We start from the raw sequence: 60,948 nt of genomic DNA on the forward strand, positions 1-60,948 counted from the left end.
GTTCCACCAATATCTCTTTCTTTTATCTTCAGGCTAAAAGACTCCATGTTAATTCATATACATCTCTAGTCAACCGCAATATTTCTCACTTTAAGAAACCTGTGTTCATTCATTTCGATTCACTCATTACCCTTACCTTAAGCTGTTTTTCATCTCCATTTTCTCTCACTTTTTTAAATGCATGTAGTTTTCATTGATTATTATACTTCAAGCGTATATGGAACAAAATGGTAATTTTAAGTGCTCAACCATACCGTACATTGAATATTTCTGAAGACAGTTTTAAAATTAATTTAGAATTAAACGATTCAAAAAATATGCAAGATTATATCATGACCACTATTAATATTTTTTTACATGTTGTCAGCAAATTTTATCAATCACTTTTGGCTGGCTTCCAGTCAAATGTGTGGTCGCAACTTATGGAGATCCGACGGCTGAAAAATTGCTATTGCATTATATTTATAAGTATGAGGATGTCGCAACGAAATTGTTGGAAAAAGTATCTGATATTTCTTTCTCCCACAGTTACTTCTGCGATGGATAAAAAAAAGGATGCTGCCGAATAAAGTTTTCTGTTCGCTTTCATTTTTTAAAAAAATGCATTGATGCATTCCCACGGCCTCGACGACAGGGCACCATTCTCCTCCGGCTCAGATTCTGTTGCTGTGCTATATCACTCGACTGTCAGTCCATTCCGGGACACTCTTTTGATTATGTTTGTAGCTGGTTATGTTGACGGACTAAAAGTGTCGGATGGCATTATACCGCCCAAGATTTTTCTCGATTATGATTCCATGAAGTTGAAAGGGCAATACGATTACAGTGTATGGCACAAGATGATCGCAGCTCAGTCAGAGGCTATTTTAATGCACATTTATGTACGTGCAAACTTGCAGGGGTCGTTTGACCATGGAGATGCCCATTGTCGATAGCATCTTTGGCTGCCGATAGCGAGAATCTATCAGCCCAACCTCTGTGATTTCGCTACGGCAACAATTTTATTGCCCTTATTTTCCTTAAAAAAAATGCCGAATTCGGCATATACCAAATGTTTTTGTATTTTTCTATTTGTCATGGTATCACTTGCCGACGTTATAATATACACTCCGTTTTAAGGGCGTTGGTCTCTGAAAACGTTGGCAGTGGCTATTGGAACGCTGGAAACAGAAACCAAACGTAAAGGTAGCCCAAGAACGCAAAACTCTTACTAAAGTAAAAGGGAAACTACTGGCTCTTACAACATTTGGTATTAATTTTACAATGGGCGCCTCCACTTTTATTCTATGTTTTTCGTTAAAAATTTTAACCAACATAGAGAGTTGTTTCAGGCTAAATCTGATGGAACTCTTGCATATTAGTTATTTCATTTAGTGACCGCCAACGGCGCGCGACTAACGGCTAACATAAGTTCCTCGGGAAAGATTCATTTCCTTTGCACAATCTTTGTTGCCTCTATCAATGAAAGAGGGATTGAACGATTCATTTGAATATCCAACAGTTATCCTCAGTGGCGTAACTAGGAATTTGCTTTGGGGGGGGATGGAAGGTCCAATGGTTTGACCCCCTCCCCGGTCTGCGAAAATTTTTGAAAAACGACATGCCTGGAAATAAATTTTACATGATTTTGGCACTTAAAATTAACTTTCAGCAGATGCAGCTATTATTTGCCAAAACTAGACAGTAGTTGTAAATATTTTTTATTTCTCTGAGGCTTTGGGGGGGATCTATAGTAATGCCACTGATCAGGGCCGGCCTTAGGGCGGGGCGACCGCCCCGGGCCCCGCGTTTCGTGAAAAAAAATTAAAATATACGATAGTTTTGAATCAAGGTATCATAACGGCGTAATTACGAAGTCTGAATTTGGGAGGGGAACACATACTTAGCCAGAGAGTGGTAGGGATTCAAAATGCTCGAGTTTGTAGATGGGGTATAGAGTTTAATATTTTAAGTGAAGGGCCCCGCACTGAAGGTTCGCCCCTAGCCCCGCACCTGCTAGGGCCGGCCTTGCCACTGATTATCCTAATAAATTAACCGATTCAGGCATAATACACTGAGAATTCGACGTATTCAAATAAAATGTAGTTACACTCCACAGTTATTTTGACGCGTGCAATACGTATTATTGTGAAGTGTATTCAAACTGTGAAGTGAGGCTACCTTTCATTCAATGATTCTTCTTATGTTGCCTTTTTCATTCGGAATTTCAGAAAAACCACCGGGTTGGAATTGAGGAGAAATAAAGTAATTGTTAAAGATGGAAGGAAAAGGATATATTACATATTGTATATATTATTAATAGATACTTAGATCGGAATAAATAACCCAAATTATTTAGCTTCATGTTCAGTAAAGGAAGTAGAAACAATAGCAATTATGTTTCTTCATAATTTGAGTTTTCATGGGGACAATTATTTGTTAAACTTGATGTCGGTTAACGGTGGTTTCATGACCATATGGTTTTGCTGATTCGATTTCCTTAAAATTTATGAATGAGCTCAGTGTATACAAACAGGGTTTCTTGCGTGATTGAACTGAAATTGCAGATTGGTAACTTAGTCCATTCACAAAAAAATTAATAGTTTAAATAATTTTCCAACTTCAATTATCAATCGATACGATGATGTTCGAGAGGTCATAGTCTTACCATCGCAATTTTTTAATTCTTCATTTCACTTTTTGAATTTTTAGTGAAAAATTCAACTTTTCTCACAAATAAAGAGAAACACATGGACACAAATTCGGGATACATAATTACAAACCAAAATGTTGAAACACCTGACGTTTTCTCCTTGCCACCTAATATTAACATCTTCATTATGGAATCTTTTAAGCGTTTAGCTTATCATAACTGCCGTTATTTTTCGTCCAATATACTAATATTTCTCTCCCGATGGCATTTTTGTTTTTCGGCTGTTCTTTTCATAATCGATGAATTCCCTATAATTTTTGGCGGATTGGTAAAAGGTTCACAATACATCCTTTTAGGTCCTTTCGTGGAACGCAGACAATGGAACAGCATCCATCATTCACTTCATCGATTACTGATTCTTGGGATTCTGCATTCCCTCAAAAGATTCCACCGATAATTTGATCTATAGAATTGCTTTTATATGACTAGAGTTGCTCTGTTTGAAATGGGGCCGAATATTAAAATATTGATATTCGAATAAAATTTTAAAAATAGCTCTCCAATTGACTCGAGCCAGAGGCTGTTGGTATTAAACAGACTGGAATATATTGCTACACTGTGTATGCAAATTTAATATTAGAAGAGTAATATTCTGGCTGAAAATAAGAATAATTGCTGGTAGCAGGCTCTAACTCTGTGAAGAGAAATAGTTCACTCTAAATTATCTTCCACGTTCAAACGGTAGATAAATACATATAAAAATCTGAGTACGGTTTGGAGATTTCATAGCGAATATTGCCTTATTACATGAATTAAAAAACGTTTTTTTCCCGGAATTTTGTACTAAATCACCGGGAGGAGGAGAAGTTTCATCTTCTTCATACAAAATTGTGCGAAGCTTTCAAAATACGAGCAGAGTCGCTAAGGATGAGGGGAAGGGAGGCTATCACAATCGTGGAAATGCCCCCTCTTCCGCCCTTGCTAATTGTAAGCCCCTGAGCTATATAATGCCTATAGCTATATACGTCTCTTAGGACAAGGGAGAAAGCATACCTGTGTATGAAAATTCTACTCACAATCAGTTCAAAAAATTACTCGAGAAATTGTTTTCGTGGCGAAAACACCCGACAAATGACAACGAGAGGGGATATAAATGTTAAACAAAAGAAAGTGAAGCCTAATTTAGATTTTTTTTGTTAACTTCTATCGCGGGGTGAAATATGTGAAACAATGGTACGGTACGTTTTTTTCATACGGCTTGGCATTTTGAATCCTTACTGTAATATAGCCTAAAGTTCTCTCTGTATATGAGGGAGTTTGGAAGACTATTTGGCCCTAGCAAGGAAGCAGGCAATCTGCGAATAAATGGAAAGAGAGAAATGATGGAGCTATATGATAGGCCAGACATAAATCGCGGTGCCAAAACCAGGAGATTAGGAACAAAACAAAAGATAAGGAACAAAAAAGTAAGGAGGCCACCAATGGAAAAACAAAATAGAAATTGCCCAGTAGAGAAAACTTTAATAAATATGGAAGCAGATTTATGGAAAGCAGACGGCAGAAGTGCGAGGAAACTTCTTATTTGCAAGGCCAAAAAAAACTGGGCTATATACCAAGATATTGCATAAACTGACCATTGATATTCAAAGGCTAATATTAAAATCTGCTGGTGCGATGCACCAGCTTTCCCGGGACTACGTAATCACCATGGGCGGCTCCAGACTAATTGTCCGAGCTTCCGGTTCCTACCACCGAATGACAAAGGCAGCCGTTGAGATCTGTCTTCCTTAGAAACCGAAGATTCTACCCCAGTAATTCATAGAAACCGCTATCGCCAACTTTAAGATAGTGGAATAGCACAGCAAGTCCTTTCCCATCTACCGATTCTCTATTTCTCATCGGTTCCTCGACTGTATCGGCAGATAAGAATAATACGTGGGTTACCGAAGCGCAAACCGGTTTGTAGTCAGGGATTAATTTCATTCAAAGATATACACATATTTGCCACTTTATATGGATGTTGAAGAGTATCAGACCCCAAAAAATAAATTTTTAATTGTTGTGCTGAACAAGTTCAACAGATTCGGCCGTTATATGGTGGAAGTTCGACATATTTAAATAAAGTAAGTAAATAAAACTTTGTAAGGTTCACTGTTATTTAATTATGGGCACGACCCGGGTTTCGTAACTAGGTTACATCGTCAGGTTACCAAGTTACGAAACCCCATAATTAAATAACAGTGAACCTTACAAAGTTTTATTTCCTTACTTCCAATATGGAGAGGTTCCACAAAGTAAAGCCTGAAGTTATTAGTTATATTTAAATAAAATATGATAGCACTTTTCCACAATATTTTAATGCGTACAACACCTTTCGGCTCGTAGAGCCATCATCTGGTACAAGATCTGTGCTGTGCTGAACTCTTGTATACTGCTTAGTATAATTATAACTCTAATATTTACATCAGGTATTATGTTATTATCATTGCTTGTGGAAGAGATCAAGAGACGAAGTCAACATCTGAGATGGATGTCCAGTGGCGCCGACTTCATGGGGCCTGAGGGGGCCCGAGCCCCCTCAGAAATTCGTTATGGGTGTGAGAAAAAAATGTGTCAGGCTTGTCGATTTTCCCCGTAGTGTCCAGATATAGAGATTAAAGTTATCAGGGTTCTAATGTTGATCATATGACTCTTCTAAAATACTTAAAAAACTTAAAACTCAATACTTATAAAATTTCCAAGGGCAAGATCCCTGGTTTGGGCCCCCCCATTATTTTTTTTAAGTCGGCACCCCTGTGGATGTCACAAGTTGGTAAGTCAAAATTTCTTAAACATTTGAAATTAACGTCGCCTGGACCTAGGATTTATTTTTTTTTTTTTAGATACAACAATCTGAGAAAAGATGATTCATGAGAATAAAGGTAAATCGGCTTCCGTACATTTTTCCAGCCTTAATTCCATGTACGCGAACTAAGCTGTAGTTTTCTTGTGTTGTGTCATCACAAATTACTATGTTAATTAATATTTTAACTACACCACCTGCCAAACTTAGATTTAAATTTCGAACCATGCCAAGTCTTCCTAATTATCAGATTTTGCATTCTAACTATAACTGTTTCCAAAATTTTAAGACTTTCGTAATGCTGCTGAATTTCTCGACAAATAATCTAATGGCTTATAACTGACAATGAGAAATTTTTGGCGACTCTTCAGGAAACCATTAGTCCTCAACCTAGCTTTGTTGTATAGTTTTCGGATTTGGGTATTTTATATTATATGCATAAAGCTATTAGCCCATATCGAAGCTGCCTAGTAACAGTGAGGGATAAAGAAACACTAAAACATACACACTCCATCCACTCCTTTCTTGGTAGAAAATCGCCTTTCAATCGTGATTCCTGGAGAATCGACCTAATTCTTATGAGATGACTTCATTTACGGAGAGAATAAGCATCTTTTTCAGTTAATGCATCAATTCTAATCATTATTTTTTTATACTTGGTTAGCCGGCGCCTCTAAGTGTAATTACGTTGTAGTATTACATTGCCTCATAGCCGATATGAATATAAAGTTATCTCCACATACCGTTTTTTCCAAAGCCATAAAATTCGGACTATTTTATTTTTTCACCACGGTCACACGTTCAAGGATACAATTTCAAGGGTTTTCCTTCAAGTCCTTAATCAGGTTAGAATGTTTAAGACGTTGTAGAGGCGATTCACAGGTTTTCATTACTGTGCTATATTTTTTCGTCATTGCTTCTTAAACTAAAATGTGATGCGATTGTTGATTTTAATTCGTCGCGTTTCGCCAGGTGAGTTGTCATCTCATGCAGTGCATACTTTCTGTTCGATGGCTTCATAGGTAGTAATTTTCTACAGAACCTCTTAATTTCGTTACGCACGTGATCATCAGTGTCATCAAGAATCTACCAAAATAAAATTTAATGTTACTTTTGTCATTTAAAATATCTTTGTTGCTGGTAGGAAAGCCTAAAATTCTTTTTGGCGAAGGGGCAAGTAGTTCATTGGCATTAGATGATGATTTGCTGTGGAATTAATGGTACATGCCTGGTTAGAGCTAACCTGAGCCACTAATGTACTCTTGCAGCAGCGGATCCAGGATTTATTTCTGGGGAAGGGCACAAGCAAGGCCGTATCCAGGATTTTGTTCTGGGGGGGGGGGGGCACAAGGATACCTCGTAATACAAAACGAACGAAATGATAATGGGACCGTATCAAAAATATTGCATATTTTTTAAGGGAATGGGTGGGGCACGTGCCCCCGTGCGCCTCCCCCCCTAGATCCGCCTATGATATGTTGGGTATGCTGGGTAAATATACTCACCTCCCGACAGGTATGTATCCAGATTTGCTTCGAGGGTGCTTGGGTGGTATGCCGGTTTTTTATACTGTTAATTTTTTTGTCAATTTCCGCGCATCGGAAAACCATTGGAGGAGGGAACCCCGAAGTCCCTCCTCTGACTACGTGCCTACCCGTAGCCAAACTCCGAAGTGGTAGCGAGGTTTATGTAGCTTTCTTGGTGAAGATGCAGGTATGAAGCTTTCTTGGTGCCCAGTATGGTTCAGCAGTGACCTATTCTCCCAGATTTCCCGAGCGCCGCCTGCCCGACCCCCCAAATTTTCAATTTCACCATTTTGCTCCCCTCGTATTTGAAAAGGACTGTAGTTATGATTGGATCTTTCCTAAGCGCAGTTCCTAGCCGGAATCGATGGCGCTGTTTTAAGTCTCGGTCAGTATTTTCAGAGGGAGCTTTCCAAGATTCCTCTTCCCCGGAGGACGATGAAGTTAAGTCGTCACGTAGGCCACAACATCCTTTGAATGCGGCAACTCAATTCTTGATGTCTCTCTTCTCATGATACAAGCATTCGTGGGCGTCCTCTCCTTCCACCTCTCAACACCAGCCCCACCCCACCCGCGGCTCTCGCGGGCGTAAATACCCGTCAAGCTTTCAAACAGGTCGACCGCTACCGATTGGCGCCTGAATAGATTACTCCGCCATAATTAATGCTAATTAGTCGATAAAAATTAATTTCTCGTGGTTTTACAGCCCTTCTGAGTTCCACTTTGTTGGTTACTCTCGTGTCTTCTTCATCCGATGGAATTCTTTTGATCTCCCTGCGTAACAAAGGAGTCATTTTTACCTCTTCTTTATGCGGTCTGATTCTAGTTAGCGATACAGCACTCCAGTGGATGAAGCTGAGGGTGTGAAACATTTTGTCGTCGCACGATGAAAAGATAAGAATAAGACTTCTCGAAATGACATGGGCATGACATGACAAGGATAAAACTCAACCGGCGTTTCAGTGAAGCCTACCGGCGTAAGAATTATTTTTTTTTCATCCACATGTCTTGAAAATTTGTTTGTAGTTAAGCGACAACACTTGAAGATAGAGCTGTCCCGACTCAGAATAGGTTTCCGTATAGAAAATAGAGTGATAAATTCAGTGGAATTCATCTGTATGAAATATTGTCCTTCGTTTTCTTCATGGCGTCAAGCATTCATGGCGAGAAAGGGACGCGCGGTCGGTCGAGGGCGACCTCGGGAGGCTTCGTCCCTCGCGACAACTTCCACGACCCACCGAGGCGTCTGGGGAGGCGCTGCTCTGCAGGGAACTCTACTGCCATCTGTGCCCCGCTCCACCAAGTCGGAGCGGGAACAAGGCGAGACGGGCCTGTGGGGGGAATATGGCATGGTCGACCGATGGACTCAGCCGCACTCGAGATTAAGAAATTTCTAGAAAATGCCAGAATGTGACCCCCACTACGTCGGCGATTTTCCTCCTTTCCCAATTCTCGCTCGGACGAAACTTTGCACGTTAATTCAGCCGTGCTGGAGTCTGTTGATCTTTAATCCTTTGAAAAATATTTATTCCCGCCATTGCGTGCTATCTTGGAACCGGCTGGAATTTATTTAAGATAGTGTCGAGAGGAAGGCAGGAGGACGTAACTAACTGATAATATATTCGCTTTTGTACCAAGAAGCAATGGCAACTAGGAATGCGTAAAGAAAGACGATGTACGATATTTACCGAAGGTGGCGCTTCAGAAATCTATTTGTATACCCTCTCCCCTCCATCGTGAAAAAACATGGATTCTTAATAATTGCTGCAATGAGTTAATAATCATGATAGGTCTCGAACAGTATTGTTTCATGCCGAAAAAATCATTCCACACACGCTCCTTATGCGTATTAAAGAAGAACGCGGACACCAACCTACAGTATTTTCACATAACATCGTTCTTCGCGTCAATGATGGCGCTCTCCGAGCGGAGACAGTCGTATCAATCGACCGGATTTTATCCTGACAATAAAAACGATGAGAGGAATTTTTTGTCCGCGATGCCATCGAGGCGACGTTCTCGGAAACACGTATCGGATGACTTTACGCTGTTAAATTTTAATAGCGCGAATTTTTAACTGGTTCCACGACTCGCCGTCGCATTTTCGAGCCGCCCGTGGCGCTGTCTCCGCGAAGGGTGCGCTTACGAGGACGAGAGATAAAGAGAGAGTGTAGGAGAGATATATGGAAGAAGGGGGCGTGGCCTCCGTAGGATTTCTAGGGGTCGCCGGCATTTGCTGAAAGTTAAAAAAGAGGTCGCAACTGGAAAGTATCATAAGAAGTAAACGAAACCTTCATTATTCCGTCTGCGCTCCTATCCACTGTCGCTACGTCAAAGAGTGACTCATTCAGAGTCTCAGTGGGGACTGGTGAAATCTGCGCGATATTGTCGGTTCCAGAACAGTAGCCAGGCCAGCCACCAAGAGATGAGGCCTCTCTCTCTGTATGTATAGGAAGCTTACTGGCCACTGCTAGCTACTACCCTCTTTTCCTCATTAAATCCTTCATCCACGATACTCATTAAAAGTTATGTTTCATTCATGTCCACCCACTACAGAGTGTCGACGCTTCAAATACTTCCTATGCTTCCCTCCTCTGAAAAGGACACCCCGGCTGAACCTTCCCTTATCACCTATTTTCATTTATCAGCCACCCGTCGCGAAGTTTTTATTGACGGACGTGAATGTATAAAAATGCTTACATCACTCAGAATTCTGATATCATCGTTTTGAGGCATTAACGATAATTTTGTGCTCGTTAGTGATATTGCATGGATACAATGATTCACTGTGTGGTTTTAATAAATCTTAAAAAAGGTGATACTGTTATTTAGCGCTCAATTTATTAATTATTTTGGTGTAACGTCCACAAAACTGTATTTTTAGTCACGAAAATATTTCATAGCACCTAGTCTACCTCTTAATGTGTAAATCATTGGACTGGATGCTGTCTCATAGTATCACGTAATGGATTAGAGTGATAATTTGCAATTTTATCTGGCATTTAAAAAAGCACTTAATTTATCCTATTTTTCTGGAGCAATCAAGGATACCTGCATTCCCACGAGAAACATGCTTGTCTATGCCATAACTATTTTCATTCAGGTAGTTTTTTATTAGGGAGTAATTTTTTAAATGAATTATAGAAAAAATAGAATGATTGAATTGAGCGAAAGAAATCGTTTGATATTTTGCGTAAATATCAAACCAATACAATGTGCAATGGACTCACCCGTGTAGTAAAATTCTTCATTTCTTGGGGTATTCATTTGATTGGCGTTGATCAGAACTTCCTCAGCGTAAGCCTGATGTAAAAGGCGAAGCGGAAACAATTTTGATCCCGATCGATAGTCGTTCGATGGATTAAAATGTGCAATTCCCGCGATTCCCTTTAGAACTGAATTCAATGCCTTGGAGGCCTGAAATTAATCCCTTCATTTCTTTCTTGGTGACTCTCTATTCAACGGGGCAGATTTGTTGTCCAGTTCTTTTGCCTTCCTCGTTCATGCTTCGGAAATAATATCGCTCAAAGTTATCTTTATCTGACTTTCTTCACAGGCATTCAGCGCCGATAGTATTAAAAGTCTACCTTTTCAAGCTTATTTCTCAATCAAACTAGAAAATTCACCGACGTAAGGCAGGATAGGGTAAATTTTGTGATGAATGAGTAATGTGGATTGGAAATATTTCATCCAAGGGAAAGAAACAAGGGAAAGAATGAACACATTTAAGAATCAGAAACAAAAATTGCAATAACTGCAGCCAGCGTTTCATCACATCTTTTTATTATCAATATTATTATCTAGTTTTCAAATCATTTGTAGTCAAATTGAGGAAGTAGTGGCGCTGCAATCGTCTGAAAGGAACGCTTTTAAATACCAAGATGCAAATTTCAATGTTGAATATGAACCATGTCTCGTTGGAATAACTGGACATCCGACCGAAGAAATGATAGATAATCCATACTACTGTAATATGCATATGTTCTTCGCTAAAATATTCGAGGGCCGTGGATAACCTTCCCGCCGGGACCGGAACTCCATCGGTCCAAATCCCACCGAATCCGCCCGACATCGATCCGCTGAACTCGTGGGAAGGATGAGCAAGCGTATTACGTAAGTCCATTGTTGCCCTGAATGGGTCGGTATTCTGTTGACTTTTATTTTAGTTTCGCACGCTGTGGGTTGATAGTCGACATTCCATAAGCCTTTTTCGGTTTAGAGGTAAAATAACTGATATTATTGGCGTTTAACTAGAGAGAAATAAATTTGAGTGCAAATTAATAACTACCGTCAATTTGAGATTTTGGATATTTTATTGTATCAGCGAGTCAGAAAACCAACCTTGTTCATGCGTTTTTTAGTATTTTCACTTGCAAAAATATTTTTCAAAGAATGTGCAAATGTACAAATATTCTACGAAGCCGTAATTGAAGCATTACTATTTTAGGTCTCGTGTTAAACAAGCAACTTAAGAATAGGAGTGCAATGGAATCACCTGAATACAAAACATATGAAATACTGATTTTCTCCTCGAAAACGGATTTATAGCCTGTGGTTCTATTTTTTCGCCACTTACTTGATAATTGAAGGGTCATGTCTTGTTTTCTTGACCTTGTTACATGATAATTGATCAATGAGCAAAAAATCGAGAAATGCTATGTCGAGGCTGGAGTTTCTTTGAAATATTTCTTTGGATTTAAGCGAGGAAACTCATGCATCATGCAATTATCAGTAACTATTTTTTTAATATATAATGTATTGGCGCTAAGATGAAATAGCTCCATAGTATTTTATTGATTCTTCAGTCAATAGTATATAAAATTTGAGCAATAGTTTATTCTCTACAAGTAAATTAAATAGTATCATGGTGAAGGCATCACTTTATTTAGCTTTGTTTTTATTGACATGAAGCAGAATCTGTTGCTGGTGAATAATATTTTATTTGAAATACGGGACCTTAAGGATGAAAAAAACAAACTACTTATAATTTTCAATATATCTGGAACTAAATGTATCTATCTGCAGCATTAAATTACTCAGAAAAATAAACTATTTCAATATACCTTGAAATTGTGGTGTAAATTTGCAGTTATGTACATCGCTTAACGTTTTAATATCCATGGCACCTTCCTTAGTCTCTTGTCCAGTTTCCTTCGTGACAGATCCCAAAGAGTAATACTCGCTGGTATCTCATCTTCCTGGTCTAACGTTACTTCCGGAGTGCCTCAAGGTAGCGTTCTTGAACCTTACCTCTTCAACCTGTTCACTGATGTCGCCACCCTTGTCCATTCTTCCCAAGCCCATACCTTATTCTATGCTGATCACTGCAAACTATTTAAAGAGATTAATAATCTCGCAGATTCTAATATGCTACATGATGCCGTTTCAAAGACCACAAAGTGCTGCAGTCTCTAGAGGCTGAAATTTAACAAGTGTGCCACAATGACAATATCTGCGAATAAATTTCCTACTCATTTTGATTATTTAATTGATTCCCTGCCCTTTAATTGTGTGTCATCAATGAAAGATCTTGAAATTATTGTGGACCACAAACTTCTGTTCACTGAACACATTTATGCGATCAAATCAAAAGCCATATCACTCTTAGGACCACTCTACCGGTTCACAGATATCACCAGTACTAAGGCACTTCAATCCTACTTCTAATCCATAGTTTTTTAAACAGAGCTGCAACTTTTTTGCAAAAAATGTAATATATAGAAACCCAAATCTCCGCGAGGCACCTACCTACCAATGCAGTTTTATCATCTTCATCCCTCCCTAGTCTCTACCGCCTCCGACTTCAATCAGACATAAAATTCATTTAAAATGCCCTTAACTCCCACTGCGACAGTCCTGATACTGTTTCCTTCTTCAACATCAGAGTATCTTCCCGTCAAACCCGTTCTACCTCCTCACTCCACGTGCCTATACCCAGGCTATCAGTAATTAAGCGCTCTCTGTTCCACAGACTTTCTTCTCTGATAAATTCTCTCCCGGATGATATTGATCCGTTTTCTTTGTCAGTTAAAATTTCACTTACCTGGAATCAACATATTTAAAATACTGTTATTGCGTCCTCAGTAATCGGTTTGTTGTCTCGTTTTATGTTTGATTTAAATTTTCAATAAATGATTAATTTATTTTAATTTTAACTTGATATAAGTGCACTATAAATTGGCAGTCTTTCTGTACGTGTACAATTTTATTTAAATAAAAAAAGATGAACGGGGTCAATGATTGGGCTTTAGAGCAAAAAACGCGTGGGTCTTATGAAATTCTATTGTAAAGATTATCCGATTGAAAATATCATGAAACTTTACGTGAGAGTCGGCTTCGTGCTGGCCATGTTGAATCGCGGGCCACGTGCAGTGAGTTACCAGCTTTATGTTAACTCTAGCACCGTCATTCACTCATCTGACACGTCTTCGTTTCGCTCACGCGCTGGGCCGGGCAGGGAAACTAGGGCGTCGTGAGAAGTGGAAAATATGTTAATCGCGCCACAAGCAAAAATAACTGCATGCTATCAGTAGGAAATCACGTAATCTGGCGATCCAAGCCCGATAGAAGGAAGGCGCTGCCCTCGGGTTGCCATAGCAACTGAAGTTTCCCAAAATGCTTTTTCTCCCACGGACATGTTACAGAACCGATCTCATGTTGAAATCTAAATATTAGTGATGATATTTCGTCGACCATTCGCCGATGTCGCTATCTTAATGTCGTGATGGTCATTTTGGCGTCTATCTTCGATCTTAAAAAAATATTTTTAGAGGTAATATTAAATAAGGAGTATTCCTCAATTGATTTGATCAATTAATCCTTGAAACCATATCCACCTCGAAATTGACAGGAATTAAAATTGCTTATATCCATAAAAAACTGTCATGCGAAAATTTCCTCTCGTGTTGACATTTAGATATTATGCTTCAGGGGAGGCCTGTCGTACAATACTGTAGTCAGTTGTGTCCGCAAACTCCATCATACATGGGATCCTTACCATTCAGCGCAGAATTTGAGTAAGCATACAAAGAGTACGGGGAGTAATAGGAACCAGGGGCGCAGCTAGGAATTAAGGCTGGGGGGGGTTAAGGTGCATCTAATACCGGTGTGTGTGGGGGCATGGAATACCCACCAGGATAAGCGGTAGGTGCGAGATTAGTAAATTGCGGAATTTTAAGATAAATGGTTCAAAATGGTGAGCTTTACGGCTTACTGAGGGATATTTATTTAATCCTTACACTATTCTATTAGTAATATCAATCCTATTAAGTAAAATGGATTAAACTTAAAAATGTCTCTGAGCTCTGGGAGGGGGTTTCTACCCCAAAGCCCCCCCCTCGCTGCGCCACCGATAGGAACTGCTATCACTTCTCATTTAAGTAGATATCGTCTGTTCAGCGGTTGCTAAATAGGAAGCAAACATAGCGTTGTCTCAAGTCATTGTATTTAAAAGAAATTCTCTCTCTTTTATTAAACAATTTCTTGAATTCCTCTCAGTCGAAGATACCATTCATTGATACAGTTCATCGTATATCCTTATGGTATAACAAGTGAAATACCGCAAAACACGCTATGGCGTCGCGGAGGAACATAAAGTGAGTGCATTTCCATCCTTATCTTGGGGATTTGGTATGGTGTTCGGTATGATCATAATACCGAATACTTTAATTTATTCTTTCTTCTCATTCCTGCAAAAAATTGATGTAGCTTTATGCATCTACTAGCTTATATTTTAAAAATGGATTCGGTGACAAATTGCTGAATTTTTCGTACTGGACTTCATGCTAGGAATCCTTTCATACCAGGTAGCGGCCTTTTAAAATGTTTACTATTATCAGGGACTGATTCCCGAAATCACCATCATTACTGGTCGAGATAAGATAGATTTGACGCAGCTCTCCACTCAGTTCTCCTAAAAGCAAATATTTTCACATCGAAGTATTTATTCTCTTTCAAACACTTCATTACCTGTTTCAGTATTGGTTGCAGTTTTCAACGGCTAAATATTTTTATGGAAACATTTTTTGTGGGCTCATTTGGAGACCAACAAAAAAAAACAAGCAACAACATTTCTCCCGCATACTCAGGATATTTTTTTTCAAAAAAGTTTCGTACCTTAGCATCATCCGTGGCTGACACTAGTTGAATTTCAAGTGAATTTCAGTAACCGTAGTTTTGTAGGACCTCGTACTGAAATACCTGCTTATGATAGAACAACTATGGCTTTTAGAAAATTAACAATATCATTTCAAAAAAATTAAAAAAAGTATTATATTAGCTAAGCTATATGATGAATTCCGTGATAATTATAAATTTCGCACATTGCCAACTATAACTTCAGTTAAAATCTAATTAATGCTGAAGACGATTTCAAAATGCGGAAAGAGGTCCTCTGAGATCGCAGTGAAGTGATACCCTAAAATATGTATGCTTTAAGTGCTAGTGATAAATTGAAGACTTCAGTGATGTGTGAAAATATTTCAATCAAGAATGTGCAGTTTATCTTCGAGTGCGATCCAGGTAGTTGTGAATTACGTGGCGGGTCGTGGAATTTTATTCACTTCGCTACATTTTTGCGTGTCGATTGATTCCTCGGGCGTCAAAACTTGATTATCATGACGACGGGGGGAGGTGAACTCGTTATCTTTAGGTTAACTTTGACGAGATTTCTTCATCTCGCGTCAAGTTCATGTGGCCATCGGCGGTGGCGATGACGTTCACTGATTGCTGAGGGCAACGATCGCTTCGATGCAAGATCTCTACCCGTTTGAGGCGTAAGAGCGATATGGAATGAACAGGCTCGCACCTTCGCCAACGTAATGGCGGATCCAGGATTTTTTCTGGGGGAGGATTTATTACGTTTTAGCGGTAGATTTTTCCATCAATTGTAAATGAATGCGCAATAAAGTTTTTTAGAACTATCGCATTTGACGCCAGTTATTTTAGTATCAGCTTCCCATAGTTGACTTCTTATGTTTACATAAAAATTGGTTAATATTTTATAGCTAGGGTTAAACGTTCAGTATGTTGTATATATAGGATTCGTTTTCTCAACTAGATTTCCTTTACTCATCCCAGAATTATTTACGGAAAATGAGCTGGCATTAACTGAACATGGAATAATGATGTGAGATAGAATATTGAGACTTAACTGAACATGGAATAATGATTTGAGATAGGATTGATTGGATAGGCTTTCCGTAGTGTAAATGCCCAGAAAGAATGTGTATCAACCCTATTTCTTCGGAAATTATTTTTTAATTTCTCATAATGATGATTCTTACCGTTTCCGCAAAACTTTACAATCACTAACTTCCAGAGTGGTCTTCTCTGGTCCAGTCACGTTCCCATTTGGTGTCATTCCATCAAATAGTCCTACCACACGATTGATATGTTATATTCTGTTAACTTTTAGAGATTATAACCTATGTGTACCCTATATTATATATGTCCTTGTCCCAATGATGCGAGGCTTCATTTCGAATGTCACCTGTTTGGAGACACTTGTGAAGTATGACTTGCGCGCCTTGCAAGTTATATAAATTGAGAACAGTTGACTGAAGAAAACTTAGAGTAAAATCATTTAAATAGTTCGTAGAGTTAGATTGTGGAGATCTACAAGCTTCAAGAGGAAATTCTACCATTAACTACTTGTACTCTACTTGAATTCTACATGTATGTTCATTCGTAATGTTGTAAATTTCTGCGCGGATGAAGAACAAAATAAAACTTATCTCTAGTTATTTCTATAATTAGTTCAGTGTATTTCATATGCTCCATCGTACTTGAGATTATGAATGAATATTTTTAATCATTTTAATATAACTCTTAATTGTCAATGTAGAATTTCCTCATGATTTCAGATATGTATGCCGAAATTTATCACTGCCAACCACGAAGTTTGCTTCCAAAATTTTCTCTAAAATGTGACGTGAAACGTGTTTTCAGTGGCTTAATTTTACCGCACGCCACGGAGTGATATTTTTTAATAAAAAAATACACTGAGCTGAGTTTAGTTGCCATTTGTATTGAGAACTTTCTGGAATAGGATTAAAAAAAGTATTATCTTAATATATCCGTCGTACACGCTCCTTCACAAACGCTAATTAATTTTGAATAAACGAAAGATAAAGCGTTTTTCTGCAGAACTAAGTCTCTTTCATAAAAAATCATCTTCGAGTCTCACAAGGCTGCACGTGTTGAAACCTGATTCGTCACAATAAGTCTGTGTAGTTCACCAAAGTTTTTGCATTATTCCCTAGCGGAAAACCTCCACTATGTCTCGCCGGAATTTATTTCCGCTAAATAATCGGTTGAATTGAAAATCCCAATTTAAAATCCATGCATTCTACCTAAATACCATGTCTCAAGAGTATTTCGTTTCGCGTAAATTTCGTGAGCATTTCACGAGTCAGAGTAGTAGTGATTTTCCCGCCCCCGCGAAGGTGAGTAGCCTAATGAGTGTAACTCCCCGCGAGGCACACCCCTCGTCCCTTTCGAATATTTTTATCGTCCACAGTGTTTATATTGACGTCGACGCCCTCATCCACCGACGAACCTCCTCACGCCACATCCTCGGCATTTAATCCTGGAGCTTGGCATCGATCCCTGAAAACTCTTTCAATGGCGAGGGACGGAGAGAGAAGAGGCTTGAATGAACCTCCCAGCGTGCATACCCCCAACATCCATCCATCCTCCCGCCACTGGAAGCGGTTCTCGTCCTTACACTTCGTCGGAAAAATCTTTTTCCCTCCTTTTTTTTCCACGCCAACTTCCGGTCCCAGGTTCTCGTCCTCCAACCTCCCCTGCCACCCTCTCCTCCGCTACTCTTATCTTCTCACGGGTGGCGTCTCTTCCCCCCGCCCCCATTCCCACTCCACACCTCATCTTCTCCGACCGCGTCTCCACCCATTTCACGTTTTCTGCATAACCGCTGTATATGTACAGTGGAACCTAAAGATTTGATCGTTGGATCATTCTTCCTCATAGAATGATCCTCCCAAGTCGTTAGAACATTAATAGCTTTGCTTAGTTTCGCTATTTAGTGGACCTTCTTCGCTCCTATAGCGTTGAGGTATTTTCCCCGTCCCGTTCCTTCCGCTCCTATCCTTTCCCAAAGGCGTCGTCGGGCTCCTATCGCGGCGGCGCCTCTTTCCTTTTCCCTTCCTCTCCAGCCCCTCCCCGGGTGATCGGGCGTATAAGCCACGGGCTTGGTTCCCGGCCCCAGTGCGTTGTATCCCTGAGGGGTTCGCCTTGAACCCTCATACTCTTTGTATACAGTGGATTTGCAGAGAGGGAGGCGGGTGGATGAGCCGATCATGTAGACAGTTGATGTTTTGTTGGGGAAAAGTATTGGTACCCACTTGGAATATAAAAATACGACATCGTTCCCATATTTCGGGCAGATAGCCAACTTTTTAATTTTCAAATAACAAACTATACCTTTCCTTTCTTTATTTTAGCATCAAACACTCTTTTTCTGACAACAGAAATTAAAATTTGTGTCCTCTCTCTAAATAGTAATCCGGTTGACTTGTAGCAACGAGTAGTTTTAAATAATGGGTGTAATACTCAGCAAGAAGAGAAATTGAACTTTCTTGAATTATCAATTACTTGTGTTCATTGCCTCTATTTTTATTTTGGTTGTGCCTAGTAAGAGTTACATATATTGAGTATTTTTTTCTTTTGACCTCTATTTTTAACGTTGATTAGTGTCATGGAATATAGGTGTTAAGTAAGAGCTCCTCCTGGAATGCTTTCTCCTAATTAAATGTCTTTGGAGGTTTATTTAAGAACAAAATAAATTATTTAAAAAGAATTGCTGTACAAAAAGCTGCCCGCTGAATCGTATCTGAAGGTTGACTGAATACGACCTTCCTTCTTGTCCATAAATTACTGATTTTCTCACGACTCCTTCAGCATTTTTACTTATAAATTGCCAACTATAAGCAACCAACGACCTTGCGGATAACGAGCATCGGGGTATTCTTAGTATCAATGAAGCTCTGCAACAAGCGCCTGAAAAAAAAATATTTTTTAATTTCGTTTTAAAACTTTTTATTTTAGCTCCGGAAATAGGTTACTTTCAGATTTTGTTCCTCGGGTATTAATAAATTTTTGTGAAATAATAATATTCTTTAGCACCCGTGCCATATTTTTTATGTTCCTAATGATCCACTAAAATAAATAGGTAGCCAATTGTTAACGATTGAGTTTTAGATATTTATATTTTGATCATATGGTATTGACGGTATTGACTTTTCACTAGTCGTTAACTGGAAAAAATTCGTTTGCGATTGAATGATGTTGACGTTTTTATTCTTAATTTCGATGGCTTATCGTATGATTTCATCCATAAAGACTAAAACTTCCGGCCGCTATGCGCATATTTGTGAATCGAGGGCCAGAGTAATGAAATTATTAATTTTCAAGCAACATCTCCTGTATGTAGGTAATTTTTATAGCCCTGCTAAGTATATCTTTGCTTCATGAACATTATTTTCATGAAAGAGAGAGTGGTTTTGCGTTCATTTTATTCTTATCTTATGTATATCCAAGATCGGCTGTGGAGAAAAGGTGTGCTAGAAATGCATGTGCCTGTCATTTTCTTTCGTTCATTCGTGACTATATGAACATTAAACTTTTTTTATCCTTAAACATACTATGAAAAACCAGTTCGACACTCGGTTTGCTATTGGATGATATATTTTTGTCGGAGAGGTTATAATGGAGTTCCCCAGGATAGTTAGCTATGCATGTTTATTTTAATTTTTTGTGAATGGATGGTTGACAAGTTTTATTTTAGTGCACAATTGATGTTAAAATTAAACACCTGTTTTCAATTATTCTTCGAAGAAGTCAGCATATTTATTTCCCCTGCTCATTTTTTGGACCTCGTGATCACACAAGAAAAATGTTTTGGTGTTAGGTAGAACAATTAAATGCCTTCCAATAATTTATCACGTATTAACTCCATTTTAACGTTGTATCTTCCTTCCTAGTAGATTTCATGCATTGTTTCACAGTCTTAGATGACTAAATCATGTTGTATTTAACATGTACTCACCGCAGGTATACTCAGTTCGAAGACATTTTATAGAATTGGCGGCACATCAACAAAAAATACATTTAGGATCAGCATTGCTTTGAAAGTCCATTGTCAATGAGAGGATGAGAGCAATATTTTGTTTCACCCGCAGAGGGTGGATGTACTGGCGTATATATATATTTCTCTGGACCCGCCCGTGGCCTTAATATTTCGGCTAAGGTCAAGGACATTTGCTTTTGTCACCTCGACCTAGTGGCCCAGGGTTTTCGAAGCGTCCCTGACCTACTCAACAAGTATTCATTCGAGATATCGGTCGGTCGTCACTCGTCAGGGGATGCACAGGTGCTCGCTCAAGACCTGGAAACGTATTCGTCCTTAATTTTTACAAAATATATATAAATTATTTCATTAGATTTTAAAGTTTAGAATAAGGAGTATAATAACTGTGCCGTGTGAAGATTATATTTTTCTCGATGGTGTTCTCGAGGCGATTTTGAGGTTGGTTCTTATTAAAATAAATTGGAAATTTTTTAAAATTTATCTCTAAATGCCTATTGTTATTTGTACCCTAAAATGGAGATAATTGGAAGAGTGTCGGTTCAGCTTTTGATTAGATACGTAACTGCCTAACTTCGCGTTCTTTTGAATGCAAATGAGGAAAAAGCGTAAGAGCAGTTAAAAGTGGTTTTCTTTTACAGTAAAATTACGCCTCATTTTGGGAACCAAGGAACATCTTTTCTGCTGCACTATTCCTCTTGTGTATTAATCACATGACTCTCAATGGGACTTACCTTATGCAAGAATTGTGATTTTTATTTTAAATAAAAAACTTTGTAAATTTAAAATGTGATCTTGCTAACGACCGGTGCTTTCGCTGTGCGATATCGTGATGTCTGTTATTAGTAAAATTACATGTGAAATTAACAAAGTTTTTATTTAAAATGAAAACATTTCACCAAGCCACGCCTCAAACCATCAATTTTAGGATTGTGATTTTAATTTCCTTTACGTGAAAATGAATTGAATTGTCTCCATGATTTGGAAGTTGCCCTTCATTTCAAAATTCTCATATATAGCGATTTTCAATTGTTTTATCTCTTCCCAATTATATTACCGGTATTGGGATGGGAAAGCCACCGAAAGAAAACTTGGTGGGCGTGTAATCTCAGTCATGTGATGTGAAAGCTTAAGGCCTTATGTGTACATGTAACTCTTTATATAGTTTTCCAGGAGAGAACGTATTTTTGTTCTCTTTTAAATATAAGATAAATGAATTCTAAAGGTTCCTGATGTTGTGGCTATCTATTACGTTAGTTGAAAGCAATAATCTGTACGGATGGTGCAAATATTGTTTTTAGCACGATTTGATTATTAATAATATAATTAAAAGACGACATTGTAATTTACTCTGAGTCTTTACCTACATGGACCTACGAATTCCTTTACATTACTCTGCTTGCTTAAAAATGGCACCTCAGTCGGCTTCAACTACTTGGAAAAGTTCAGAAATTCTTTTCGGGTTGAAAACGGGGTGAATGAACTTGTCCCGCGACGATTGTCTTCATCAGCCCATCTAACGATTTGATCGTTGGATCATTCTTCCTCACAGAATGATCCTACAAGATCGTTAGAACATTGATGGTCTTGCCTGATTTCGCTGTTAGTAGGGCCCTCTTCGCTTCTATAGCGTTGAGGTGCTTTCCTCGTCCCGTTCCTTCCGCTCCTACCCTTTCCCAGAGGTGTCGGCGGGCTCCTATCGCGGCGGCGCCTCTATTCCTTTTTCCCTCCTCTCCAGCCCCTCCCCGGGTGATCGGGCGTATAAGCCACGTGCTTGGTTCCCGGCCCGGTGCGTTGTATCCTAGAAAGGCTCCCCTGAGCCCTCATCCGCTCTCTTCATCAGCCCATCATGTGTCAAGATGTGACCTATCGGGTTGTTCCGTCTTCTTATCTTGGTTTTCATGAGGCTTATCTTCTCTTCTTAGGACTTCCTCATTGCTTACTCGGTCGATCCATCTGTTCTTCGTCATCTGCAGCACCACATTTCTAAGGCCTCTACCCTTGATTTCTCCGCTGCTGCCATTGGCCATTCCTCACTTTCATAGAGATGCATACTCCAAATGTGGCATAAGTTATGATAGGTTGTTTCCTCAATACTATGTTTCAATTTCATGTATTTTAAAAGGGAAAATTGATTCAATTGAAATAATAGTGAATTTTGAGGTTGGAAAAACTGTCCTGCGGGATCTAAGTGATTTCCTAGAGTATCTTCCTAGAAGAAAACTCATCCGAGTTGTACGAGCTTAGATAAAAATGTTTCTCGATTTCCCATGCATTAAAATGGAGCGCAATGATAGAGGCCCTTCTCAAGATGGCAAGATGCGCAATTTCTTGGGTTCACTAGTTTTAGCAACAAATTCTATAAATACATCGATTGAGCGATATTAAAAAAACACCCCCAACTGGACATAGCTATTCAGAATTACCACTAATAGTCAAGTTTTAATGTGGCTGAAAAGTGCTATGGATTTAATTAAATATTTGTCGGGTGGAGCATTCGAAGGTGGTATGCATTCCATTGTTTATAGTTCATTGCGTAAAATGGATGGACCCCCGGTCTACTGTGATTGTTTTCACCGTGTACTTGCGACCTAAAGCGATAGTAATTACTGGGAATGTATGGGGCCCGCTCGCTCAGCGCTCTGAGCTCGAGGGTGTGGCGCGCCCGTTATCTCTCCCTTCACTTCCCTCCGTGGGAGAGAGGTCATCTGCCTTGTCTCTGCCCGTCTGCTGTCTTCACTCATTGTATGTATCCTCTTTCACTCCTCCACTTTCTCTTTTATTTCCATTCTCTCTTCCCCCCTCAGCCGGTCTTACCCCTCCCCAATCCAGACCTGCCAACGCGTTCCACCGTCTCCAGCGTATGAGATTTGGCGCCATTGCGCACGCGATATGATACAATCGCGCTCTATCCCAAGTGTTTTCCAATCTCGACAGTTTTCATCGTCATTGAAGGGAGAGCGAGAGGGAAATATGGTCAAGTTTTGTACACCCGATTGCATGAAGATTACATCAATATATGCTGCCCTGCAAGCAGCCTCTAATCGAATAGGCTTGTGGTGGGGGTTAATGGAAACCGGCCATTATAGAGGCTCACTGCCAGAAATTTGCTACCGGGGGTGCTTTGCAAGTATGCGGATTGCCTACACTTTTCATACCATAATCTACCGATTCGATCGATGGATTTTTCTTCCTCATAGGAAAATCCATAGCCACCAGCATGCAGCATGCAATAGGATTCCCACATGCACACCAAATGGTACAAAAAAACGTTGCGCATACTAACAAATTATACTACCGCATTCATTCAAAGCTTGCCAACTATTCATTAAGGTTTTCAGCCAAAAAAAGCTAGAACACACAAAATATGCTGTTAGAAACAATAAGAAAATTCAGAAACATGCAGTATGGTATGCATAAGTTAGTGAGTTATAATGCAAGTAATCTAACCTATTTGCAAGTTCTAACGCTGCCGTTATAATCTATTATTGATCGTGGACAAAAAAGACATTCCGAATCCGTCTGTTCTACAGTCTATCTCTCATATTTTGTTTATATGATCTGATCTACCGTAGTATGTTGGCGTTCGTAAGATATGGCTAACTTGGTCAGAAAATACACAGCTCTTGAATTTATCTAATAGGCTTAGCCTATTTTCAATCTACAGTCTGAGAGAGATTCCAATCCGAGTTTATCTAAGATGACAGTTACACTAACAAGACTATCGTAACGACTTTTCACGTAACTAGCAGCTCTTCTTTGCACGTGTTTTAACTATGTTTTTAAGCCAAAATCGTGAGGATCCCAAACACCGGCAGCGTATTCTAAATGGGGTGGAACGAGGGAGAAGTAGCTCATTTATCTCACTTTGTCGTCGCAATTTCCTAATATTCTTTTAACAAAACCAAAATGATGATTAGCTTGACCTGTTACTTCCCGAATATGTTTATTTCACGATAGATCATTTTTTAATGTAACTCCTAACACGGATTCCAGTCTCTAATTGGATATCCTGAATGATAAAGCTATGTTGCGGGGAGCTATTTTTTCCATAAATTCACTACTACGCATTTTATTTTTCAAATTTAATTGTAACTGCCATATATCGCACCACGCTGGGATTTAGTTCATACCAATCTTTATTGGAACGGATTTTCCTGTTAACTTCAGCGTCGTCTGCAACTAATCGTAGCTTACTGTGTACTATTTCACCAATTTCGTTTATACAAAGAGTGAATAGGAGTGGGCCTATGACACCTACCCTGAGGGACGCCAGAAGTAACTCTAGCCTCGTTGGAGACTGCACCGTGTAATACTACTCTTTGCACGCAGTCACTCAAAAGTTATCTTATCCAGGAAATGACTACTTCATCTAGGCTGTAAGACAGAGTTTATTTCTTGGGGGGGGGGGGGGGGGGCACAAGCAAGGCCGTATCCAGGATTTTGTTTTGTGGGGGGGGGGGGGGCACAAGGATACCCCGTAATACAAAACGAACGCGATGATAACGGGACCGTAATAAAAATCTTACATATTATTTAAGGTCCTGGGGGGGAGGGGGCACGTACCCCCGTGCCGTACCGTAGATCCGCCTATACCGTAAGATTTCAGTTTCATCAATAACTTAACGTAGGGCACTTTATCAAATGCTTTTTTGAAATCAAGAATAATCGCGTCTACTGGAATGATTTCCTCTCCAGAGACTAAAATATCGTGGGCGAAAAGTGCTAACTATTTTTCGCATGATCTACTTTTCCTGAATCCATGTTGTGTTCTCATTACCAAGTTTAGCGCGTCTAGGTGTTTCATTACTGAGTTGACTACAATGTGCTTGCATGAAATGGACGTTAAAGATATCGGCCTGTAATTAGTTGGCTGCTCATTGTCTCCGCTTTTGAATAATGGCGTTACATTAGCATTTTTCCAGTCAGGTACTTCGTGTTGCCTTATGGATTTGCTGAAAGTTAACTGCGAGTAGGGGGCAATTTCTGAGGCTAGTTCTCAGAAATTGCCCCCTATATATATGCGAGATGGGATTTCGTCTGGACCAGGTGATTTATTTGGGCTGAGCGATTTCAATGAATTTTCTAATACATGCGCACTACATCTACATTATATCCTGCGAGTCACCTTTAAGGTGTTTGGCAGGGGTGATCAATGACCAGCATGCAGCTTGCAATTGGTTTTCCACATGCACACTACACGGACATAAAAATGTTACGCACTAATGTCAAGAGGCGGCATCTTTCGTATGCAGACATTGTCAACTGTCTCGGATGAGTTCTCAGAAGCCTCGGTGAACACGCTCTTGAAGTAAGAATTTAATAGATTGGCTTTGCCGGAACTTTTTGTCAACACATTTCCATTATCGTTTCTCAGCGAACATACGGTAGATCTTTTATCTTGGACTTCCCTAACATAAGACCAAAATGCTTTTGCGTTATCCCGCAACTGCTCTACAAGTGTTTTTCTATTAAAATTCGTGAATGCATTCCTGAACGGTTACTTTGTGGCGGCCTTAGACAACTTATATTTTTTATTATTAACTCGCTCTCATTAGCGGATAAATCGGTGCTGACTTTTTTCGTTTTAGCATGGCGCGTTCTCTGTCGTCTCAATGATTTTCTCACTTCCGCGTCATACCATCTCCGAGCGCTATTGTCTTGATGTGTTTCACTACGGAGGTAGATATTTACTCCCGAAGTTACGAGCAAAAGAAAAGCTTTCCATAACTATCTAAATTTACCTTTATTATTGATTCTGGAAACGCTGGGAAAGAACTTTTCAGATGACTCTTAAATCCATCAAAACAGCTCTTTTATGTTAAACAATATAGCCCAATATTTTAAACAATATTGCGCGATTTATTGGCCAATAATTTGGAAAGCTTCATACGGGCTTAAGAAACGAATGAATTGCCAATGACGAATTCTTAGCAACCAACGGAACAGTCGCGGTGGCAACCTTGCTGCGCAATGGTGGGTGGGGGGGGGGCATCCGTTGCCACGGGCAAACAATGCAAGCCGGTGCATTTGCCGCCAACTGACGCCCTGCTTGCACCTTCCTCCGGCTTCCCTCCTCCCATATCGGAGGTCCCCGTAAGCTTTTGGGGGGGATGCATGGGGTGGGGTTATGGGGTACGAGGGAAGGGGCTGGCTGCACTCAAAAGGCAAAGAGGGTCTCGTGAGGGAGCTTCAGGAGAGACCCCAATCCTTTGGAGAGGGCCCCCCCTCCTTCCCTTCCCCTCTCCCGCCTTTTTCAACTTCCCCTCCCTTAACCTCCCTTTTCCCATCCGTCTCCTGTTTCTTGGCCATCCCACATTCTTCTCCCACGTCGCGTATAATTCCCCTCCTCCTCAATGTGTACGTTCTACCCGTAGCCTCCGAGATGTACTGGCAGGAACACTGCATTTATTTAGACCTTATCCTTACCCCAGATTAATCTTAGTCCGTGATTCAGACGCGAAAATCCCATTTAAAATATGTATGCACTAATGAAAGCGATATCATTCATCTACATCTACATAATACCCTGCGAGCCACCTCTAGGGTATTTGGCAGGGGGTGATCAATCACCAGCATGCATTTGGACTCCCACATGCTCACCACACCGTCCAAAAAACGTCCCGTATACTAACAAACTATACTACTATATGCTGTTAGAAATAATAATTGAATTAAGAAACATGCATTAATTTTTACATATGTTAGTAGGCTACACTACAAGTCATACAGTTATTATAAAAATTCTGAGTAAAAATATTCCGATCTACATGTTTCTTTGAACGATGGGCTAGATATGTTTCATTGAATCACACAAAACGCTTCATGAGCCATAATTAGCGTTAACTTGATAACTGTAGTAATTATTATAGATAAATTTACGATGTCAACTAAATGTTACCAGCCGAAATTACGTTGTGTACGTAATTTTTCGTTGTATCCCCAGTGATGGCGTTCACAAAAACAGGCCTCCTAATAACAAGCAAATGACAATCGAAATTCGGAAGTTCCGGCTGGTACATCTTGGAAGTTCTACCTCACTACCGACCGCCACGAATTGCGGAGCACGCACGCGTCTTGCCTCTTTATTATCTTCCCTCCCTTTTCCCCACTCCCTTTTCATTCTCCCTTCGTCTCCTTTGGCCTCTGCTTCCTCGAAGCCTACCTCTCCACCCACAGCCCTCCATTCTCGCTGTGCCTCTCGACTTCCTCAGCGGCTCAAGTGCATGGTGGGGAACCGTCTTCTCTTCCTGCGGGCTTGCTGTTCTGGAAGGGCTGTTCGCGATGAGAACAGAATTTCGACATTAGAATTTACGAAAGTTATGCATGCGAGCTTGAGCTTATCCACCACGGATTGAGGGAGCAGCGCAGCCTAATATTTAGAGTGGTTAATATAACATGGTTAATCCTTATGGATTCATTATTTCTACATCTACATAATACCCTGCGAGCCACCTCTAGGGTGTTTGGCGGGGGGTGATCAATCACCAGCATGCAGCATGCCATTGGACTCCCACATGCACACCACACCGTCCAAAAAACGTCACGTATACTAACAAATTCTACTACTATATGCTGTTAGAAATAATAATAAAATTGAGAAACATGCATTAAGTTTTACATAGGTTATTTGGCTACACCACAAGTCATGCAATCTATTTATGAGTTCTATCGCTGCTGTTATAATCTCCTATTGACCGTGGAAAAAATGACATGCTGAATCTGTCTGTTCTACAATCTATCTCTCTTATTTTATTTATATGATCTTATCTTCCGTAGTATGTTGGCGTCCGTAAGATATGGTTAACTTCGTTAGAAAAGACACTGTTTTTGAATTTATCTAAAAGGTTTAGTCTATTTTTCAATCTACGGTCCGACAGAGATTCCCATCCGAGTTTATCTAAGAGGTCAGTTACACTATTTATTTATTCCTGCACCACCGAAAACAGCAATATTGGCCTTTTACATCGGGGTTTTGAACTTAAAAATCAAGCGTATACGAACATATTCATCCTCTGTATAGGGGCAATCTACCCAGGCGGGACTCGAACCCGCGACCTCTTTTGTGGCAAGCAAGGACTTCATTCCGCCGGCACCGAGGCCGGCGTAGTATTAATTCCTAGTTGGCGAGTCATCTCGTCATTCCTCTGTTATGGAAGCTATAACACTTCTATGATATCCCACAGGATTTTATTCACCCATGCCATTTCAACGCATATTGCGCAATTATCAAGATTACAAATCCCCCGCACTTCCATCAGTTAAGGAGTCGGAGTAAGGATAGCCCTAAAGAGCCTGGTTCCTTTGTATTTTTTGTATATTCTCCTCTTTTACTGTTACATTGTGAGTGGGAGTAGGCTTTTCAACAGTTCATGGAATTTCAATGAGCTGCAATGCGTTGGTGATTAGGGAAATGGCTTTTCGATGAGGCGATTCAGATTGTTATAGTGTCTCTAGAGAATAAATGCATAAAATATCATCCACGCTCATTATTCGCTTTAATTTGCAAAAAAAAGCCAGATTAATGATTTAGGTATGCTTTTAGCAAAAAAACTCTGGGGCCAAGAACTTTAATGCGATTTCTTTATAACGATATGCCGGCATCTTAAAAGTTACCTTAACTTCAACCAATCTTGAGGTCGCCTACGGCATTGTAATTAAAACGTTGCTATACTCACTAATGAAACCGCGTTGGAAATCTGAAAATAAACCTTGTATTGTCGGTAGTCAACCCTGAGAAAACTCTCATCGGGATCCACGATATGCTTCAATGGACAGATACATACATGTGGACAATAATGGGTTCAAACGGAATAAGAATATATCAATCGGAATTTATTTATTATTGGGCATTCTATAAATTGATCATGAGAATAGTTATACAATTTATACCCGAGATTCTTTATTTTTACATTTTAAACTGAAAATTCAGTTTATTTCTTTCAATACCGATAGTTTAGTAGTTTTAATTCTCATTTCATAAGGCCTCAGTTGAACTTCATCAAATCGCGACATGATTAATAGTTCGCGTTGAATAGTAGGGTAGTTGGTCAATAACTCGCAACTGCAGTCATAATCCTTTAACGTCCTCCATAAGTGTAGGTAAAAACAAACAAAATAATTTTGAGCGGCCTATGAAGAATCATTCGAAAAGGCATGCCAGTCTCCGTCGTGACATTCCTTCGTCCCAACGCGAGTGGCACGAATCAACGAAGTGGAAAGCCCATCTGCGCAACGTCTAAGCTCAGAGAGACGTGCCTCGAATGACTGGCAATCGACTGCAATACTTCGACCCTGGCCGGTATCAAACCAAAGCATCGAAGGGGCTACATAAAGGAGACATCGGTCCGTCCTTTAGACTTGGTTTTTTTGCCATTGAAAGCGAATTTAAATGGGTTTTCAAAAATATCCGCAGTGCGGCGATGAGGTGAGCGCGATCCATTTTTTATAATTTTTATTACATAAATTTTTAATCTTGAGGTTGTTTCGGGGTATTTATTCGGTTAGCTATTGCTTTTTTCTCCGTGAAATTCGTCAGCGACGCTAGTAGCGACTTACGTAAACCCATTAACTCATTATAATCCAATGCTGCTTCTAAGTAATATCAAAACATTTTTACATGTTCATATCTATTCATGGAAGATTTAAACTAAGTGTTCTTTTGTGCGGTAAAGTTTAATGGCGAAATTTGTTGCTGCCACATTAATTATGTGGGTTCTGGGTTAGAAAGGATTAAAATGCGCGGTGAGGGACAATAATTCGAGAGGCAGACTAAAGAATCCTCCATTAAATTATTCGTGCAAAACAAACTCGTTTAAAGGAATCGGTCGGCCGCCTTCTGTTAATCTTATTATTATCCTAGTCAAACTGTATCTGCTGCATGCCCACGACGTCACATGCGTTAAATCGCTTAGCTTCCATGACCACATACCCTTTCGTTGAGTGTGAAGTATCATTTGCCATACACTCTCCCACTATATACAATCATCGGTTTTCACGTCACTCCAGGCACACGGGAGTGCTTGCTGTTTCGTAAATGGAAGTAAAGTAAAGCGTGCAAATGCATGGGATTGAATACCCACAGACTTGCGTCACTCTAAGCATTCTTGAGTTGCTTTTCTGGTTAATTTTCTGATAAAGTTGCAGTTTACTTGACTTTTGAATGGTCTTTGGCAGAGGATGAATTTTGGTAGGAATGGAAACAAAATCATGTTCTACTTAGAAAATAACATTGCTATTATCAGCCATTTCACACCATCAAAATTTCTTTCTGGCCTTCATAGGGTCCTCCTGCGAAAGAGTTTTCATCATTTTCCAGCCTTTAAGAATAGAAAACGATCGGAAATTAGAACTTAAACCCACGAATAGTTTAGAGATCTCATGCATCTCATTGTCAGACTGTGGCTGAACTAGGCACCTGTCTAATCTTTCTTTTTATGTGATAGGTCATCTTCAGTATAGAGTCAAGCTTTTTACTGTTACACCTGCTGGTTCTATGCTAGATACCATGAAGGAGTTTGACAGGGTGTGAATTTTACCCAAAATTTACGACCTCGGAGCCTTGGAGCGAAATTTCATGGCTGCAATGACGCAGGTCTATGACCCAATGCGACTGACGATATAGGCGCGAAATATTCTATTGTATTATCCGAAACACCCGTATAATAACAGATGAGCATCTGGCGCGCAGGATTTTTCTCGATTGCAGGAATAACTCAGTATTACGGATTGGTAGGTTTTTGCCGTGAAATATTTGAGGATGGATGCCCAAACTATAAAGATTACTCAAATATGAGTAAAAAGCTCGGACCAAGTTAGAAATGTTTTTTGACTAATCATTCGAATGAAGAATGTGATTACGTTTCATTGAAACTTTTAAGTGGAGAAGGATGGATAAAAACAAAACAAAAATATTCCTCTGGATGATTTTTAAGCATGAGAAACCGCCGCCACGGTTGTTAGATCCACTATCCCACTATGTTTCAATCTTTATTAGAATGTAAAGGACGTAAGATAGATATACATTCATCTTTAAAAAAAACTCATCTACCCCATGGCATTAGACGTAGCGTCGTGGAATTAACGTAAAATTGTAAATGAAAAATCGTTAGTAAGGTATGTTAAAATCTATTATGATGAATTATTATCTCAATTTGTAAAGCAGTAGAAAGGATCGTGAAAATCTATCAATCAGGCTGCGAATGTTTGCTATACTGTTAAGTTAGGTGTTCATGTTAGGCTTAAGATTAGTTTATATGATTTCCTACAAGGACCACGAGTAGTAAGCCCTTCAAAAATCTCATCTTGACAGTAATCCGCGATGAAAGAGACCGTCGACAAGGCTTCTTCATCAATTGGTTTTCACTTTTACGGTTTTTGTCTCGACGAAGGCTTCTAAGACAGTCTCATCACTCAATTCGTCTCAGTGCCAATCAAGAGTCCTCCAATTTGTGCTGACTGATGTGAGATCATTGCAAACAAGTCAATATTTTTCGACTCCCGAGTTTCCTTACCATAGAGCCCAACTCATAGGTCCTCAGCGTCTTTTGTTGTTCTTCTGTGATCTAAAGATGAGCTTCGGTACATACGATATTACTTGCTAACATCCCTACAATGATTCTTCGAATGACGCCTTTAGGAATGAATACTTAGACTTGTATGAACTTTCCAAGACGTCCATTCGTTTGCGTCTTTGGCTTGTGGTGTTCTTATATTTATATTTTACTATTTACAGCTTCGAGAATGGGATTTAGTCGTACGGACTTTCATGAATTAGACGTATTGAGTTCCTCATCAGGAATTCTAAGATTGCTCCCAAGTGAGCCCTTTTTTCTGTTTTAATTTTGAGCAATTCCGCCGTTCCCACAAGCAACAACAACAATGTGTCGTAGGTAAAATGAAAAAAAATATTTAAAATTATTTTTTCTGCAATTAACGACTGTATCCATATTTTGGTTTAATTTTAATTCATAGATTTAAGGATAAAAATAAGCCATCAAGCATCTTCGTACCTGCATTCCTTCTCGAAACATGTGAAGTCGATGTTTTGTGTTCGCGAAAAGCGACATTTTGAAAATAGGTTCAGCCATTTTTCGATTTTCCCAAAATGCTTCAATCTTAATTCCTCACTAAGGGAGGCAAACATATTTGCGAATTTTTATCAGAATCTGAGAGGTCAAAGTATACTCCAGTCCGAGTTGGCGTTGACCCATATAATTTTACTACGCAACTAATTCTCCCGATTTATCGAGTCAGACACGGAATCAAAAAACGATTGAATTAGTTTTGAATATTTTAGTGGATTATTCCTTATGACCTACTCATATTTTATTCTACTTTATAATTTTAAAGTTCACCAGGCGCGAAAGCGAAGGATAACCGTGGGGTAACTCCGAGAGTGCTCAAGTCATTTTGGATTTTTTTACCCGTTATAGCTCTAGTGGTAATATCATGCTATTATAATCTATCATATACATATGTGTATATGCAAACGTATTTCAGTTGACTGTAGCTGAAATTAGATCCGTTGTACTGGATTCTGGTGTTGGAGATAATCTTGCTTGGACTACGTCGGTTCTTGTATCAAATCTGGGATGTGCGAAAGAAACAGGATTTAATTGAAGGAGATTTGTGTAAAACCCTTGCGATCCGTGGCTGTCTTGTTTAGCTTTCTGAATCTTTGTTTTGAAGACGCTGGATCACGGTGTGTTAAATTAACTCTCGCGAAAAGAGATGATTAGACGACAGTAGGTTTTGAAGTCCTTCGATCGTTTCCGTGCGAAAACGAAGGAAAACCGTTTCGTTGCAACGCATTGAGGCCATTGTCTACATACTTTTGGTTTTTGGGTGTTTTGGCCCATGTTATTTCCTTTGGTGGACCATTTAATAGCTTTTCAATATGGCAATCAGTTGATGAAGACCCGAGAGAAATGATGTTCTGTATCTCACCAGGATTTTTGGCCAATGTCGTTATATTCATGGTAATAATCAAACTTTTCAATGTCCTCTGAGATTTTATGTTGACTTGCCCAGCGCCTTTTCGCAACACTGTGGCATATCCATGTGAATCGTTCCTTGCTTCCCTTGTTCTCGTATCAAATCTAGGAATCACAATGGGGCAAGGGTTTAATTGGTGGAGGTATTTGAGTCTTAACCTCGATGACGTATACAGTGAACCTGTTGCTTCGATTTGCGTTTTCTTTCATACTCTCTGATCCTCTGTTTCGGGGTCGTTACGCCGGACCCTTATTTAGCTGAGTACAGCAAAAAATCTTCTTGCGAAAAGTGATACTTGCACCCGTAGAGAATCAAGAACGTTCCCTAGGCGCAAATTCGCATGGAAACCTTTGCATTTCACGTACTCTTTACTTTTATTTGGCCGTGTTAGTTCGAATGTTGGGGAAATACCATAGCCTTACAAAACTGAATTTAGTTGATTAGTCCCCATAATTCACCCTTTATCTTTAACACTTCCTGAATTCTTTCATTCATACCAAGGAAGGAGAACGCGGCGGAATGGTGTTCGCGCACCATTACAAGTCTACGAAAGTTTTATTTTTCTCATGCAGTAGCAAATATAGATTTTAATTTTTGGGAAGCCAAAATGGATACATGGTTAGGTTGCCTAATTTTATATAAGTTGCGGTACTAATTTTTTTCTTGATTTCCTGGGGGGTGAGGAACCTTTTTTCCCCGAAACAAGTGGCCTGGATAGAACTACGATAGTAATATGGTAGCATTGTACCACTACCATGTAGAATTGGAGGTCATCAAGGCGGCAATTCCTCAAAAACTATATGGACTATTACTTTACCTCATAGTTTTCTCGCGAACATCCTCTGTGCCTTCATTTTGGAGACGCTGAACCCTTGCTTATCCGTATATAAAAAAACTTCTCTCGCGGTGAGAGATACTTGCGCACGTGGAGAATCAAGTCATTCTAACTTTCGTACTTCAGGCGCGAAGTAAAACCGTTGCGTTTTACAGTGTGTGTGCTTGCTTGCTTTGGGTGTGTGTGTGCGTTGGTTTTGCTTTGAGCGTATGTGCGAGAGGGAACAGATAGACACCCACTCAGGGAGGGTTTTCGGCGGGGAAGGAGGGTAAGGGCGAGGGAGAGGGACGGCCGCGAGGCTGAGGAGGGGGGATAGGCGGGCATGATGACGAGGGGAGGGCGGTCGGAGTAGGGGTGGAAGGTGTGCTGGATGGGGGGAGGGGGCATAAGCGTAGCTCCCGGGTGGCGGGAAAGAAGAGAGGGGCCTGTTGGGGAAACTTAGGGAAGGGGTGGAGGAAAAAGTGCGACCGTAAGGCCTGCGAAGGGGGAGAGACAGAGAATATGTCGTATGCTTTGACCTTGCATGAGGATGAAAAAATATCTTATCTTTGCCGGGCAAAATGGAAGTATGTGCGCTCCGTCCCTTCCTCTTCTATTACTCCACTTTATCTCTTACTTTCCCGACCCTCCTTCCTCTCCATCCCATTTCTTTTCGCTCACGTTCATCTCTCTCATTGTAACTCTGCTTAAATGGTTTCATCCGATTTTTTTCCGCAAGTGCCTCCTTTTTACAACGCATCCCGACCGCGTATGTTGCAGGCGCCTTTTTGTCGCACGCGTGCTCCCCGAGATTTTTGACTGTCTTCCGCTAGCCTCAAAATTAAGTTTTCCGGTTGCGATTTCCTCGTAGTTTTTGAAATGCTGTCCTTTTTACCTCGTAAGTGTTTTCGCGCGAAAATTCTTTCGCAATTCACCATTTTTTTGTTTTTCGTGTCCAGATTTTGCGAACGATGTTTTTTTTTTAATTCGTTTCGCGTCTGGCTCCAATTCATGATTTCTTACTGTAGTAAGAAGCTCTTTTATCAAAGGAAATTAATCTTTGATATCAATATCTCAATATGAACTGTCACTATACAATCACGACGTGACATCGGAAATTTTATTGCAATTGAGTTACTTTTTTACGTTCGGGTTATATCCTGAATTGTGAATATGGAATGGAATGAACAGAAAGACAATTACAGCCTCGATATCTCCCTTTTGCTACACAAAGTTGTCTCTATGTTGCTTGCACCACAATACCTCATCCATTTGCCCGTGTCTCTTTCCTAGTATTGTATCACGGGGAGTGGTAGAGGCTCTATATGCGGAAGGTCGATACAGAACGGCGGAATTTCGAATGGCAAGGACATCCTACCCCCTCGCCATCATTTTATTTCGAAAAGGTTACCTTCGTCCTCTTCTCATCCGTCACTTTTGCCGGCCGGCGTCGGCGTCTCCTGTGGCTTCAAATTCTGCATCTCAGAGGCACCTAGCGGCTGGAAGAACGAAACACTGCTTACTTCGTCGTCCGGGCTTTGCCGCACTGGTGGCGGCATCTGGCAAACCCTTTAGGTCACTAAGCGCTCCCATGCTTGTATCGATTTCTCGAGTTCTCGCGGTGAACCGTTTGAAGCTGTTTTAATGCGTAGATGGTATATGTATGTGTGAAGATGCTTTTATGTTAGAATTCAGAATGAATTTCGAGTTCAATTCCATTAAATTTGATCAATCAGAAGGTATCAAAAATATTTTCTTTTGATTTAATTTTTAATCAATATGCTAACCCAGGTATCATTGTAATTTTATGGTTACTGAAAATCTTACGCAGTTTGGTTTTTTACATAGATAAATATAAAGCAATTCGAAGTGAATATCCAATTTAAATATTGTAACTGTTTAAGTTTAATACGTGCAATTTTTATTATGTTTGAAGGTCTCGGTGAATGGATGGTAATTCAGCTGTTTTGACCAATCACCTTTCAGTTGAATAACTCTCATTGATTATCCCTGAAATCTTTAAAACTGAGTCACATTCGTGGTTCTCTTTGATTTTTCTGTCAGTTAAATATATAATTGTTATAATACGGTCGTAAATAACTAAATTGAAGAATATAGATGCCATGAATTTTTGTTGTGTCTGTGTACCAATTTAATAAGGGAGAGTTAAAAATTGATCTTTTGATATTTTATGAAAGAAAAATAAATGACCTTAAAGTATGAATTTGAAAATCTTCGGAATAATATATTATATAATTAATTGTTCTGTTTGGGATATTTAAGATATCACCCTTTTAATCACTTCTTTACCTTTGCAATAGTGATACGGAATCAATCTCAATTCGCGGCTATGGTTTCAAATATTTAATATTTATTCCGCTCAGTGAAACATCTTTTATTTTCTTTCGAAATGAAGTATTTGATTTTATTGCTACCAAATTCCTTCCCACTAAGTCAGTGCATTTTTCTTTTTTTTTAAATAACAAATGTATGGCCTAACGTTATTTTTGTAGAATTTTTTTGCTCACCTCATATCCAAATTTAAATTAGTGTGTACATATTGCTATTTTCTGGATCACCCCAAGAAAATCATTTAGAACGGCATTTTTTGGAGAGGGGAGTGCTGTAGCCACGCCCAGTCGGAGATATTCCAAATGATCCATGCGAAAACGAGGCAGTGTGGAAAAACATTCTGGATATGCGTGGAATGTCATTCATTTACGTGTGCCAGCACACCCTTGACCAGTTAATTTTGCTTCCAAACCCTTTCGCTTTCTCTTGGTTGTCGGTAGTATTATCACAAACCCCTGAGAATCGCGTGATTGGAGCGTGTCCACGTGAACCTTTGGGGAGACGAATTAGATTCGTTGAAACCCTTGCGGAATACAGATCGTTGTCACTTTTCAATGGTGAAATAATTATGATTCATCAGCATTATGCGGAGGGTGTTTTTTTTTATATTCTTGTGACATATTTGCGAATTTTTATATAAGTCGTGAAATATGAATGGCATGTACAGCCTTCCAAAAAAGTCATTCTGCCTATCGCTCTAAGCAATTGGGTTTGTATTCACTCTATATAGTAGTCGCGAATTAATATCGGAGTGGGGCATAGCAGTTGGATATGCTATATTGCATTCATTCCACAGATATGAGAATTTATCGTTGATTCTCTCGTCATAGGATTTTTTAGGGAAGATCTCTGAGGTTCCTCCTACTATCCTATTTGAGTCCATGATTCGTGTGGATTCGATATAATCTCTTGTATCATGTATTCTCCGAATTTCTAAACTAAAATATCTGCGTCTAGTGTGATGTCTCTCCAAGATCGAACCAGTCCATCACTAAAACTCCGTGATCACCATGATCTGCAAATGATAAAAATATGTATGCACATAGCACACCAAAGCAACATTGCAAAGCAAAAAGGTACGCAGTTCTTACCCATCACGAAATATTTGGAATTGACATCACAACTGCATTATTCGAAATAATTGCAAGGAAAACATAATTTTTTGTTTTTTGCGTTCACCTAGTTATTTTTCATTGGCTATTTTTCACGGAATTTTTCGTAGAATTTTCTGCTATCAATTGATACACCTCGCAATTTCCACTGAAAATTTTATCAGTCACATCTAATTTTTAAATGTTACCTACTCCAGTGGTCTGTCAAACCTTCATAGACGTTTCAAGCAAAATTTTAAGCCGCAAATAATTTTGAAAAATGTACAGACCCGTGCTATAGTAGATATTTTACCTCAATATCAAACGGTACGAAGGGGTATTGATTTCAAGTGCATATATAAAATAAAATTATCTGGTATCCATGGTCGACTGGAAAATGCTGTATTGGGGCATCATTGCTTTGTATCAATTTGCCCTCGAGATTAATTGTCATGACCTCATTCTTTCAATTGCCCATCGTATGAGTTTTTATCAGCTAAACATGAAATATATTGCGGAGAGAGATTCTTGTAGTATTAGAGTGCCTGCTATTGAATATTGCATGGAATCGAACGTAATGCATCGTGTATATATATACTTGGATTGTTAGTATTCATTCATAAAGCCTTAAAACACCAATCCCAGCGGATACGTCATTCATTACGTACCCCCTGCCGTCTCCCATCGACACTTACCTAACCTTCGCCGTCACCGTGCTAGCTATTTCTTACGACATATCTCGTGACATTGACTGCTTTAAACTGTAAACGGTCGCAATTTCCACTGAAACGTTTAGTAATCACACATAATTTTTAAATGTTACTCAATTTTTAAAAACATAAAGATTGATTTTTAAAGGTGGAATCACCCGCACTTAAATTTCTACAAAATATATTAATATATTTCATACGGTGCTAAAATTGCGAATATTAAATATATTTTCGTAAAAAATGAGTAACTTCAAATCAAAACAAATGGTTCTTCAAGTCCCCTTCACCTAGTATTAATTTTCATCGATATAATTCAGCTAAAATACTCACGCTCAAAGTTTGATAAATGATACGATTTTCCCCCATTGTTAAGTTACAATGTATACTCACATCCCAAACGCTCCTGGGTCGTGGAGTGTAACGCAAAAGTTGATTCTTCAACTGTTAGGATTTTTTCGCTAGTGTTTATAACTATGTGCTCGGCTGAGACAGAGCTTACAAATAGTTATTATGTTTTATAGATTAAATAAAATAACTTTGTTTTATTTAATCTATAATGAAGCAATTCCACAAAGTAACTCCTGAGACCGTGTCTTATATTATTATGTTTTATATTCAAATCAAATATCTTATTCTATTTTCTTTCTTCCTTATTCCCTCTTTCGTCAGCGTGTATTGGTATCTATCTGTAACTGCAAGTAACATATGTACAGCCAAACTTTATTTTTGGTGGAACATTTATCTTAGGTAATCACCAAATTAACGATAGAACATGCATGATGTTGTAGCTAACTTTTTCACTGCATCATTCGGTACGCGACGGATAAATTGTATTTCTGTACATTTCCATGGATCACTCGACGCGATGATGATGAATCCTGGCTGAATTACGGGTCAAACTATGTTATTTTTCCTGTTTAGAATTTTCTCACAAAAATTTATTTCTAAGTTTAAAAAATACTGTGTATAAGATAGACCCTGTTATCGGTTGCTAAACCCCAATTTTTTATATTGGTCATCATAATAGTGACTTTTTCAAATAAATATTATGCAATAAATAGAGCTGTGGTAATTTATTATTTGAACAAAAAGTTATGGTCAGAGTCTGTTTTAATGTTGGTGCTGGCTTGGGATTTTCTTATTATTTTCTCAGTTAGGTTTGCGTGGAAGACGATGAAGCTTGTTAATGGCACATAAATACGCTGGAATACGTGCCAAACTACATGATTTTTCCTATTATAATTTTCTCACAAAAATTGATTTCTAGCTTCAAAAAAAACTGTGTTTAATATAGAACCTGTTACCGGTTGCTAAACCCCATTTGTATGCTTGTCATCATAGTGCAATTTTTCAAATAAATATCATACAACAAATAGAATTGTGGTATTTATTATTTGAACGACAAATTATGGATAGAATCCGCTTTTATGTTGCGACTGGCTTGGGATTTTCTTCTTATTTTCCCAGGTTGGGTTGCGTGAAAGACGATGAATTGCTTGTTCATGGCGCATAAAAATGGCGGATGAAAGCTGAGGATTTCAGACTTCATAAGATTGATCACTCTTTAATGTGCTCGTTTATCCAGTCGATATAATATGCCAAGTTTGTGTACACCGATGGCCACGCCACTTGGCCGACAATCTGAACCCATGAGCTGATACCCACCACTTTTCCGTCAACAGTGAGCGGGGCTGCAGAATCACCCTGAAAAAAATTGAGAAGAAATAGAGATAGAAATAACATATTTAATTTTTAGACGGATATAGTGTACTCTGATTAATTTTTGAAAATTTCCCATTCAAATTAAGTTGGCTGCAAGCTTCATCTGTCAATCGTCTCGGTTTTATATGACAGAGTAAGAGGAGCGGGCAACTTTTTCCTTGTGAGAACTCATCAGCCGTTGGGGATCTAGTGAATAGGATCCCCATGAGACAAGCTTATTCAATGAACTAGAGTGGGTGCAGCAAAGATTACCAAGGTAAATTATTGATCGATACGATTAATTAATTAGCACGACGAAGCTATTGCAACAGTTGGGTTTGGCAGTAGGCACCAGTCTGAAAGTTGCTTAAATCTGAGGATTTGTATTTTCAATAGGTTCCAGGGTGAAATATTTGCAGACGTATTATAGGTTGTTTTGAAAGAACATAAGTGCTGAAAGTACGTAGGACGATTTGCACAAAATCAGGGAAATATATTTGAGAAAGGAGAGGTTCAATAATTTATTCCAAACGATAACGAATAAAGAACCACAGCAGAAATCGCCCCGACATAAAAAAATGTCCTTGCGAAGTACAGTGCTGTTACTTAGTCCAAAAAAAACTTAGTATTACTTTATGATATTCCTAGCAGTACTAAGTAGTCAATATGTACAACCAAAGAGTAAGTATGTACTTAATCTATGGTACAACCTAGCTTTTCTTGCAAACCCCAAGTTCTTGACGCATGGCCGTCTGGGCCTAAGTACTGTCGTCGTTGGTATCGGAATGAATGGTGCATTCTTGGAGAGAGCTAACCCTTGCCTCATAATTACACGTGCAAATGCGATTGGCCTTTATGCAGCTGAGTGCACGTTGGGCGAAAATACTCACCCCTTGTCATATATCGAAGAGGTGGCTTGCGAGGTATCATGTATATAGATCTCTACCATATTAGAATGAAGCGTATCAAAAACCTAATCAATACTTTCGTTAACGAATAAACTATAGAACTCAGTTACCACTGCGGGTATTATTGATGGTATTACATATCTTCATCTTAAATACATGCTCCCGGAATATAACCCCAACGCCTCGGTAGGCCAAGTACAAAAACAGGAGTGCATCTTTTCGAATTTCCTTGGGTGACGACAAAAAGAAACCAACCCCACTGTAAAACTTTACCTCTGTTGGTCATTATTCTCGATAAAATTGTTGTCCAAATATGGAAGCAATATTTTAACAAGGAAATAAAAATATATTCCGGCTATAATTAGGTCATACCATGTTTATCAAGGAAGCCTGAATTGTTTTCACAGATGTTTTCGTATACTCTTTATATCGAATTTGTGGGGACGTATGTGCCTAACAGATTTCAGCATTTAAATAACAAATACCTTTTGTTACACAAGGCATGGCTACGACTTATGCTAATATCTATAGAGTACTGATTACGTAGTATTGTGTACTTACTCTATAGAAGGAGTAAGTATATATACTCATTACTCACTGTAAGGTTCTACGGCTAAATAGTTGACATGGTGAATCAAAATTTTTCAAAATATTTTTTAATTTCAAAGGGTTTTTGACATCTATCTAAAGAATCAGAACTCACGGAGCGCTTAAACTTACTGTACTGAAACGGGTTATGTTATAGTTCAAAGTTAGCTGTGAATATTATATTATTTTTCTGAGAATGTGAATTTAATTTCACAATATTAGGGATCATTTAGCGAGTGTATTATTCATTGAAACTGAAACCTCCATCATATGTATTGTACGCATATGTAATATCGAGGTACTCCCCTCTGGTAACATGCACTGCAGATTACGTCGTAAAAAGAGATATATCAGCTTATACTTACATTTGTCGAGTCGTGACCGTCGACTAAGCCCGAGACACAGATCTGAGAGGAGTATATAACTTTCTTCGGAACTGGAGAGTATGTCTCTTCGCATTTTTTGTGGTCGACTATTTGCACTTCCAATTTATGTAAGTCATTTGCAGGAGGGCCCGGGAACTGCAAATAAATATGACTTATAAAAATAAACATGCATAAGCGAGCTGCCAATCAGCACTAAATTTTCATGTGGTACGCGTACAAAATATCCGAAACGTATCCTTTCCATGGCGAAAAATGATTAATAATAATGATGTCGTCTTTATTTCACAAGCGAATTTAGGACTAGATAGTCCTCTCTTACAATTAACTTGTTTGGCAATAACATACATCCATGCCCTGGAGGGTGGTCAAACCACCCAGGCGGGATTCGAACCCACCTGGGTGGTTTATAGGATAATCATAAAAAAACATGCAATAATAACCATATATCTAGAGAATGCATTCCAAGCTTGCTGTAAAACGAACCGGATACCCCTCTTAATTAAAAAAGTAAAACTTCTCTTCTTGTCCACAATTAATCCTCTTATAGCATACACATTTTAGACTTAAAAAAACGATAATTTTGTAGTAATTTAAAATCTAATTGATTGGTGAATAAAATTTATAAAATTTCCTTGCAGGAGGCGCTTACTTGGAGAGATCCCCAACCGGCGATGACAGCGTGTGTACCTCCTTCAGGAGCAGGCTCACCTTGCTCAACCATCACGACTGGAGACACTCCGTCGCCCATTTGGATTGGAGGACTGACCTGAATAGTGATGGGAGTTAATTGCCATTTGAATAGACGCAGGTTGAAATGTTCTCCTCAATGTTTAAGGTAAGACAGTAGTTATGTGGTAATGCTATGCCTGAATAAATACGTTCGGACAGTAGCCATTTGGTAACATGTATTATAATTTAACTTTTTCATTGAAATCCATAATACAATAAAATAATTTTGTATTTGTCAATATGCTACTTATTCCAAGCTTAATCAAGCCCATTTACAAGTGATTGATATTCGTTGCTCTAAGTGCAGTAGTTTTTGTGATGGTGTAAAAGTATGCAGCTCTTTCGGGCATTTTCACAATGATAAAAAATTGCTATGATGATGTGTGATAAAATTTTACTTTTCACTCAAAAAGATTTCACTTTTTCGTAAAGCGCATACTATACGTATCGCAGGATCATTTCCCCATTCTAGGGTTGGATTGAAATGGTCCCCAGGTGTAAACTACAGACCCTCCGAGTTAAGTAAATCGGTATACCTACATTCTAAGGGCAATTAATCAAATAATTTTTTCTGCATCGATTACGTTACGATTACGATCAAAAGTTACGTTCTACTGTTATCTTAGACTTCCATCATTACCTTGAATTTAGACTAATTGGATAAGTACATGTCCTTATACATCACTGGTTACGGCTAATTAATTAATTCCTTGTTAAAGTCAAAGCCATTCGTACTCTGGTAACTTGTCAACTAATGAATGGGATTTAATTCCTTCAGAAATAAAGCAAAAGGTCTCCCACCTTTAGCACGACTATATCGTTGATCCAGGTGTTGGTTTCATTGTACGCCTCGTGCATAACAACTTTGGTCACGTCATGGATCGTCCCACCGGCATCCAAGGTGTTAGAACCGACCTGCACGGAGTACGAGTCCCAATCGTAACTGTAAATTAGAAGAGTGTACTAATAAGAGGGGTTTTACCACTTTTCATTTGCCACAGTAATGTATTTCATCCTATAATTCCGTATTTCTAAAATTTCAACAGCACTACTGTTGAGTAAGAGATTCAGTACTACAAAAATGATTTGACATTGAAAATGGTCATCGTCTTTCCTGAATTACTGGAGGCATGGGAATATAAGGTGCACTGCAATTCAAGAAAATATTTTTAAATAACTTTTAAGTCATTCATTACCATCCAATGCATATTTATAGGCAAATAATAAGTTATACTTCACCGAGTGATACTGGCTAAAATATAATATAGAGAGAATCGGACTCCATCCGGGGTACATATCTTAAGTAAAATTTGTGCTAGAGTAAAGTACTATTAGCCATTACGCGGTTGTCCAGAATCCAGTCAGCAAAACGCATTTTGAAATGTATTATTGAAAAATATGACATCTATGATGGCTGTGACGTAGAATTTTTTTTCAAATCGAAAAACTATTTTTTTTTGCATATGAAACCATTTCTGAGAAACAATTCTTTTGCGTGAATTCATCGAAGTAAAAACTGCGTCTTTTAAAGCGAAAATACCGTATTTTCGTCCGTTGTAAAAAATAATTATTTTGGGGCTAGTCTTCATATGCCTTTTTTATATTTCTGTATTTTTGAGAACATTAATCAAGGCGAAAACCGAGTCTTTTTAAAGCGAAAGACATAATTTCCGTGCTCGCGAAAACTCGTTGGTGGTATCTGTACCAGGTGATCAAAAACTAAAAAAGCAAATTATATTTCGCGGGTAGGCAAAAAGGAGAACGTCTACTCTCTGATCGACCTATGAGACGAAGTATACGATATATTTCAGCGATTATCAAAACAGCTTATGAATATTAAATTATTGTAAGGTGCAGCTTTATTAATTCTGTTTTACTTACAGCATGCAGCTAGCCATACTTAGGACCCAATCAGAGTTGAGTATGTTGGCACCGCAGAAATGGTAATCCCGAACGCGTAACGAAGCCTGTGAAAAGAGAATCAAGCTTAGTATTTGAATTGATGTACATTTTTTTGAGCGTATATTTGCTTCTCGTAAATTGTAATCGTTCCCTGGAAGTGGATGGCTGACACCCAAAATGACGGACAAAAATAAGAGGCTTTACGAGCAATAACGCGTATGAATGTAGCAATGGCATTATAAAATTCTGTCAACGAATATTTCGACATTGGCAAAAATTAAAGAGACATTTTTTTAAGAAATGGCTTTCATTTCATTATGAAGAGAGATTTCTTTCCTGACGAAATCGTAATTCTCAGAAAGAGTGAGTAGATAGTTAAATACGAGGGATAATTAATAATATCTTCAATTTTAAAAAAAAATTTAACTTTACTCGTATATGAATTGAAATAATTTTCCTACAGTTGTACACGTGGACTTGCTTTTCATAAGATCTGACAGCTTGTAATAACTATATTTTGATGAAATTTTCTTTTTTTGCCAATAACCAGTAGAATAGTAAACGGTTATGACATCACCATCTGATGTAAACAAAAGCCATAATCTCTGCCTTATCTAGGCATCCCATATCTGCTGTCCCAGCCGGCACAAAGGTTTTTCAGTGGCTGATTACCCGAGGCCAGTGTGCTAATCAAACGTTCGAAGTATAGATAGCCGTTGTTAAATAATCTTTCTACGATTAGCTTGTAATTTTTTACCAGGGCCATGTATAGCGGTGAATATTAGATAGTAGCCCGTATTATTATTAGACCTAGCTCGTATACTTACCAGCCATGGGAATTCCCTGCCTTCCACTATATCTCCTCCCTCAATGTATGGCTTTGGATCCGTTCTCCCGGCTCCCTTCGTTTGCAGGTGATGAGGTGGTCCAACATTATCTGTCAAGATGTAAAATTATATATATAAACGACATAAGTTTTAGTTTCATTAGATATTTTTATAGTTTTGAACAAATAAGACACGGATATGTAATTTTCCGTTTTATTTAAAACTAATTCAAGATCTGCTATCCTAAAGAGCACTAATAATAATTCTTTTATCATCATGTGTATTTGTCTCCTTTTCATCTCGCATTTTAATTTTATGTAGCTGATTGATCACATGGCACTCTTTACTCTTACTTAAGAAATAGGTTCCGAAACAGCGAATTTACAAAAAATCTGTTAATTTCTCTATGGATTTTTTATTTAGCCGCACTCTCATTTTGCTCTCTGCGAGCTTATGTTAGCCGTTTTTACGCGAAACGAATTTAAAAATGTGCGAAAATATACACGACATTTAATGAAGTGCGACACTTGTGAAAATTAATTTTAGATTTTTATTGCCAGTCACGATAGTGAGTTTCTGCTTCAACAACCATTGGCTGGCATAGGTAAATAACACGAAATGAAGGAATGATAGAATCGAAGAACTCAAGGCCTACGAGAGAAAAGTACTTAAAGTAACACGAAAGCATATAGCAACCGAAACATTTGACGAAATCTCCTTGTTTTACCAAGAAATAGTTCAAAAGAAAACAGCGTGGACACCATTTTACGCAATATTACTATTTGATACGGTGTTTTCCCGATATCCCGGAAGAACTTATCTCTTGCACATTTCTGAGAGTTAGCCGCTTGGGTAACTCTCAGAAATATGCAAGCCACTTCCTGGCCAAGATTTCAATGCACGATTTGGTCATGGAAGCGTTCGTCAAGTTTGAGGCCTTCACCCAGTGGAAAACACAAATTTGGGAAAGAACAATCACAAGAGAAAGAACAATCTTGGCTGAGGAGAAAGAAATATCTAACAGAAAGAGTCTGAATTTTGACTGTGCTGCGAGGCTATACTTGCTAAATCTGCCTAAAGCGTCAATTAATCGAGGGAGTCTCTCCAGGGATTGGTAACAAGATTATGGAGTTAAATTAATCGAAGGAACTCACCAATTGAAAGAGTGTGCGTGTTTAGCACCAAATAAAATCCTACAATAAAGAAGACACCCTTAACACGTTTAGAAAGCATCGTGACTTGAGGATAACTGTGAAATATGGTTGATTCTCTCAGTTGAAAGTGAAAAGATACGATTCCGAGAGGGAAATAAAAATGATTTTTTTCTTTGTCAGCCATACATGAGTGCCGATGCTCGCTTTATATCTTATCGTAATGATACAAAATAATCTCATATCCATTGCATGACAGCCAGGTGGAAAATTCATTGTTTTCGTTAATCCCAAAAGTCTTTTGTTCAATACAATCAATATCTTCCTTTGAAATATATCGTGTTATGTTATATATCCCACTATGAATCGCAACTTGATTCATGGGAACTCATTTGGGAGTACACAGGAAATGATATTTTTTGCGAAACAAAGATTTCGATTGAACTACTGAGTAATAAATTGAATGCAAATATTTCCAAAAATGTCTGCCCATCAGAAGTTTGTGACGCCATATAAACATAGTTTCATATCACGGACGTCAGTACTCAATGTATTCGTTGGAAAGCAGGGGAAAGGAATGCTGCCTAAAACTAGGCAGTGTTTGTATATTGTCTGAGAATATACATAGAGGATAGGAGAATCTTAAGAGGTAATGTTGTTAATTCTATGGCATTGGCCATTGTGATTTTCGGTGCAGCGAGCTACATCAACATCCTCGACCCACTTCTTATGGTAGAACGAAAAACTTCGTTGGTTTGACCCGTTTACTTCAATAATTAGGGAACAGACTAAAAATGAGTAAATGGGTCTTTTTCTTCTCAGACCTCATGATCGGCGATTTAAAAAAAAAACATTAAGTGATCCAAAATGGATATATGTTACCTGTAACTCCATTACTTATAGGCGATATAATATATCATTATTTTTAGTAAAAGACATTTTTATAGTTCCACTAAACTGAAGCAAGATTTCTTATATTTATTATAGAACGGTTCTTGTATATCTCCTATCAAAGCTGAAACTACCAATTTCATTCTTAATTTTTTCTATGTTAATTACGTAGCTACTGTAAAGTAAATTGAGGACAAAGTTATCCACATACTTTGTTTTTGAGTTTAGTCAAATTTTTCTACACCTGCTTAAAATAAATGGATTATAATTGTACGGTATTGCTTTGACTCAAGGAAATAAACTGTAGAAGAAGCGGATTTAAAGTCATTTGAGTCACTAAATGCTGTGCATTTTCTACCGTATACAAGAGCAATTCAGGACTCCTGTTTTAAATCTCTATGGCCTCAAAACTTCTGTTTGCCACACAGTGTGCACATAACAAGCAGATAATTGTAATGATCTATATAAGAGGCTTCTACTTCTTTTTTGCAAAAAAAATTGCAAAGGCTAAACGCAGAAGAGACCTGCCTTTAATACATAATTTTAAAATTGCTTTACCAGAGCAGAGATGTAACCAAAGCGATCTATAGCTACTGAGTCGAAATTACTTAAGGGCAGGAAAATAGAGATTGGGTCGGTTTACTGACTCCATTATTTCAATTTTCAATTAATTTCCTATCGTGGGCCATTTGGCCCATGGGATAATTTACGAGTGCACAACGATTCAGTAAAAATCATTTGACAAAGGTTCAAAGAAAAAAAAAACACTACATCAAGACGAGAGTAAATGCAAAAAATAGAGAGAAAAAAACTAAAAACAGAAACAAAATATAAACCTATACAAGCATATACATACAATTGCATCCCAAATGCGGACACCCGGGTATCTAGCCACACAACATTTTCAGGCGTATTAAATACATTTGAAGCAGTATCACAATTTATTCAAAGAAAAATATTCAGAAAAAAGTAGGACCAATAGAAAATGATATCATGAATAAGATATCCGGGTATCTAGCCATATAACATTTTCAGACACATTAAATACATTTGAAACAGTATCACAATTTATTCAAAGAAAAATATTTAGGTGTAACAGAAAAACGTAGGACCAATAGAAAATTATATCATGAATACAGAATATATTCTCCCCTCATCACATCAGTACTTAATCACGTCAGCATGGCTAGTTACACTGGGAATTGCCATGAACTATCATTTAATAACTTGTATACTTTATTCTTAAATACATGTATTGATGGCAGATTTCTTATTTCTACCGGCAGTGAGTTCCATATTCTAGCCGCTGTAACCATGAATGATTTATTGAGGTAAGATGTTCTATAGTGGGGGATATGAATGTCAACGTTGTGATTTCTAGTGGGTATGAAATGAATATTTATTTTCCAAATAAATCTTTTGTACAGATAAGGCGGGTTACCGGAAGAAAGTATTTTGTATGTGAGGCAGGTGAGATGATAAAGGCGACGTTGTTTGAATTTCATCCAGTTTAGGCGGGCATACGCACTACTAATTCGATCCCACTTTTTGAGGTCGAAAATCAACCGTATTGTCGAGTTCATTGTCACTTGTAATTGGTTGCTGTTTTCTTCATCTATATTTTTAAGCAGGGAAGAGCAGTATTCCAGGTGTGGAAGGATTAGTGTTTGTACAAGGATGGTGCGTATTTTTGGGGGTATAATATTCTTTGATCTATACAGTTGGTGCAATGTACATAGGGTTTTCTGTTTAGTACTTTGTACTTGGTGCTTCCAAGTAAGATGTTTATCAAATGTTACACCAAGGTTTTTTATTACTTCTTCATATGGTATGGTGTAGTTTCCGATTTGAATATTGGGCAGAGATAAAATGCCTATTTGAGCATGCAAGTAGCTTTGCCCAATTATTATGGACTTTGATTTACATTCATTTAATCGTAGGTGGTTTTTCAGTGTCCAGGATGCCATTCGCTCAACGTCTTCGTTGATCAGAGCAATAGTAGTTTTTAAGTCCGGAATTGACGAGTGGCAATATATCTGGAAATCATCAGCGTAGAGATGGTATTTAAAGTGTTTTATGACTTCGGGGAGATCATCATCAGTTATCAATGACAAACCAATTGATTTGTTCAAATACCACACGTTCTAGAATCTTAGCGAAAGCGCAAATGATGCCTATTGGTCTATAGTCTGACGGATTGGTAGGTTCAGAACATTTTGGGATTGGACGTATAATGGAATGTTTCCATAAAGTTGGATATTGCGCTGCTTGCAGAGAGGCATCGAAAATATTTAGAAGCGCAGGAAGTATCACCGGAAGAGCCATCTTTAATGCGGAAATATTTATTTCGTCATGACCTTTTGCACTTGTCGTGATGTTTTTGCATGCTCTCGTGACTGATAAGGAAGAAATGTGGGAGAAATAAAACTGGTTTCCAGAGACATTGTTTTTCTTATGACCTTCTAGGACGTTGCTCACATTGTATTCGCGGTTAATTTCTTTTATAGAAAATAATTATTGAGTATATCTAGATTTATGTTGATGACATTCATATGTTTTGGCTGTATTACACCAAGATCACGAATAGTTTTCCACATTTTTTTTGTACCAGTCTGCATTCCAATGGTATTTTGGAAGTAGTCGCTTTTGGCCTTACGAGTCATATATTTGACTCGCTTTTTTAGTTCTTTGTATTCAGCGTATATGACCGGGTCCTTGTGGCGTCTAAACGTAGCTCGAGCTATGTTTCTTTCTTTAATTTTAAGCTTTATTTCTGTTGAGATCCAAGGTTTTGGTGGGTGAGTACCTCGAGCAGTCCTAATGGGAGCATGAATGTCGAGAGTGTCTAGGAGCAGAGAATTTAATGTCTCCACTTTTTCATCGATCGAGTCGAGTTCACCGATACGACACCAGTTTATTTTGTAAAGGTCATTCATGAATCCTTCTTGATGGAATGACTTAAAATCTCTATAGGTGACCGTTTTTGGAGTGAAATCAGGGACCTTATAGACAATATACAATTGATCATGGAAAGACATTGGAGGGTCCGATGTTTGCCAACAGGAGAATACTTTTTTGGCTTCGTCAACACATATTAGATCTAATGTAGTACTTGTAGACTTTGTGTGACAGGTATGAGCTGTAGGAACAATATTAAGGTTACTACCTTGAATTACACTAAGCAACCGATCACTATTTACACACTTCTTTGCTACATTAATATTAAAATCTCCCATGACTATCACGCTTTCATACATCGGTACCTTATTAGTCAAAAATGACTCTAAGTCTGACAGATTATATAAGTTTGGTGGGTTATAAACTACCGCTATCATCATTTTTAAATAAAAGGAACTAATTTCTAAAGCAATAAACTCCAGTTTGGATTCAATATCATTAGTTGAACGGCCAATACACTTAGCTCTTAAAGAGGTGTGCACATATATACCAACTCCTCCTCCACGTTTTTCTTCTCTGTCTGAATAATGTATAGTCAGACAGAGCAACAGTCTTTGATTTGATGGTTGGCTTAAGCCAGGTCTCGCTCGGTAGTAATGTTTTATATCGGTAGTAATGTTTTAAAATCACATATGAATGTGTGATGGAACATAATATTTTATTATGCCTTATGTCATCAATGCTGTTATAGATAAGTTGGCTCTTTTAAATTAAGTGCTGCCTCTTGTAAATTTAATAGGGGTTGGAGGATTCATTGGTTACTCGAACGCTCGTTCTTGTGTTATCTGACTTGAAACCTTTTTCTAATAAATATGTTTTTATTTTATAACTTTATATAATGATACCCGTCAACTAACACATTGTCGACAACATGTTAATCTTGAATCTGAATAGTGGTACAAATCCTGGCCTCGTCGCTTCTTTTAAAACATTTCCTTTGCGAATTTCAAAGGAAACAAAACTGTTGTTGATTTGCTTCGTCTAAAAATTGTATTTCAGCCTGTAAATTGACATCAAAACGCATTTTTCGTAAAAAAAAACTGACTAAATTAGGTCTCAGAAAAGTCTCGATACTTACTTTGAATAATTATATGAGTAATAAGGAAGTTCTTATTCTGCGTAGAGGCCCCGTTATCTTTCCACTTAGCTATTTACATGTTATACAGCGATGGGAAGGGCTCAGTCCAAAAATATTTTGGCGATTCACCCCAATCAGAAATTAACACAATGCCGAAATCGAGACTATTTTTTCTTTTGAAATTATGTATTTTTTCTCCATATAACTCCTTATTTTTCTAAATTTCCTTATTGATTGCAAAATCTCCTTTTATTACCACAAAAAAAGGGCTATTATGGAAACGTCTGTCGTAAAATTTTTACCAATAATGAAAGTATTATCACAAACCCCTGAGAATAGCATGATTGCAGTGTGTCCTTTAGAAGGACGAATTAGTTTCGTTGAAACCCTTGCGGAATACAGATTGTTGTCACTTTTCAATGGCGAAATAATTATGATTCATCAGCAATATGCGGAGGTTGTTTTGTAAATATTCTTGTGACATATTTGCGAACTTTGATATAAGTCGTGAAATATGAATGGCAGGTACAGCTTCCAAAAAAAGTGATTCTGCTCATCGCTCTAAGTAATTGGGTCTATTCTATATTACATTCATTCCACTGACATGATAATTTATCGTTGATTCTTTCGTACATACGTTTTAGGATTTTTTAGGAAAGATCTGTAAGTTTCCTCCTACTATCCTGTTTTAGTCCATCATTCGTGCGGATTCTGTATTATCTCTTGTATTATGTATTCTTCGAATTTCTAAAACAAAATATCGCTTTATGCGTGAAATGAAACTGCATCTAGTGTGATATCTCGCCAAGATCGAACCAATCCATCAACAAAAATCCGTGATCAGCATGATCTGAAAATGATAAAAATATGTAGGTATGCACACCATAGCAACATTGCAAAGCAGAAAGGTACACAGTTCTTACCCATTACGAAATATTTGGAATTGATATCACAACTGAATTTATATATAATTGAAAGGAAAATATAATCTTTGGTTTTTGCGTTCACCTAGTTATTTTACAGTGGCTCTTTTTCACGAAATTTTTCGTAGCATTTCCTGCCAGCAATTGATAAAGCTCGCAATTTCCACGGAAACTTTTACCAGTCACATATAATTTTTAAATATTACCTACTCCTATGGTCTGTCAAACCTTCCCAGTCGTTCCAAGCGAAATTTCAAGGCGCAAATAATTTTGAAAAATATATAGACCCGTGCTATAGCAGATGTTTTTCATCAATCTCGGACAGTACGGAGGGGCATTGATTTCCAGTGCATATATAAAATAAAAATAAAATATCTGTCATCCACGGTTGACTGGAAAATGCTGTGTTGGAGTATCATTTGCAATCGAGAGTAATTGTCATGACCTCATTTTTCTAATTGCCCATCGTATTAGTTTTCATCAGTTAAAAATGAAATATGTTACGGGGAAACGTAATTTTGTTGTAGTATTAGAGTGCTAGCTATTGATTATGTATGGAAATCGTATAGAATCGAACATTACACATCGTGTGTATTCTCTGAGTATTCATTCATACAGCCTTAAAGCACCAATCCCTGCGCATATGTCATTCATTACGTACCCTCAGCTGTCTCCCATCGACAATTAAGAGACCTTCGCCGCCATCGTGCTAGCTATTTCTCACGACATATCTCGCGGCATTGACTGCTTTCAATTTGAAAAAGGTCGCAATTTCCACTGAAACGTTAAGTAGTCACATAATTTTAAATGTTACTCAAATTTTAAATACATAAGATTGATTTTCAAAGGTGGGATCACCCGCACTTAAATTTCTCCAAAATATATTATCACAAATCATGCGGTCCTAACATTGCGAATATTATATATCTTTTCGTAAAACCTAAGTAACTTCAAATCAAAAACAAATGGCTCTTCAAGTCCCTTTTACCTAGTATTAATTTCCATCGATAGTTCAGCTAAAATACTCTCCCTTAAAGTTTGATAAATGTTACGATTTCCCCGATTGTAAAGTTTCAATTTATACTCACATGTCAAATGCTCCTGGAGTGTATTATAAGAGTTGATTCTTCAACTCTTGGGTTTTTTCGCTTGTATTTATCACTATGTGCACGGCTGAGACTGAGCTTAGAAAAAGTTTTTATGTCTTATATTCAAATAAAATATTTAATTCTATTTTCTTTCTTCCCAATTCCCTCATTCTTCAGCGTGTATTGGTATCTATATATAATTGCAAGTAACAGAAGTACAGCCAAACTTTATTTTTGATGAAAATTTTTTCTCAGATGATCATCAAATTTACGGTATAACATGCATGATATTTTTAGCGAACTATTTTTCTCTCCATAATTCGGTACACGATGGATAAATTGTATTTCTCTCCATTTCCATGCATCGCTCGACGCGATGATGATGAATCCTGGCTGGATTACGGGTCAAACTATGATATTTTTCCTGTTTAGAAATTTCTCACAAAAATTGATTTCTAAGTTTAAAAAATACTGTGTTTAAGATAGACCCTGTTATCGGTTACTAAACCCCAATTTTTTACATTGGTCATCATAATAGTGCACTTTTTCAAATAAATATTATGCAATAAATAGAACTGTGGTAGTTTATTATTTGAACAAAAAATGATGGATAGAATCTGAATTTATGCTGGTGCTGGCTTGGGATTTTCTTCTTATTTTCTCAGTTAGGTTTACGTGGAAGACGATGAAGCTTGTTAATGGCGCATAAAAATGGCGGATGAAAGCTGAGGATTTCAGGCTTCGTTTGATTGATCATTCTTTAATGTGCTCGTTTATCCAGTCGATATAGAATGCCAAGTTTGTGTACACATTTGGCCACGCCACTTGGCCGACAATCTGACCCCATGAGTTGATGCCCACCACTTTTTCATTCACAATGAGCGGGGCTGCTGAATCACCCTGAAAAAATAGAGAGGAATAAGATAGGTAGTTCACGCCGTAATATATTTAATATTAGGACAGAATTTATCTACTCTGATTGATAATTGAAAATTTTCCATTTAAATTATGTTGCCTTGATGCTTCATCTGTTAACCTTCAAGGTTTTATATGATAGAGCAAGAGGAACATGTCAAATGCTCCTGGGTCGTGGAGTGCATTGCAAAAGTTGATTCTTCCACTGTTAGGATTTTTTCGCATGTATTTATAGCTATGAGTATGGCTAAGACTGACTTTAGAAATAGTTATACTTTTTAGAGTATACTTTTCACTTGTGACACATCACCGGTCTTTGATGATCTAGTGCATGGGATCCCCATGAGACAAACTTATTCAATGAGCTAGGGTGTGTGCAGCAAAGATCAGCAAGGTACATTACAGATCGATACGATTATTTAATTAGCGTGATGAATCTATTGCACCAGTTAGGATGGGCACCAGTCTGAAAGTCGCTGAAATCCTAGATTTCATATTTTCAATCAGTTTTTTTCAATAACTTTGGACGAAATCAGGGAAAGAATTTCAGATTCGAGAACAAAGGGGCTCAAAAATTTATCCTTAACGAGAACAATATAGGGCCACAACAGCAATCACCGCGATATAAAAAAACAGCCTTACGTAATACAGTTTATTTACTTAGTTTTAAATAACTAAATATTACCTGATAATATTCCTGGCAGTACTTAAAAGCCAATATGTACAAAGTAGCTTTTCTTGCATGCCCCAAGTTTGTGATACATTGCCATGAGGGATTATCGCCATTGGTATCGGAATGAATGATACATTCTTGGAGAGAGATAATCTCTGCCGCGTAAGCGTCTCAAAAATCCAATCAACCCGTTCGTTAACGTGTGTGTGTGTGTGTGTGTGTAAATGATTTAAGTTCAGTTACCACTGCAGATATTATTACTGGTAATAAATAGCACCATTTGCTCCCAGCAGCGTATATAACAGCGTATGCTCCCAGAAATATATTACCAGCACCGCGGTATGCCATGTACAATTGTACATCCTTTAAAACAACATCGTACATCCTTTCAAATTTCCTTGGGTGAAAGCAAAATGGAACCATCCCCACTCTAAACCTTTATTCATACTCTGTTCATAATTATTCTCGATTAAATTGTTCTCCTGGTATGATTGATTTATTTCCACCGCGAGGTAAAAATATATGCCAGCTACAATTAGGTCATGCTATTATCAAAGAAGACAATAATTGATTTTTTTTCATGTCATTCCTCTTTATATCGAATTTTTGGGGACGTAAGCCTAATAGAATTTAACATTTTAATAACAAATACTTTTTTTTAGACGAGGTATGGAGACGACTTACACCTAATCCTACGCTTAAATGGTTGACATGGTGAAACACTATTTAAAGGTATATTTAATTATTTCAAAGAGTTTTTGACATTTATGTGAAGAATTTGAACTCACTGAGCGCTTAAGCTTACTGAACGGGCTTTGTTATACATGAAAGTTAACCGTTAATTATTCTGCGTATTTGAGTTTAGCTTCTTAAGATTATGGGTCTTTTAGCGAGTGCATAGATCTTCGGTTGAAACCTCCAGCGTACATATTGCATAGTCCGTCGTAAAAAGGGATGTATCAGCTTATACTTACATTTGTCGAGTCTTTACCGTCGACTAAGCCCGAGACACAGATCTGAGAGGAGTAGATAACTTTCTTCGGAACTGGAGAGTATGTCTCTTCGCATTTTTTGTGGTCGACTATTTGCACTTCCAATTTATGTAAGTCATTCGCAGGAGGGCCCGGGAACTGCAAATAAATAACATAAAAATTAACATGCATAGGTCGGCTCCCAATCAGCGCCAAATTTTCATGGGCCATGCATCCAAAATATCCGATACGCATCGTTTCCATGACGAAATATCAATAATAGGATAATAATTAAAAAAATCATTCAAAAGTAACCGAATGCCGAGAGAATGCATATCAGTTGGTAAGCAAGCTTCTCTTAGCTGTTAAACGAACCGGTTGCCCCTCCCAATTAAAAAAGTGTAAGTTCTCTCCTTGTCCACTCTTAATGCTCTTATAAAATAAGCATTTTAGATTTTGTTATAATCCAACTATTTTGTGGTATTTTAAAAACTACTGAATTGGCGAGTAATATTTCTAAATTTTACTTGCAGGAGGCGCTTACTTGGAGAGATCCCCAACCGGCGATGACAGCGTGTGTACCTCCTTCAGGAGCCGGCTCACCTTGCTCAACCATCACGACTGGAGACACTCCGTCGCCCATTTGTATTGGAGGGCTGACCTGAATAGTGATGGGAGTTACTTAATTTCGTTGTAAATGGACGCAGGATGGAATGTTATCCTCTAAGAATAAGGTAAGAAAGTAGCTATGTGGTGATAACTATGTCTTATCAAATACGTTCGTTCAGTGACTATTTGGTAACATTTATAGTTTATCATTTTCATTAAAATCCATTCTACAGCAGAATAATTCTAAATTGCCAATACGATATTTCCTCCAAGCTTAAGCAGGCCCATTTACAAGTGCTTGATGTTCGTTACTCTCATCATAGTAGTTTTTTTAGATGCTGTGAAGTATGTAGTAGTTCTTTAAGCATTTTCACAGTGATAAATAATTACTATGATGATACATGATATTTTCTTTTAGTTTTCACTCAAAAATATTTCACTTAAACAAAAGGTAAATGCCATTTGTATTGCAGCATCGCGTCCTCATTATTTGACATTATTTTTATACCCATTAGTAAACTATCGTGCCGTCCGAGTTAATTAAATTGATCTAACTACTTTTTTAAGGGCAGTTAATTTATTCTGCAGTTGCATTATAGTTACTTCTTGTTGTTAATTGTTATCTAGGAATTCTATTATTACCTTGAATTTAAACTAATTGAATTAGCACGTGCACTGAATTACCATCAGTTGCGGCGAATTAATAAATTTCTTGCTAAAGCCATAGCCATTCGTACTCAGGATACGTACCATCTCATGAATCGGATTAAGTTATTTTATAATTCATTCGTAGAAAATAGAGGTTCTCCCACCTTTAGCACTACTATATCGTTGATCCAGGTGTTGGTTTCATTGTACTCCTCGTGCATCACAACTTTGATTACGTCATGGATCGTCCCACCGGCATCCAAGGTGTTAGAACCGACCTGCACAGAGTACGAGTCCCAACCGTAACTGTAAATTAGAAGAGTGTACTAATAAGAGGGGTTTTACCACTTTTCATTTGCCACAGAAATGTATTTCATCCTATAATTTCGTATTTATAAAATTTCAACAGCACTACTGTTGAGTAAGAGATTCAGTACTACAAAAATGATTTGACATTGAAAATGGTCATAATCTTTTCTGACTTACTGGGTGCATGAGCAATAAAAGTGCACTACAGCATAGGAGAATATTTATAAAAGAAATCGTAATCACCCATAACCATTCTATGAGCACCTGCATGCAACTAATAATTTATACTTCACCTTGTAATACTAGCGAAAGTACAATTTGTGCGAATGTAAAGTATTATTTGTCATCATTTAAAATATTATATTGCCACAGTTGCCCGGAATTGAGACAGTGAAACGCATTTTCAAATGTATGATGGTAAAATATAACATCTATGGCATCTAGGCTATGACGTAGAACGTACAACTACGTTCAGAGCGAGCAACTATTGTTTTGTATGGGAAGCAATTTCTGATTTAAAAATTCTTCTGCATACTGTCATCAAGGCAAAAACCACGTCTTATAAAGCGCAAATACATAATTCCCTCCGTTATAAAAATAATAATGAGGGGGCTAGGCTTCATATGTCTTTTAAATCTCGAGGTATTTTTGAAAAAACCAAAGTCTGTAATATGATTACTCTTTATTATGGTATTTCCGAATGAATAAAAAGCAACCCTAGTATGAGTCTTGAGAAGAAATTTAGTTAGAAGATTAAAGATGAGTTGATTTAAGCTCAACAGCCACATTAGTAATAGGGCTTGCGAAAATGCATTGGTGGTATCTGTACCAGGTGATCGAAAACTAAAAAAGCAAATTTTATTTCGCTGGTAGGTTAAAAGGAGAACTCCTAATTTAAGATCGACCTACAAGGTGAAGTATGTGATATATTCTTAAACAATTGTTTTTTTTATGGTTGATAAACAGTTTGTATGTGTTTGAAAGTTAAAAGCTACAGTTACATTAATTTTCTTGTTTACTTACAACATACAGCTAGCCATACCTAGGACCCATTCAGAGTTCAGTATGTTGGCTCCGCAGAAATGGAAACCCCCAACTCGCAACGAAGCCTGGGAAAAGATAAAAAGCGTAGAATTTGACATGCCGTAATTTTTTGTTGCGTATTTTTGCTTTTCCCAAATTTTAATCTTTCAGTGGAAGTGGATAACTGAAGCCCAAAATGGCGGACAAAAATAATTGGCTTTACAATAATTAACGCGTATGAGTGGGATTATGACATTATAAAATTTCGTCAACGCATATTTCGGCTTTACCAAAAACTTAAAAAGATATTTTTTTAAGATATCGCTTTTTTCATGATGAAGAGAGAATTTTTTCCTGACGCAACCATAATTCTTACGAAGAATGTGTACATAGTTAAATACGCGGAGTGGATTACCTTCAATTAAAATAATGTTCACTTATTGAAATTAAACATTTTAGTATCAGTGTTGTGCACGTAGATCGGTTTCTTTCGCAGTTGCATTAGAACGTGTATTTGATTTTCAGAAGATATGACTGCATGTAAAAACTATATTTTGACGGAACTTTCTTTTTTGCCAATAAACGGTAAAAAAAATAAACCTTTGACACAATCATCTGATTAAAACACAAGCAAAAATCACTGCCCTATCTAGCTAGCATCAAAGTTTGTCACTGGCTGATTATCCAAGCCCAAGTGTGTTAATCAAACGTTCGAAGTATGGCTTTGTTAAATAATCTTTCTACGATTATCTTGTATTTTTTTATCATGGCTATGTATAATGGTGAATTTTATATAATAGCCACGAGCTACCTCGTGTACTTACCAGCCATGGGAATTCCCTTCCTTCCACTATATCTCCTCCCTCAATATATGGCATTGGATCCGTTCTCTCGGCTTCCTTAGTTCGCAGATGAAGAGGTGGTCCATTATTATCTGTCAAGATGTAAACGTATATATAAGCTACATAAGTTTTGGATAAAGCAGATACGGAAATGTTATTTTCCGTTTTATTTAAAACTAATTCAAGATCTGCAGTCCTAACGAGCACTAATAATCGCACTATAAATAATTCTGATTTTATCAAGTATATTTGTCTCCTTTGCATCGCGCAACAAATTTTATGCCGCTGATGGATCACATGACACTCTTACTTAAGAAATCGGTTCCGAAACAGAGAATTTACTAGAAAATCCATTCATTTCTCCATTGATTTTGTCCTCAGCTACACTCTATTGTCTGCACTCAGAATGAGGGGCGAGTTTAGCCGTTTTGATGCGAAACAGTCATGAATTTAAAAAAAGGGCCAAAAAATATGCGATATTTTATGAAGTCCAACAGTTAATTGATTTAAAAATGCTTGTGAAAATTTTAGATTTTTATTGTTTGTCACAATAGTGAGCTTCTGCTTCAACAACCTTTGGGTTGAATCACTAAGTGAAGTGAGGTTACCAGTGATATTTTCTCTGTTTCATCCAAATTTGCTGTAACACTCCCAGTTTTCCCGAAGGCTCTGGCATTGGTGAATAACACGAAATGAAGGAATGATAGAACCGAAGAATTCAAGGCCTACGAGAGAAAAATAGCGAAATTGTAGCCGCGGGGATTTAGCAACCAAAATATTTGACGAGATCTCCTTGTTTTTTTTTGTTTCCGAGATTTCCAAGAAACATTTCAAAATAAAACAGCGTGGACGCTACCTCACGCAATCGTACCTACAATTAGATACGGTGCTTTCCTGATACCCTAGTATCTCCAGCACATTCATGAGAATTATTCCTGGACAAGATTTTGATGCACGACTTGGCCATTGAAGCGTTCGTTTGAGGGCTTCACCTAGTGGAAAAAAACAACGAGGAAGAAAATCATGACTGGAGAGAAATAACTACGTGCCATCAAAAGTCTGAATTTCGAGAATACTGCGAAGCTGTACTTGCTAAATCTGAATACAGAGTCACTTAATCGTGGAAGTCTCTCCAGGGATTGGTAACGCGATGACGGACTGTAATTAATGGAAGGAACTCACCAATTGATAAAGTATGCGTGTTTAGGACCAAATAAAATCCTACAGTGAAGAAGACACCCTGAACACGTTTAGAAAGCATCGTGACTTGAGGTTAACTGCGAAAGATGGTCGATTCTCTCAATTGAAGGGGAATAGATATGACTCCCAGAGGTAAACTAAAAATAATTTTTTTTGTTTGCCAGCCATGCATGAGTGTCGATGTTGGCTTTATATCTTATCGTATCGACACAAAATAATCTCATATTCATTGTATGACAGCCAGGTGGAAAATTCTTTGTTTTAATAAATCCCTAAAGTCTTTTGTTAACAATCAAGATCTTCCTCTGATATATAACATGTTATGTTATTGAGATCGTTCACTCCCACTATAAATCGCAACTTGATACATGGAAACTGATTAGGTAGGTGGATAGGAAAGCATATTTTTGCGAAACGAAGATTTTCATTTAACTGCTCTGTAATAAATTTAAAAATTTCTGAAAATTTCATCCCATTGGAAAAGTGACGCCATATAAACCTAGTTCTACACCGCGGACGTCGGTACTCAATGTGTTCGGTGGAAAGCAGGGGAAAGGAATGCT

At 38.0% G+C, this 60,948-nt stretch overlaps 2 protein-coding genes across 2 annotated transcripts; both read right to left on the reverse strand.

The window, feature by feature from the left end:
- Positions 1-39,438: 39,438 nt before the first annotated feature.
- LOC124157635 (trypsin-like) lies at positions 39,439-46,425 on the reverse strand. Its single transcript, XM_046532535.1, has 7 exons — positions 46,261-46,425; positions 45,107-45,216; positions 44,259-44,344; positions 43,179-43,320; positions 42,298-42,414; positions 41,628-41,783; positions 39,439-39,769 (listed from the first exon to the last, which is right to left on the reverse strand). Exons 1-7 carry the CDS (start codon positions 46,337-46,339, stop codon positions 39,623-39,625), a joined length of 837 nt encoding a protein of 278 aa, XP_046388491.1. The 5' UTR covers positions 46,340-46,425; the 3' UTR covers positions 39,439-39,622.
- A 7,340-nt stretch (positions 46,426-53,765) lies between these two features.
- Positions 53,766-60,519, reverse strand: LOC124157634 (trypsin-like). Its single transcript, XM_046532534.1, has 7 exons — positions 60,368-60,519; positions 59,168-59,277; positions 58,344-58,429; positions 57,176-57,317; positions 56,299-56,415; positions 55,758-55,913; positions 53,766-54,095 (listed from the first exon to the last, which is right to left on the reverse strand). The coding sequence occupies exons 1-7, from the start codon at positions 60,444-60,446 to the stop codon at positions 53,949-53,951; spliced, it is 837 nt and encodes a 278-aa protein (XP_046388490.1). The 5' UTR covers positions 60,447-60,519; the 3' UTR covers positions 53,766-53,948.
- Between the last annotated feature and the right edge of the window lie 429 nt (positions 60,520-60,948).

This window comes from Ischnura elegans, chromosome 4, assembly GCF_921293095.1.
Source record: "Ischnura elegans chromosome 4, ioIscEleg1.1, whole genome shotgun sequence".
Lineage (NCBI taxonomy): Eukaryota > Metazoa > Arthropoda > Insecta > Odonata > Coenagrionidae > Ischnura > Ischnura elegans.

Coding starts and splice junctions, on each gene's coding strand:
- LOC124157635 (XM_046532535.1), bottom strand. CDS start 46,339: ATGCTTTCTAAACGTGTTAAGGGTGTCTTCTTTATTGTAGGATTTTAT. Junction 43,321..44,258: donor AGTATGGCTAGCTGCATGCT/GTAAGTAAAACA, acceptor TCTAATTTACAG/TTACGATTGGGACTCGTACT. Junction 42,415..43,178: donor ACGATATAGTCGTGCTAAAG/GTGGGAGACCTT, acceptor ATCACTATTCAG/GTCAGTCCTCCAATCCAAAT.
- LOC124157634 (XM_046532534.1), bottom strand. CDS start 60,446: ATGCTTTCTAAACGTGTTCAGGGTGTCTTCTTCACTGTAGGATTTTAT. Junction 58,430..59,167: donor GAAGGGAATTCCCATGGCTG/GTAAGTACACGA, acceptor ATCTTTTCCCAG/GCTTCGTTGCGAGTTGGGGG. Junction 57,318..58,343: donor GGTATGGCTAGCTGTATGTT/GTAAGTAAACAA, acceptor TCTAATTTACAG/TTACGGTTGGGACTCGTACT.